The sequence below is a fragment of the Prunus persica genome, chromosome G1, assembly GCF_000346465.2.
Source record: "Prunus persica cultivar Lovell chromosome G1, Prunus_persica_NCBIv2, whole genome shotgun sequence".
Classification (NCBI taxonomy): domain Eukaryota; kingdom Viridiplantae; phylum Streptophyta; class Magnoliopsida; order Rosales; family Rosaceae; genus Prunus; species Prunus persica.
Window position 1 is genome coordinate 20270512 of NC_034009.1, and position 72089 is coordinate 20342600.

Below are 72089 nucleotides of genomic sequence, written 5' to 3' on the forward strand. Positions count from 1 at the left end.
GAGCTGCTGCTAGAAGCAATAAACCAAAGAAAATAAAGAGATAAGAGCATTCCTTCTTTCCCTTTCTTTTTTTGGCTATCTGCTTTGCAGAACAAACATGATATCGATTGCTCACATGCTCCCTTTGTTTATGCCTTACATCTCCATTCTCAAGTAAAACAAGATCTTGTAAGAGGGCTGGGGGCTTTGGCAAATTCATCATTCATGCCTTTGAGCGAACTACACATGCAAACTCCAAAATACTTGGGGGTTTCGTGCCAAGCAAATCTGTAAAAAAAAAAAAAAAAAAAAAAAGAGGAGTCAAAATTCAATTCCAAATGACTTGGGGGCTTCCTGCCAATTAAAAAAAAAAAAGTCAAGCACAAGCACTTCAAAGTTTCTCATGCTAAACTAAGCTATACCTTGGTTCCAAGAGTTGTGTGAACATTATTCACATCAGCAAGTCCAACTATATCATTCCAAGCCAAGTTACATTCTTCCAGCTCCTACTCTACAAGCAAAGAATTTATGGCACTTACCTCATTTCAAATCTTCTTAACCCCTGCCCTATTTCAAACATCATGCTAGTATATATGCTCCTTAACCCCCAAAGCTCAATTTATCCATGCAACTCAAGATTGAACAAGTCCTCTTCGGAATGCTGCTTGCATCACCTCCATTTTTTGAATTATAGTTGACTTGTTTCTTGTGGTTCAATGAGCTTTGGTTGCTTCAGTGTTTGAAGGCTTTTGAGATCAAGTGATCATTTTGAGTTTTGTCATTTGTGACTTTGAGAGTTTTGTTTTGATTGATTTTTTGGCTGTCCTTTCATATGTTCACCGCCTCTCATATTTATAGAAAGTGCTGGAGTGGGGCCTCCAATCTTTTAATATTGGGCAGCAAATTTTTCAAAGAAAGATCTTTTATTTTAAATTCTAAGAAAGGGGAAGTGTATCTGTTCTGGCAGAAAAGCCATCAACAGTTAGTTCTTATGGTGATCACTTCCTGCTTTTCCTGAAATAAAACCTAATCCCTTTTTAATTTTTAATTGCCTTTTGCAAGAGTGCAATCTGTCGTGATGGTTAGTTTGCTTTTCCTGATGGAAAACTCCTTGCTTCCTACTTGTCTCTTTAGAAAATGTAGTCTGCTTATCCCTTGGAAATGATATCCGCTCTGGTGCAGAATTTTTCAGTATATAGAAAGGGATTTTGATCTTTTGGCTGCAAAGATTCAGAGACGTCTTCCTTTTATACTTTCCTTCATTAACTCCCTGTCAACTCCTTTGTGATAGTTAAGATTTTTGACTTTTTCACAGTTTTAGGATTTCACGTGGTGCTTCCTAAAAAGATATGTTGTTTTTGCTTTCTAGATAGAGACCAAGTTTTTGGGCCAAAATTCTGCACGCCCAGCCCAGCACAAACAGATCCTGGGATTGAAAAAGGAAAGTGTAGAACTATGTGGGATTCACAGGCAGTGCAAACAGATCCTGGGATTCACATGCAGTGCATACACAATCTGGTTGGAAAAGACTATTCTCAAGCAATGCTGCTAGAACTGGAAGGATTGGACACAAGCATAATTAGTACCCTCAATAAACTCTTAGCAGGAAGCAAGCTGTTGCAAGAGCCTATAACAAGAGAGTTAAAAACAAGAGTTTTGAGGAAGGAGAAATAGTCTGGAAAACAGTTCTGCCCCTCGGAACACATGTGGCTGGTTATGGAAAATGGTCACCTACTTGGGAAGGACCTTTCATAATTCGAGAAATTCTCGGATTGGGGGCATACAGGTTACAGGATCGAGATGGAGATATTCATGCTGCGGCAATCAATGGAAAATGGCTGAAGAAATTATATCCAACTATGTGGGATTCACAGGCAGTGCAAACAGATCCTGGGATTGAAAAAGGAAAGGATAGAGCTGTTGTTTAAATTCTTGTTCAGAGTTGTGCTTTAATTTTACTTTAGTGTATTTCATTTCTGCCTTCTTTCATTTTATTTAGGCAATAGAAATTGAAAATGCAAAAGTTCCACAAAAATAAATAGCTTTTATTAAATATAGTCTTTTTTCGTGACTAAAGTTTTATTACATTTTGATTTTCAAAATTCAAAACCCTAATTTCCTAAGGGTTTCTTGCAAACTAGTCTTCTTGATGGAGAGTTCTTTTTGAAGCAGTATCACCTGGTGGATTGAAGCCTCTGCAATCTCCAATGCTGGCTTGGAAGCTGAGACCATGCTCTGCACAAGAAAGGTAGCCTTGGTCTTCGAACTCAGTCCAGCCCTCCCTACATTCTGCCAGTTGCTTATGGAGTTCTTCAATTTGCTTCTCCAGCTTGTCGACAGTGGCCTTGGCTTCTTTATAGCCTGCAACCATCTGGTCCAGTTCTGCCTTCTGTTTTCCATAATCGGCTAAGTTGGCTTCATGAGTAGCCTTGCAGAACTCAGAGGTTTTGAAGGTAAGCTTGAGATCCTTATAGCGATCGTGAAGGTTGAGTACATCTCTGGCCAAGCCAAGGCTTTTCTCAAGTATAGGCTTGGGAGCCATGTTCTGTCTATACAGTAGGTCCAGGTCCTTCATCAATTGGTCAAAATCTTTTCTATTTTCATCCAATTCCAGCTCAGTAGATTGCCAGATCTTCACCCTCTCCATTGCCTCATCCACAGCCTTGGACTTGGCCTTGCCAAGAGTGGAGCTAAGCTTCTCAAGTTTGACCAACCTGGAATCTAAGTCCATAGCTTCAAACTTTGCCAATTCTGGATCAGCAAATGAGGCCGTGGTAGATGAACCTTGAAGAGAATGGATAGGTATATGCAGACAAAGATTACAAGTCTGTTCTAGGGAGAATCAGAATAGAAAAAGGGCTAAAGGACAATAATACTTACAACTACGATAGGAGGCTTCAGAGTTCCAGCAGTTCTGGTCACTTCTGCTTGGAAAGACTGATGGTTAAAGAAACAAAGATAGGACAAAATTGCAGAAACCAGACAGAGTTAAAATAAGAACAGAAAATTACCACAAGTCCGGGAACAGCAGCAACTACCTTCTATAACTGCAACAGGAAGTTCTGCCTATTCCACAAGCTTTGATGCAGATTGCTCTGCCTACTCCACAGGTATTGGAACTGTAGTGGAGTGTTCTGCCTCTGCCCTTTGAGTTTCCTGCTTCTTCTTTGCCAAAGCGATGCTCTTTGTAATCACTTCAGCAGGAATCTCCTCCTACAGATAGACAGAAGTCAGAACAGAAGAAGAAAACAAGACAAAATTGCTTTTGTAGTTAGAGAACGAGACTCACCTCTTCTTCCACTTCTTTTGTCTTCTCTTGGGGCCCTTCTTTTTCTTGCTCCTTCTCCTCTTCCACTGCCTCGTAAGCCTCCCTCAGCTCTGCATCCGTCCCAGAGGTAGTAGTAGGAGCTGATGTAGGTTCTGTGGCCACATACTCCACCATAGTCCTCTTTCTAAGTCTTTTTGACCTAGTAGAAGCAGAATGAGGACTTTCAACTACAAAGAACATGCAATAAATGATTAGAACATGAGTTGAATTGAATTAGATAGGGCAGAATCGAATTAGGAAAGCTCAAATTCTCAAGATTTACCTGAAGTCTCAAGCTGGACAACACTATCCTGGGCTAGAGCAATCTCTTTTCTCTTGTACCTTCTGCCAGAAGGAGTCGCCTCAACAGCAATTAGGGAAGACAAATCTATTCAGCCAATAGAGAAGAAACAGTATGTGCTGCTAATCCCTATCCTTCTCAGCACTAAACTTCCTCAAATAATTGGAGAATGAGCAGTTCTGGTTGATTGTGGCTGGAGAGATAGTGAATGACTTGGCCAGTTTTTCTTAGTTCTTCCTCCTATGATAGTCACCAACTACATCCACTGGCCTTCCATGAGGTTTGAACCCAAAAATCTGCGCCATATCCAGTAGAGTTGGAGTCATATAGCCTACACGAAAATCAAACGTGTTCCTGGCAGAATTCCAGAAGCAAAGGGCAACAGCCAGAAGATTCTCATCTCTGTTGATGGACTATTTGTCCAGCCATTTTCTAGTGAGTTCCATACCTTGGAAGAAGTCTGTCAGTCCAGTCTACCCATTTCACCGCGCTATTTCTCACTTCACTGGAGGGAAATGAGCGACTTAAATTCTTGCTGACTCAAGTATGAGAAGCTAGGGCAGAAGAGCTCTAAAAGCATAGAGGAGCTTCAACATCTTCTTTAATCAAATCTGCTATTTCAGTTGGGACATAACCGAACCAATGAGGCCCCAGAACAAGAGTATTCCTGAACAAATGTAACACGTTCTCATCCAGAATGTTTTGGGCAAAAGGATGAAGCTTGCTCCGAACTTCAATCGCATACTTATCAACGTCTACGCCAATAATAAAGGTAGGAGGAACAGAAGAAGAGGAAGAAGCAGCGCGTGAGGCCATTTTTAGTTTTTGAAATAGAAGGAATCGAATCAGAAGAAATCAAGGTTGGGTAGCAGAAAAAGGCAAAAGATTATGAGGATTCTGAAAGAAATCAGAGTTTGAAAGAGTTAGGTTTTGGGATGAACAGGAGCTGAGGGTTTGAATTTCTTTTCAAGGCTCGGAATTGTGGCTAAAAGAAGGCAAGACGTCATCTGATGATGACTAGCTAGTAACTAGCTAATAACTACCCAGTTTCCCACGAAGTCTAGTTCAGTAGACAAGACGTGGCAGACGTGGGTTAATTGAAATGGAAGAGAGTGGCATGCAACATTAATGGCCAATTGATTCAAATATGAACCGTTAAAAATTGGAACTGTTTTACAAAACATTTCAAATTCAAGGGGGCATTGTTTGGGCCAAAATTCTGCACGCCCAGCCCAGGATCTGTTAGCCTACGAGAATAAACTTGGGCTTTCAGAACAGAGAAAAGAAATTAGTCCAAGCCCAAGTTAGATTTTTTAGACTACCAAATAGACCCAAGATTGGAAGAAGGCCTAGTGCATGTGATTTGCTCAGCCCACAGTCCCAAAACTCAACTTGGGCTTGGCGTGATCGAGTGAAAAATAGAGAAACAGCCCAAAATTAAAAGAAACCCACGTGACATCTGACTTTGAAAAGTCAACAATTAGTCACAAGAGAATTGATAGGGAATTAATGAAGCCAGGTCTTAACAGGAAGACTTCTCCGAATCTTTCCAGAGAAAAAGATCATAATCCTTTTCTAGATTTAGAAAAATACTGCAGGAGTCATTTCCAAGGGATAAGCAGGCTACATTTTCTAAAGAGATAAGTAGGAAGCAGGGAGTTGTTCATTTGGAAATTCAAACTAACCATCACGGCAGATTGAACTCTTACAAAGAGCAGTTAAAAGCTGAAAAGGGATTAGGTTTTCTTTCAAAGAAAAACAGGGAAGTGATTACCATAAGAACTGACTGTTGATGGCCTTTTTGCCAGAATAGATAAAATTCCCTTTTTCTTGGCATTTAAAATAAAAGATCTTGTTTTTAGAAAATCTGCCGCCCATTATTTAAAGATTAGAAATCCCACTCCAGCATTTCTTATAAATATAAGAGGGGGTGAATAGATCAAAAGACAGCCAAAAAATTAATCAAAAAATAGTAACTCAAAATGAGCACTTGATCTCAAAAGCCTTCAAAACACAGAAGCAACCAAAGCTCATTGAGCCACAACAAACAAGTTAGCTAGAATTTAGAATCTCTAAAGTCAATTCGGTTTCAGAGAAATAATCATACAAAACGAGATTTCTCTCGTTACAAATTTGGTCCAGCATAAGCCAAAACAAGCGGAGTTCAGGTTTTACAAATATGAAAACTTCAACAAATTTATGGAGAGCCTAACCAAGCAGAATAGGTACTACAGTGTAGTTTCAGCTCAATAATCATAAAATCTAGCCACTTCTGCCCCTTCCAAATTGAAGAGGTTCCAATTCTGCCCGTTCAAAAATCCCTTCAGGGCTTGAAATAGATTAAAGCCTTGCCAAACTCAAACGTTGGTATCAATTTACAGCTGAAACCTGACAGTTGAACGTGTTGATAGTCTAATCCAGCACAGACACATCCAACCTAGTCCGGATCAAAAGTAGCTATCCAGGCAAAAATTGAAGTCCAATGCTCTTTTGTCTTTTTTAGAGTTGGTCTTTCCCTTTTTGAGCCTTGTAAAAGGCAGTTCTGCCTGAAACAATTTACTTTCTTGCCATTTATTCTGGCCAGAACTACCAGTTTTATACTGTGAAAAATTATGATGTCCTCACCAGTCTGAGGCAAGAAAAGAACTTACTTGGGAGATATTCCTCATCCAAATTCACAATCGCTTGTTTAGAAATCAGTAACTTGGGGCACAAGTTATCCATTTTTAGAGAAGTCTGTTAGGATTTTTATTGCTAGCAGTGGCACGCTCATACACAAAAGAAAGTTGACTTGTTGACCAGTTAATGGTTTTCAAGACAATGAGGAACTTTACCCTACCATCACTAGAACAAATATAAAACAAGTGAACACCAAGTAGTGAGATTTTTCATAGAAGTTGGGCTTTTATCCAAAACTGTGTGTATCAGTTCTTTAGTTACAAATAATAGGATTTTATTCTTTTTAGATCAGGGCTGTATTTGTAAAAAAAGGGTCTGGGCTTTTCTAGTGTCTTGGTTTTTCTTCTTCTGATTCCTGTAGATGAAAGCCAAAATATTTTGGTCCATGGGTCCGATAAATTCTGGGCTAGTCTCGCAGAAATTGAGAAATTAGTATGGGCCTTCTCTATTTTGGGCTACTCTTCAATTTCCTTTAAACATTAAGCCCAAGCCGTGCTCATGTTTTGTGGGTTGCATAAGTAGGCTGTGGTTGCAGAATTTAGGCGCAAACAAATAATAATCTTACAAGTGTACAAGATATAAATAAAACTTTATCACTCTCAACTAATCCAACTTCTCTAATTTAGTCTTTATCTTGCCCACTAATTGATCTGAAAAACAAAATAGGTGAGGATTGAGAAAACCATCGCTTAGTGAGTAGATTATGTAATATGCCAGTCAAGCAATGTCATTTTACCCTCTAGAAATATAATAAATAGATACATAATCCAAATCATATCACATCATTACTTCATATATCGGTTATCCTTCAAAATTTGTACCCAGAACGTAACCCCTATCTGCCTCATTTCCCTATGTCCTTGTCTGGTATATTTATCCTTTGGATACTCGTCACTGAAGTTCTCGTGTTCCATGAATAGTATGCACTTCGCAACAACTCCAAATAATATATATTGGGTGAAATATTGCACAAATAAGACATGCTTGACTTGAAAATAGAGAGAGATTTGTAAAAAGAATAAATCCATGATAATCCATGATTTTCATATTTGTCACAAAATAAGAACTTTTAGAATACATTACATAATCCACTCACCATGATAATGATAATTATAAAAGGGAAATAGCTTAAAATGCCACCTTTTTTATAATTTTAACTAAAAATACCATCCCTTCCCAATTTTTTTACAACTACCACCTATAAATACATTTTTATTGTGGAATGATTGTACCCATTTCAGTTTTTTAGAAATTGGGTTCTCTCTCAACTCTCTTGGCTCTATCTCTCTCTTCAGCCCTTCTCTCTCCCTCGTGTAACTCTCTCTCTCTCTCCAACGCAATCGTCTTTCTCCCTCAGTGGTGGCTATTCATCCAAGCTTAACTCCACGATTCACATCCACGAGGTACTGTTCATCTTCCTTGTCTTTGAAATTTGGGGTTTTTGTGAATTTGGTTTATGGTGTATGGATTTGTAAGAAATTAATTTAGGGGTTTCTTCGAAATTGGTTTTGGGTCTCAATTCTTTGTGCCCAAGTACTAATTAATACCAGTCATGGAGAATTGTCACTGAATGAAGCATCCGTGGAGAATTGTTGGATGAAAATATCTTTGCTATATTCATGCTACTTCCTCTTGCGGGTGGTTTATGTTGAGTTAATATTTAAATTTTAAAATGCATTCTTTTTTCAATTTTGATTTCAACGTTTTCTTCAAAATTGTTTGTGTGTAAATGCAAAATAAAGGCATAGATTCTAATTGGACTATTCATTTTGCCCAAAAGCATTCCTGATGCTTGATCTTTGTCAGTGTAACAATCATGTTATGGAATTATAAGTTTGCACATACAATTTGATGGTTGTCTAATTATATGTTTCATGTTTTGGAAAATTTCTGGTATTTCTTGAAACCAACCATGGTTGACTAGTTCACATTCTCATTATCAATTTTTTTTTCTTTCCCAATTTGCTTTATCCGCCATATAGTATTGTGATTTTAATAATTATTTTTCTTATAGATGTTCACATATTAACTGGTGAAAATAATTGAACAGAGAAAATCCAATGATGCAGAAGTCGAGTCACTGCGAAAGGAATACCATCAAAGGGTTGCAACACTTGAAAGGAAGGTAGGTCTTCTCATAAAGTCTTGTTTATAATCGTGCTTGGATTGATCTAGGTGTTATATGTGCCCCTTATGTTTTTGATGAAATTGGTACTTGCCTATTTTTAATTCAGCTCCTGATAATTGGAGGGGCTATGCCAACTTATGATTGCAGGTGTATGCTCTTACAAAGGAAAGGGACACGCTTCGGCGGGAGCAGAATAAGAAAAGTGATGCACCTGCTCTTCTGAAGGAAAAGGATGAAATAATTAATCAAGTTATGGCTGAAGGTCTCTTTCTGTCCCTGTCTGTCTCTGTTTCTCTTGAGAAGCTCAATATGTTCTACATATTTTGTGCCTCATAGTGAATTTCCGTTACTTGTTAATCATGATTTCCTTAGCGTATTTAATTGCATTGTGTTTCTCGTTTCGGGTAGAACAGAGTTTTCAATGATAGGATTTATTTGGAAAAAAGGAATTCTGGTAGTTATGCTGTGTTCTCTATTTTTGCATGAAAGTTGAAAGTAAGATGTCCCTTCTATATGTGTGACAGCTTCAGGATTATGGCCTTCGTCTACTGAAAGGAAATTGCTATTTGATCCTGTTATATCTTTTATGGGACAAACAAATGAGGGAAGTAGTGTTGATTCATCACAGAAAGCTGAGTCTTCAGAGCATCCGCCAAAGGTTGACAAATCATCAGGGGAATCTGAATCTCCACAAAAACTCTCTATTGTTGAGGCAAAGGAAGGGGTCAAAACAGAAACTTTACAATACTCTTCAACTGAACAGATGGCTGATAAGGAGGAAACTGAAGTTGTCAAGGAAGAAACAGATGATAAGCATGCTGCGACGGTGGAGGAAACAGAGACTGTGGTAGCAGAGCCTGAAAAATCTGAATCTGAATCTGAAAAATAGAAAATCAATATGTTGGGGGTTTTTTGGCTAGCTAAAAATCTGTGAGAAATGATGAATCCATCTGATTGCAGCCTATTTAATGTTTAATACCTTCATTAAAAAAAGGTTGTTGACAGTGCTTTGACTATCTTGCAGATTATAATGGCAAAACCAGCAGGTGGCCCTAGTGAGAGAGATCAGCATGCAGGGATGGATGAGGACTAATTTTGTGTGTATGACAATTGACTATCTTTGCTTGTATTGCTCTATGTTAGGGATCTTTTGTTCCATTTTAGTAACAATTTTGTTTAGGAGAAAAAGAAACATATTGCAGTTCATGCTTTGTAAATGCCATCTTCTGTTATGATGGACACGTGGTATGCTCTTGTTGGGTAGGTTTTGGATTGAAACCGTGGTCGAGTGCTTGAGCCATGTTTAGTGTGAAGCTTGAATGGATTTTCTTTTCTGTTGTATTTGGCCCTTGTCTTTTCAAGCATGCCAAAAATCATCCTAGTTTTGTAATATGTGGTTTGTGTCCAATTAATTTACTGTGGACCTCGCATTTTTGTACGCAATATTTGATAGCTGCCTTCTTTTGAACGAAGATTCATTGAGGGAGAGAATTACTTTCCTTTTGAATATGAATCGATGTGCAACTCCAACTATCATTTCAAAGGTCAACATCAATTCATGCTAATATAAGGATGGATAACAATTGTCGTGTCCATGAGATTCGAATTCAGGATTACTTTTCAACGAAGTGGAGACTCTGTTATTAGACCAAATGGCCATTGACATACGATATAATAGCAATATTAGGCCAATACATGTACACTATAGAGGCAATATTAAAGCAATATAACCACAATACGATAGCAATAATATTACAATATCACCTATAAAAATATAATTATTGTCCACTTATTGCTGATTTTTCACATGTTCAGAAATTTTGTTCTCTCTTAGCTCACTCGGCTCTCTCTCTCTGGCACATCTCTCTCTCTCTTTGGTATCTGTCTATCGCAGCTCTCTATCTCTCTCTCTCTCTCTCTCTCTCTCTCTCTCTAGTGCAACTCTCTCTTTGCTCTCTTTCTGTAGCGCAGCTCTCTCTCTGTCTCTCTCTAGCTTCGTTCTGCCTCTTTCTCCCCTTATTCGCTCTCTGTCACTTTATTCATACCTTCCTTTTTTTGTAAATTATTTTTTAGTTGTTATTATTTTTTAAAATAATTTCTTACAATGTCTTACGATGCAATTATGATGCACCTGACTGCCTGTTTTTGAAAGGCACGTTGTTTCTTTCTCCTCCTCGTCTTCTTTTTGAATGCAATATGGCCCAAACAGTAAACCCATTGATGAGCTGTAGTCAATATACATACACTAGAGAGGCAATATTAGGTCAATATAATGGCAATACGATAGCAATAGCATTACAATATACATGCAATATGATGGCAATATGCATACAATATTAGTACAATACACAGGCAATATTAGTACAATACACATGCAATAGGACAGCAATATTAAGTCAATCTACATACAATACACACACATCCATTACAGACTACAATTTAGATATGGAAAATAAATCGCCACCGAACCCTAACAGTACTATCCCAAGAAATTTCTTTCATAAAACTTGACAATTCAATTGTTATTACATAGTCAACCAATCTTTGCTCTATTACATACATACTTCCCACCTATATTATAAATAATGGAGAGCTCACAAATTCTACTAATTTGATCTTAACTTCATCAATTTGTTCTTCGTTGTATGAGTTAGCTCTCCCTTCTTGCACATTTTCCAAGTTGTTCTGTTCTCCTCCCGTGTAGCAATATCAGCAACAACAGGTTATCTACATATCTGAAATCATAACTGCACATGATTCTCAATTAGCAAAGAGGAAAACCATTTTCTTTTATAACTTCAGTTCTGAAATATATAACAAAATGCAAATATCTTTGCTTCTGAAAAGGAGCAAAAGTTTGTCAACCAATTCATAGTAAAAACGAAGAAACTAGTGAACATAACCAGAAAAATGCTAACCTGCAAAACCAACTCCAATACTTTAACCACATCATTAATACTTGAGATTTTCTTCTCATGGATTATGATTAGAGGATTTTCCAATTCCTATCAGCACATACACAAGTTTGAAGATAATCAGCATCAAGCAAAAAGGGACTTGAGGTGCTGCTAACTTTAACAAGCAGCCCTCTAACAGTTTCAAGACATAGTTATCGCTGAGTCAAACTAAAACTTACACATTTCTGATTGTTCTGGTTGGTGATGAAATAAGGGGATATGTAGCCCCTGTCTAGCTTCATTCCCTCAACAACCTCCAGCTCGTTGTCCAATGTTTTCCCATCCTGCAAAAATTAACATAGTGTGAAGCTTACATGTTTTGGGTATCATTTGGGAATAAAAAACTAAAATAAAATTATTTGCCCTCCAATATATTTCTGTACAAATTTCATAAGACCCATACATACCTCACTTTAAAACAACAATAAAAAGAAGCTGATATCATCCAGATTTCAGCCCTTGCAATATGGTAACTACACTAATATGCCTATGACAAATCTGCTGACTAGAAACAGACATAGGCAAATAAAGTCACATACCCATCAGCACAGCCACTGTCCAGGTCGTGATGAGATACAAGCCAATAGACGACCACAACCAAATTGCTCTTCAATATGCTGGTCAAGAGTTGTCTTTATCAAACCAAATCAGAGAACCACAATTTTAAAGATTCTAACATAAATGAATTACCTGAAGTTTAGTAATCAACCCTTTCTTCTCTTCTTCAAACTCTCTGATCTAGTATTCAGAGAAAAATATATAAGAATACCTAGCAGTGAAAGGATTAAAGAATGACAAAATCAGACAATGAATAAACCGGCTAGCATACCTGAGCCCTTAATTTCCTAATCTGTTCTTCTTGAGCAGCCTGCTTTTTTGAAAGCTCTTCACCTGGTACATAAAAATGCAAAAATGAAGGAATTTCCATAATTATTGATATGATTGCATAAAGAAACCCTCCTCGCATCCACAATAGAACATTGGCTACGTTGAAATTCACTATGAGGCACAAAATATGTAGAACATATTGAGCTTCTCAAGAGAAACAGAGACAGACAGGGACAGAAAGAGACCTTCAGCCATAACTTGATTAATTATTTCATCCTTTTCCTTCAGAAGAGCAGCTGCATCACTTTTCTTATTCTGCTCCCGCCGAAGCGTGTCCCTTTCCTTTGTAAGAGCATACACCTGCAATCATAAGTTGGCATAGCCCCTCCAATTATCAGGAGCTGAATTAAAAATAGGCAAGTACCAATTTCATCAAAAACATAAGGGGCACATATAACACCTAGATCAATCCAAGCACGATTATAAACAAGACTTTATGAGAAGACCTACCTTCCTTTCAAGTGTTGCAACCCTTTGATGGTATTCCTCTTGCAGTGACTCGACTTCTGCATCATTGGATTTTCTCTGTTCAATTATTTTCACCAGTTAATATGTGAACATCTATAAAAAAAATAATTATTAAAATCACAATACTATATGGCTGATAAAGCAAATTGGGAAAGAAAAAAAAATTGATAATGAGAATGTGAACTAGTCAACCATGGTTGGTTTCAAGAAATACCAGAAATTTTCCAAAACATGAAACATATAATTAGACAACCATCAAATTGTATGTGCAAACTTATAATTCCATAACATGATTATTACACTGACAAAGATCAAGCATCAGGAATGCTTTTTGGCAAAATAAATAGTCGAATTAGAATCTATGCCTTTATTTTGCATTTACACACAAACAATTTTGAAGAAAACGTCGTTGAAATCAAAATTGAAAAAAGAATGCATTTTAAAATTTAAATATTAACTCAACATAAACCACCCGCAAGAGGAAGTAGCATGAATATAGCAAAGATATTTTCATCCAACAATTCTCCACGGATGATTCATTCAGTGACAATTCTCCATGACTGGTATTAATTAGTACTTGGGCACAAAGAATTGAGACCCAAAACCAATTTCGAAGAAACCCCTAAATCAATTTCTTACAAATCCATACACCATAAACCAAATTCACAAAAACCCCAAATTTCAAAGACAAGGAAGATGAACAGTACCTCGTGGATGTGAATCGTGGAGTTAAGCTTGGATGAATAGCCACCGCTGAGGGAGAAAGACGATTGCGTCGGAGAGAGAGAGAGTTACACGAGGGAGAGAGAAGGGCTGAAGAGAGAGATAGAGCCAAGAGAGTTGAGAGAGAACCCAATTTCTGAAAAACTGAAATGGGTACAATCATTCCACAATAAAAATGTATTTATAGGTGATAGTTGTAAAAAAATTGGGAAGGGATGGTATTTTTAGTTAAAATTATAAAAAAGGTGGCATTTTAAGCTATTTCCCATTATAAAATCTTGCAAGACAAACCCACACGTTCTCCATCTTGTTTCTTCTCTCTCTCTCTCTCTCTCTCTCTCTCTCTCAAAACACTACTACATGGTAGAAATCTATTCTAAAGAATTGGAATGAATGATTGAAGTAAGGAAGGATGAAATTTATAAGAGAAGCTAAGGATGCAACCAAATAAAATTTATATATATAATATTCTAAACCACCAAAAGATAAAATAGAAAACAAGGGAATAATGTACACTCATTCCCCTTTGGCCGATGATATCCTAAAGGAATATGTGACTCATTTATTTCCCCCAATGATACCACAACACCACTTGTTACTAGCATGTAAGGTGGCCTGGCAGTGATGATTTGATTAAAATCAATTCCCAGTCTCTACACGTGGAAAATACGAATGGTGTCATCTTTGACCCAAAAGAATGATCTCAAACTCGGCTTAAGATTTAATAACATATAAGTCTTCACAATAAATATTAAATAAAGAAATGTCATATTAATAAATAATGAATATGTAGTATGAATATTTATTTAAAATAATATATATATAGTTTTTTATTTATAGAAAATGAATAGGGCTCTCTCTCTCATCCATTGGATTTGGTTGGATTTCGAGATGGATCCGCCACGCCAACTCGACTCCTTTATCTGGAGTTATGGAAAGCCGCTTCTTAAGAATCCATCATTTGTGCAAAGGACCCGCTAGTGTAGTGGTTTGGAGTATTTACTCCCTCAGGCAAGGTCCTGGGTTTGAGTCCTAGCATCCGTGTTGTGTGTGTGAGTTTAATATGCTATCGCCCCTTTCAATAGAAAAGGTCCTAAAAAAAATAAAAATAAATAAAAAGAACCCATCATTTGTTTATACGTTACTTTGTCTGGTGTACTTATTTTTGCAAGCTTCAAAGAAGATCATAGATAAGATAATTTATTTGGAAGTATCCCGCCATTCCAGGCCCAATCAAATACTTAAGGTCTGTTTGTTACACAAGCTTAGCTTGGCCTGGCTTGGAGCCTAGCTTGGACTACATTTTAGTCTCATGTTTATTTCATCTAATCCTAGTCTTGGATGAGATTGCTAATACCGGTCCACCAAAAATACCTTCTTAGGAGGAGGCTATTAAACCCATGTGGAAAGGGAGGACTAGTTCCATACTCACCAATGTATAAGATGCATATATTATATTGTAATAATAATAACATATATTATTATTCTTATTATTATATACCCATATATATATATATATTATATTTTATATACACACACACACACATATATATAATATGTATATACAATCCCCTTCTATTGAGGGATGCCTTAAATAATTTTATTTGAGGGATATCCTTTAGGGTACCCTACAATATATATATATATATATATATATATTTTCAACGATCCAAATCTTCTATTTTTTAAGTCTATATTCATAGATCATCCTTGCAAAAATTAGACAAATTGGAAATCGTTTCGACATTCAATTGTATCCTACAAAATCAATGAACATGGTACTTCAAGAAAGTACTATAATTTTAATAACACAATTGAGTGGTCAAATGATATCGGATTCAAGTGATTTTTTGTAAAGATGATCTTTGAATGATTATCTAAAACATAGACGGTTTGGATGAGTGAAATACAATGCAGAGTAGACCTTACAAGAGTATCCCTCAAATAAGCTAATTTGAAGGATCCTTCAATGGAGGCTTTTTGTATGTATATATACACATATATACATATGCATCAGAATGCGCGGCTACCAAGCTGTGAATTTGGATGAATAGGTGTGTGAGAAGTGTACAGGCAGTGGGGTTAGGAGCAAGCGTTGGCGCTTAGAATTTTTTTTTTTTTTTTTTAATTGGATGAAAGGCTGCTTGAAGTTAAGTTCAAGCAGATTTTTAATTACACTTTTTTTCCCAAATAAAAAAATATAATACTTTATTAATATTTTAATTTATATGGGCGGTTTTACCCCTCAATTTAACAACAAAATTGACGGACTTTGACTATAGGACCCATTTGATACTAAATAGAGAGTTGAAGTACCATTGAAATGAAATTTTAATTGGTGGACCAAAATGATACTGGGGCAAAAATTAAGGGACTATTTCGGTCATCAACCCTATAATATATATACACCTACACATACACACACACACGCACACACACACACACACAAGCGCGCGCGCACACACACACACACATATATCATACTCATGTATATATTATAATATACATATATACATGTATACACACACACATATATATATTATGTATGAATATAATATATGTATATATATATTCAGAGAGCTTTTATTGAGGGATCTCTCAAATAAGCTTATTTGAGGGACATCATTGTAGGGCCCACTCTGTATTGTATTTCACTAATCCAAACCTTATATTTTGTAAGTATTCATTCAAAGATCATCTCTACAATAAAACACATGAATCCAATATCATTTGACCACTCAATTGAGTTATTGAAATTTTAGTACTTTCTTGAAGTACAATGTTCATTGAGTTTGTAGGACACAATTGGATGTCGAAACGGTTTCGATTTGTCTTTTTTTTCAAGGATGATCTATGAATGAAGACTTGAAAAAAAGACAGTTTGAATTGTTGATAAAAAAATTTGTACGGTACCCTAAAGGGTGTCCATCAAATAAGAGATCCCTCAATAGAAGAGGACAGTATATACATATTATATATATATATTATAATATACATATATAATATATGTATTTATACATTTATACATATATACATATATATATATATTTGGAAAAATAAAAAAATCTAGTCTTAGTCCAAGTTTTCATCAAACACATTAGTGTTATCCAATTTAAATCAAGTCAAGTCAAGCCAAGACAGTCCCTAAGTCAATGTCAAAACAGTCTTGTGTAACAAACGAGGCCTAATAGTCTTCAATTTGATTCATGTACCCACTTCGCAAGAGGGAGAGAAGTCATAGAAAGACTTCTTCCGGTTCTCTGTAACAATTTAGAGTAATTCAATTTAAAATCAATTGAAAATGAGTAGATAGGCCCATTTCCAAACGTGCGACAATATTCTGAACAAAACATTTTTTGCATGAAATAACATAATTTGTTTTCCCAACGCATGAGCTTTCGTATTTATGCCACACACACAACGCATGATTTGTTTTCCCAAATTAGAGGGAAGATTGTTAAGTAGTCGTTTCGTTTGCTTGGTTGGGTTGGGCATAGGCTAGCTATAGGTTTAATTAACTCAAAGTATCTTTCCTTAATATTTAACTCACTGTAAGTGGATGATCTCATCTTCATCTCCCACCAATGTTGATCACCAGCTGCCTCACATCTCCCAAGTTCTTCACGGCCTCATCCAACCCTGCACCTTCAAAGTGAGACACTTTTAATTTGCTTTATTTTATTATCTTATCCATGTTTGTCTGTTTTACTAATATATATTAATGTATGTATGCAGAGATCTGAAGGTTGATGAGAAGATTAATAGGGATTACAGTTACAAGAAGGCTTTTATGCCACGGCGAGAGTTGCTTTATCAAGAAATCACTCATTCCATGTCACCTGAAAAAATTAGCATCTTTAAATCCCTAGACGACTGGGCTGAGGACAACATCTTGACTCACTTGAAACCTGTTGAAAAGTGCTGGCAACCTCAAGATTTTCTGCCTGATCCAGCGGCTTCCCGAGATGACGGTTTTCTTGAGCAAGTCAAGGAACTGAGGGAGAGGGCAAAGGAGGTTCCAGATGATTTCTTTGTTGTTTTGGTGGGAAATATGATCACTGAGGACGCCCTTCCCACTTACCAAACAATGCTCAACACTTTGGATGGAGTTGCAGATGAAACAGGTTCAAGCCCTACTTCTTGGGCAGTCTGGACCAGGGCCTGGACTGCTGAAGAGAAAAGGCATGGTGACCTTCTTAATAAGTATCTCTATCTCACCGGACGAGTCGACATGTCCCAAATTGAGAAGACCATTCAGTATTTGATTACTTTTGGAATGGTATGTTACACCTTAAGCATATATATATTTATATGCATCTAATAATTAAATTAATCAATTAATGTTATCTCCTTCTCCTTAATAGAAAATTGAGACCGTTTGATAACTATTTCTGTTTCGATCAGTTTCTAGTTTTTATTTTAAATAAAACTGAATATCGGAAACATGTTTAGTATTAATATATATAGTCTTCAAGTGTACACAGAGTAAAAAACTGAAAACTGTTTGAAAGCTCAATTTAGATTAATGTCTAATGGGAAATTATTAAACATTGATTTTAGGGTAAAAACATGTTATTTAGGCCCTGAATTTTCTTGTGTATACTTAACCTGCATGTATAAATGTACATATATGTGTACGTATTCGTAGGATCCCGGGGGAGAGAACAATCCCTACTTGGGGTTCATATTCACTTCATTCCAGGAAAGGGCTACCGCTATCTCTCATGGGAACACTGCCAAACTTGCCAAGAAGCATGGGGACTTGAAGTTGGCACAAATATGCGGCATAATAGCCTCAGATGAGAAGCGCCATGAGGCTGCCTACACCAAGATTGTGACCAAGCTCTTTGAGTTGGATCCTGATTATACTGTCATTTCATTAGCTCACATGATGAGGAAGAAAATCACCATGCCAGCTCACTTGATGTATGATGGCCGTGATGACCACCTTTTCCAACACTTTTCCAGTGCTGCGCAGCAGTTAGGTGTCTATACCGCCAATGACTATGCCGATATATTGGAGTCGTTGCTTGCCACGTGGAAGGTAGAAACCCTCGTCGGACTTTCACCTGAAGGCCGAAAGGCTCAAGAGTTTGTTTGTGGGTTGCCACCGAGAATAAGAAAGCTAGAGGAAAGAGCTCAAGCAAGGACCAAGCAACCACCCATGTCTGTACCTTTCAGTTGGATTTTTGGTAGACAAGTGAGGCTTTTGTGAGGGAGGATGTGAGATTTCTTAATCTTATGTACAATACTGTTTTCAGGGAATGTATTATTTATTAGCTAGCATACTCCATGTGTTTTTGAGCTGTTGAGAATGATAGTCTCGTACTCATATTAGTCAGTATAAAGACTAGCACAGAAAGAAAAACTAGTGCGATTGCATGTCTCACCTATTCCTTCCTTGTATGTTTGATTATTCACATTGCTTCCCTCTTTTTGGACAAAAACTAGTGCTTGAAGGAGTTTTGGTCCTCCTTTGCTTGAGTTATATATGTAGACATGTCACTACCAAGCTATCAAATGATTTGGATGGAAAGATTTTAAGCAACGTGATCGCGCTTATAACTTCTAATCAACTGATTGTTCAGCCAAACACGAAATCCCATCTTTGGCATTTGTTCTTTCTCTTACATGGGGTCAATAATGGTTAGGCTTTGTATTTTGATTTTTAAGGTTTTTAAGAGTTTATGATAAATATAAATGTGATTAAATTAAATGACGAGAAATGAAGTGTTATAAAAGGATAAAAGAAATAATGAATTTAAAAGTGAAGAACAAAATAAGAACGGCGAAGAAGAATAAATCAAGGTCTAAAATATTGATGATTTTGGAAATATTGGTAGTCCAAAAACACGGAAGTTTCTAAGGAAATATTTGGATATTATCGATATCGATAAAAAATTGAATAAAAACCATGGAAATTGTAAGAAAAACTCGAAATTTTTTCTTGAAACTTTGGAGGATTTTTATTTAGTCAATTATCTATTACTTTATCACAAATTTTTTGAAGGAAATGCATTGCATGAGAGGTTTAACTGATTTAAATTAATTATACAGCAAGTTGACAAACACTGCGAGTGCAGAAAATATGTAGTAATTAATGAAAGAAGATTAAACACACCATAATCATTTATTTATAATGATTTATTACAATATTTTACAATTTATACATTGCATGGTAAGATACATGAGTGACTTAGTACCGCATAGAGTTCCTATAAGGTTCAAACACTACTACAAAAATCGCAATAGACAACGGGAATCCACCGTTGTGTAGACGTTTTTTACATCATCGTGAAATTGACCGCCATCTTTTGATGCATATGTTCACTCGTTTTATGTTTGCTCCTGTGATGGTAGGGTAAAGTTCCCCTTGCCTAAAAAACCATTGACTGGTCAACAAGTCAACTTTCTTTTGTGTGCGAGCGTGCCACTGCTAGCAATGAAAATTCCAGCAGACTTCTTAAAAATAGATAACTTGCACTCCAAGTTACTAATTTCTAAAGAAGTGATTGTGAATTTGGGTGAGGAATATCTCCCAAGTAAGTTCTTTTCTTGCCTCAGACTGATGAGGACTTCACAATTTTTCACAGTACAAGCTGGTAGTTCTGGCCAGAATAAATGATAAGAAAGTGAATTGTTTTTTGGCTGAACTGCCTTTTACAAAGCTCAAAAAGGGAAAACCAACTCTAAAAAAGACAAAAAAAGGGCTGGACTTCCATTTCTGCCTGGATAGATGCTTCTGATCCGGGCTGGATTGGGTATGTCTGTCCTGGACTGGACTGTCAACAACTTCAACTATCAAGTTTCAGCTGTAAATTGATACCAACGTTTGAGTTTGACAGAACTTTAATCTATTTCAAGCCCTGGAAGGCTTTTTGAACTGGCAGAATTGGGACCTATTCAGTCTGGAAGGGGCAGAAGTGACTAGACTTGATGATTACTGAGCTGGAACTACACTGTGGTACCTATTCTGCTTGATCAGGGCTCTTCATAAATTTGTTGAGGTTTTCATATTTGTAAAACCCGAACTCTGCTTGATTTGGCTTATGCTGAACCAAATTTGTAACGAGAGAAATCTCGTTTTGAATGACTTATTTGTCTAAGTCTGAACTGAAGTTGGAGATTTTGATTTGTAGCTGGCCTTTTTCTTGTGGCTCAATGAGCTTTTGGTTGCTTCAGTGTTTTGAAGGTTTTTCCAGATCAAGTGCTAATTTTGAGTTTTTGTTTTTGATTGATTTTTGGCAGTCCTTTGATCTGTTCACCTTCTCTCATTTTTATAAGAAATGCTGGAGTGTGGGCTTCTAATCTTTTAATAACGAGCTGCCAAATTTTCCAAAAGAAAGATCTTTTATTTTTAAATGCAAAGAAAAAGGGGGAAGTTATCTGTTCTAACGGAGAAGAACCATTAGTAAACCATCAATAATCAGTTTTCAGGAAGGTCTTTTCCTTGCCATTCTCTGTTTTTCTTGAAAAAGAAAAAGAACACAATCTGTCGTGATGGTCAGTTTGCTTTTCTTGTTTGAACAACTCCCTTGCTTCCCACTTATCTCTTGAGATTGTAGTTTTGCTTATCTCTCACCTGTTCTGATGCATAATTATATACAAAAGGATTATGATCTTTTGGCCTCAGAGTTTCAAAGAAATCTTTATGCTAATGACATGCTTCCATTAATTCTCAATCAACTCTCTTGTGATAGTTGAAATTGTTAACTTTTCAAAGTCAGGTAGTCACGTGGGTTCTGAGAATAGGCTTTCTAAACAGATCTGCTGACTTTGTACTCTGGGTTTTGAGATCAATGGTGAGCATTTTAGAAGCTGGGCCTAATCCAATTCTTCTTTAGATTTTTCTTGATCTGCTTTAGTGGTCAATTGCCATTTAATTTGGCATTTTTTACAACTCTGCCATTTCGTAAAATACGTGGGCTTCTGATGTGGATTTGGGCTCTCTTTTCTTTGGAATCAAAGCCCAATCCTTTGTCTTTTCTGTTTTTGCGGGCCTTTCTTTTGCGAAGATGGGCTTGCGTGTTGATTTCTTTTGCGAAGTTTGAATTGTTTTTAAACGGTTTCAAACTTAATGATTGGCCAATCAAATGATGCGCTCCATTTCATGTTGTTGCACTAGCGCACGTCTGCCTATTGAACTAGACTTCATGGGGGAAGTGGGTATTTTTAACGGCTATTTTAATCTGGGTAATTTCTTCACTTCCCACGATCTTTCTTCAAACTTTTTATGAGATTTTTTCATAACCTTGTTCCTGTTCATCCAAAACCTGACTCTGTTTCAGCTTTCATTTCCCTTCGGAAACCTCTGATCTTTCGCTCGTTCTTTCAATTTTCCTTGTCTTTGTCAGAAACGAAAAATGTCTTCCCTAAAAAATCGTGCCCAAAGCTCTTCTTCTTCGCGATCTCCTATTTATCTTACTAGAGATGGGGTTGATCGACATGCAATCGAGGTTCATAGTGAACTTCACCCATATGCGCAAAAGAATTTAGATGAAAACGTCCTTCATCTGTTTGAAAACACCCTTGTTCTGGGTCCTCACTGGTTTGGCTCTGTGCCGGAAGAAATGGCTGATTTGTTCAAGGAAGATGCTGAGGCTCCTCTGTGTTTTCCAAGTTCTATGCCTCTTGCTTCTCATACTTGGGTCAGTAAGAACTTGAGTCGTTTGTATCCTTCGAGTGAAGTGAGGAACAATGCAGTGAGGTGGTCTGATTGGATTGACAGGCTTCTCCCGAGGCATGGAGCTTATAGAAGAAGGCTAGAATTTACAACTCAATTCTTCTGTCTAAGCATTCTGTCAATAGAGATGGGAAGTTACTGGCTGCTGCTCTGTGCTTCTGGAATTCTGCCAGCAACACTTTTGGCTTCTGTCTGGGCCCCATTACTCAGACTCTGCTGGATCTGGCTCAAATATTTGGGTTCAGGCCCCATGGGAGGCCTGTTAATGCTGTTGGTGACTGCCATATAGGGAAGAATCGAGAGAGATTAGCCAAGCCTTTCACCATTCATGCTGCCACGATCAACCAGAATTGTTCTTTTTCCAATTTTTTGAAGAAGTTTAGCACTGAAAAGGATAGGGATCAGCAACACATGCTGTTCCTTCTATACTGGTTGAACAGGTTCGTTTTCCCTAATCGTTCCTCAGTAGTTTTGCTGGAATACAAGCATTTGGAAAAAGCTTTGCACAACCATGCTGATGTGGCGCTTGGTCCCACAGTTCTGGCTCATCTGTATAAGAACCTTCACAGCACCATTCTGGAGAATCCACTGAATATCTCTGCTCCTAGCGCATTCTGGATGATCCAGATCTAGCTGCAAGTTTATTTCCTAGAATTGAGGTTTCCAGACATTGTTCTGCCTGAAGACCAGGTTATGGCGGTCCCCTTGATGTGGGCAGAGGTGCCTAAGCGCTCAATTGAAGAATACCTGGTGTTTTTTAGGCGTTGCACCAAGAGGTCTGCTGCTCAATGGCAAGTGGTACTTAGAAGAACATACCCTTGGTTCCAGCTTGGATATAGACTCTTTGAGAAGGAGCCGGAAGAAGAAGAAGCAAAAATTGATTTCAAAAAAAAGTTTCTGAGTGTGACGCTGCCTCGGGATATGCCTTTCGGTGGGGGCAAGCCTCCTAATTAACATTTGGGAACAGAAGTCTATCATCCCAACTTCTGTGCCAGACAGCTTGGCTGCCCCCAGCTCATTCCTCTCAAATCCTATAGAAGTTGTAATCGTGCTACCTCATGGAAGGTTTCAGATGATCTAGACGTGCACAAGGATTGCAGGTGCTCGGTGAACAAGATTAATAATAGTGTGGATGCCTCTATCCATCCTGGGAGCCTAATTCTTGCAGTTCTGGGAGCCTAATAATAGTGTGAACTGCTGTGAAGATGTTGTTTGAAACTTGGGAGCTGGGATTGTCCTGGCAGAACTAGAGGCCAAAAAATTCATAGTGTAGATGGTCAAGGGCATAAATGCTCAAGTGATTGAAAGTAAAATTGCTAGTTTCGCTCCTTTGTTTTGGATTTCTGTATTCTGAGACATGTTTTAATTCTGTTTTGTTTGTTTGTCTTAGATCCTTCTATGACAAGCAACCTTGGGAGACAAGTTGTCCAAGCTGGGGAAGTAGTCGGTAAGTTTCCAAATTCTGCCCTTAGGCTTGTTTCTTGCTGGATTTGTCTGCTAACCCTTTCTTCTTCTATGTAGTTACTTCTGTTATTGCTGCTGGAGACCTAGAGCTCCCTTTTGGTGACGAGGAGGATGGTTATGAGACTTTGGCAGAACCAAAGGCTGAGGCAACTCCTTCTGCCAGAAAGAACAAAAGAAAAGAGGTCACTCAAGCTCAGGATAGTGCTATGCAGTCGAAAGCTCCGTTCCTCATTCCAAGACAAAAAGATTGAGAAAGAGGGTGTTCACCCGTTTTCGTGTTTAACTCCTGATGTGGAAGGGCGAAGTTCCCCACTGGCTTGAAGACCACTAGCTGGTCGACAAGTCAGCTTTCTTTGGTGTGTGAGCGTGCCACTGCTAGCAATGTAGATTCTAGCAGACTTATTTTGAGAGTGGATAACTTGCGCCTCAAGTTACTGGCTTCTAAAACAAAACGATTGTGAATTTGGGTGAGGAATATCTCCCAAGTAAGTTCTTTTCTTGCCTCAGACTGGTGAGGACTTTCATAATTTATCTCAGTATCAAATGATTGTTCTGGCCAGAATGGATAATAATAAAGTACTGTTTTCAGGCAGAACTCCCTTTTACAAGATTAAGCAGGGAGAAACCGACTCTAGAAAGACAAAAAGATGGCTGAAACTCCATTTCTGCCTGGGTGGAAACTTCTGATCCGGGCTGGACTGGGCATGTCTATGCTGGACTGCACTGTCGACAACTTTAGCTGCTTGGCCTCAGCTGTAAATCGATACCAAAGTTCAATTTTGGCAGAGCTTCAATCTTCTTCGGGCCTTGGGAGACTTTTGAGCGGGCAGAACTGCGACTTCTTCAGTTTGAAGAGACAGAAGTGGCTATTCGTCTTTAGCAAGCTGGAACTATGCTATAAAATTTGTTGAGGTTTTCATATTTGTGAAAACTCAAACTGTTTTTGTCTTGGCTTTTGCTGAACCAAACTTGTAACGAGAGGGATCTCGCTTTCAGAGGACTTATTTTCTAAGTCTGAACTTTGGAATTCTGATCTAAAGCTGGTTTTCTTTGGATCCAAGTGAGCTTTTTCTTGTTTGTTTTTTTTGATTGATTGATGAATTGAGTGTCCTTTGTTCCTTTGCCTACTTTCGTTTTTATAAGAGACCCTCCTGGGGAGGTGATTTTTAATCCTAAATAATGGGCGGCAAAAAAGATCTCTTATAATATAAAGTAAGAAGGATTTCTTATCAATCAAGGCAGATAGGTTCTGAGCAGTCACCTCCTAAAGCAGTCCCTTCCCTGGTTTCCTGTTCTAATTTAGAAAGCGTGATCCGTGAATCCCTGGGGGGGTGGTGCATCGATTTGGAGCAAAATCTTGAACATAGATGGGTTTCTTGATCTTCAATTGGCAGTGTTTCAGAGACGTCCCTTTCATATTTTTAAATTTCAGTCGGTATTGCTGACTTTTCTAAAGCTGAGGCAATCACGTGGGTATGTCTTTGATCCCTTGGGTCTGAACCTAATCAATAATTCATGGGCTGATCTTTTGAAGCCCATCTTGTCAGTTTCCTCTTTGGGCCTTTCTTTGGGCTGAAGCTTTGTTTTCAACATTCTTGGTGTGAAGCCCAATCTGTCTGGATCCTATTTTGTTTTTCTCAAGTTTTCGGGCTGGGTAGGCAATTTCATCATGGGCTTGTCTCTTGGTTTTGGGTGTGCCGAATTTGGGCCCAAACAGAGGGCTGTTAGTGAGTCTGAAAAGACAGAAGCACCTGCAGCAGTTCTCATTGAGACCACAGAGACTAATGAAGAGCTGCGAGATGCTTTTAAAGCCGTAGAACAGGAGAAGAAGGTCTTGAAAGGGGACAAAGAAAAGACAAAAGATGTAGAAGAAGAGGTGAGATTATAGCAAAAGATCCCTTCTTTTTAGCACAATTTTGGCTTTTGTATTGCATCCACTTTAACTTGAGTTCTGTCTTTCTGCAAGAAGAAATTCCCACTGAAGTAATAGCAGAGTATTGAGCTGGCCAAGAAACAGCAAGAGGCCCAAAGAATAGAGCCCATCAGTTCAAAATTAGTTCTCTTTGATGATGTAGAGGCAGAACACTCTGTTGCTGTTCCAGTATCTGAGGTAGTTCCTATTCTTTCTTAATTATGTCTGGTTTCCATAGTCCTGCCTACCTTTATCTTTCTAATTGAGGTTCCTTTCTTTCTAGGTAGAGGAGGATAGAGCTGCTGGGACTTTAGCTGTGGTGACCAGTCCTCTCAAGCCTCCTATTGTGGCTGTAAGTATCACTGTGTCTTTAGCTCTTCTCCTATTCAAATTTTTGCATGGAATTCACTGAAAACATTTCTTTGCAGATACCTATCCATTCCATCCCAAGTTCACTAGCTACGGCTTCATTTGTTGATCCAGAACTAGCAGAATTTGAAGTCATGGACCTGGATGCTTAGCTGGACAAGCTAGAGAAGCTCAGCTTTACTCCTAGCAAGGGAAAATCTAAAGTAGTGGATGAGGCAGTGGGCAAAGTAAAAATATGGCAATCAATAGTGCTGGACTTGGATGAGAATAGAGAAGCTGTTGACTAGCTGATGAAGGATCTAGACCTGCAGCATAGGGAGAACATAGCTCCCAGACCTATCCTTAAGCTTAGCTTAGGCCTAGCAAGGGATGTGCTTAATCTCCACACTCGCTATGAAGATCTTAAGCCCTCATTCGATGCTTCTAAATTTTGCAAGGCTACTCATGAAGCCAACTTAGCCAATTATGAGAAACAGAAAGCAGAAATGGACCAGATGGTTACGGGTTATAAGGAGGCCAAGACCGCTGCTGACAAGCTGGAAAGACAAATTGAAAACTTCAAAAGCAGCTGGCTGGGTTGAGGGAGAGGTAGAACAAACTCGGGGCTGGACTGAGCACCAAGACCAAGGCCACTTTCCTTGTGCAGAACATGGTTGCAGCTTCTAGGCCAGCATTGGAGATTGCAAAGGCCTCTCTTCATCAAGGAATGCTTTTTCAGAAAGAGATCTCCACTAAGAAAACCGGATTAGAAGAGACTCTTAGGAAACTAGGGCTTTAAATTTTAGATTTTGAATGTAATAAAACTTAGTCATGGAAAATGACTATATTGAATATAAATCTTATTTTTGGTGGAACTTTTTCATTTTCAATCTCTTCTAATCTAAATGAAAATAAAAGAATGTAGGGAACAAAACACACTTACAAATAACACTTAAAAGCACAACTCTGAACAAAATTCAAACAATAATTCTATCTCGCTCCTTCTCTATTCCAGGATCTGTTTGCACATCCTGTGAATCCCACATAGTTGGATAGAACTTTTTCAACCATTTGCCATTGATTGGTGCTGCATGGATGTCTCCATCTCGATCCTGTAGTCTGTATGCCCGCAATCCAAGGATTTGCTTAATTATGAAAGGACCTTCCCGTGTAGGTGACCACTTTCCATAACCAGCTATGTGTGCTCCGAGTTGCAAAACTGCTTTCTAGACTATTTCTCCTTCTTCAAAACTCTTGTATGCCCTTGATACAGCCTGTTTCCCTGCTAAGAGTTTGTTGAGGGTATCAATTCTGCGGGCATCCAAACCTTCTAGTTCTAGCAGCATTGCTTGAGAGTAATCTTCTCCAATCAGATTGTGTTGCTGAGCAATTCTGAGAGATAGGACTGCTACTTCCATAGGCAGAATTGCATCATGAGCATAGGTTAGAGCATATGGGGTCATGCCAGTTGCCTCTCTCTTTGAAGTTCTATATGCCCAGAGAGTTTCTGATAATTTCTCATGCCACTGCTTTGGATTTTTCTCAAGCATTTTCCAAATAATATTGGTTAACACCTTGTTACTTGATTTTGCTTGCCCATTAGCTTGGGCATAATAAGGAGTGGATTGAAGTAGCTTGAATTTGAATGCTTCTGCCATATCTAGCATCTCTCCATATATGAAAGAAGATCCCCTGTCAGTTGTGATTGACTGTGGTATACCAAACCTTTGTATAATATGCTCTTTTATGAAAGTGATGATCTCTTGAGATGTGGTAGATTTAACAGGTTTGGCTTCCACCCATTTGGTGAAATAGTATGTAGTTATAATGATGAAACAATGTTGTTTGCTACTGGCTGGATAGATTTTGCCAATGAGATCCATTGCCCATCCTCTAAATGGCCATGGCTTAACCACTGGATTTATGGGAACTGAGGGAGCCTGCTGGATAGGACCATGCCTCTGACAAGCCTCACCTCTGTTGGAATATTCGATATAGTCTTTCATCATAGTTGGCCAGAAGTAGCCATACGTTCTAGCCAGCACAATTTCCTACCATCTTGATGAGCTCTACAAATTCCTTCATGGGTTTCTCCCATGACCTTCATGCATTCTCTCTTCCCTAAGAATCTTAGGAGCAATTCATCCTTGCTTTTTCGGACCAAATCTCCATTCCACATGAGGTAGTTCAAGGCTATGATTCTAGTCCTTTTTTCAGAGGGAAGGGTTGGATACTACAAATAATTGATTATAAGCAATCTCCAATCTTCTTCAGTCATTATGGCAGTATTGACGTCTATTTCCATTCCTCTAGTTAGGACAGATTGTAGGCTTTTCTTTCCTACCTTGATGATTCTTTGCACATAGTCTTCAGGCATTTGTACGCTTGTTGCTATCTGAGCCATTTCATTAGCTGCAAAGTTTTCTTTTCTTGGGATATGTTCCCAAGTAGCTTCCTTGAATTGTGCCAAGAGATTTCTAGCTACTATCAAATAAACTGCTAGAGAAGGATTTTGACACTTGTATTATGCAGCAATCTATTTTAACACAAGCATAGGATCTCCCAAAATTTCCACAGACTGGATTCCTAATTCTACTTCTGTCAGAGTTCTACTTAGATAATAGACTACATATTCCTTCCCTTCCTTGTTATCTTGGACTAGCAGATTCCCAATGGATACTTCTGACGCAGAAACATATAATTTAAGTGGTCCGCCTCTCTTTGGTGGGGATAGAACTGGTGGATTTGAGAGGTAGTGTTTGATTTCCTCAAAAGCCTACTAGTGCTGTTCCTCCCACTTAAATGTTTGTTCTTGCTTCAACCTTAACAAGGAGGAGAAAGGCTGGATTTTTCCTGCAGAATTGGATATGAATCTTCTTATAAAGTTAATCTTTCCTAGGAGACTCTGCAATTCTTTCTTGTTTCGAGGTGGTAGGGCTTCTATGATGGATTTTGCCTTGTTTTTATCAATCTCTATGCCTCTTTGGTGGACCAAGAAACCTAAGAAATTTCCTGCTTGAACTCCAAAAATAAATTTCTTGGGATTCATTTTTAACTTGTGTTGTCTCATTCTTAGGAATGCCCTTTTCAGATTTGATACTTAACCACCACATCATCTATATACACTTCTAGAGAATGACCTATCATGTCATGAAAAACAGAATTCATTGCTCTTTGATAAGTGGCTCCTACATTTCTCAAGCCAAAAGGCATTATAGTATATTCAAAAGCACCTATATGTCCTGGACACAAGAAGGCTGTCTTATGGATGTCTTCTTTTGCCACCATTATTTGATTGTATCCTGCATTGCCATCCATGAATGACAGCATTTGGTTATGAGCAGCTCCATCCACTAGCATATCTGCCATTGGCATGAGATATTCATCTTTAGGAGATGCTTCATTCAGATTCCTATAATCGACACAGATCCTAACTGCCTCTGTTTTTCTTTTCAGAACTGGCACAATGTTGGCTAGCCAATCAGCATAAATGGCTGGTCTAATGAATCCTGCCTTGACCAGTCTTTCTATTTCTTCTTTGACTTTTAGTTCTGTTTCCATAGACATCCTTCTTCTGGTCTGTTTGACTAGAAGGTAGCCTTCTTTGATTGGCAACTTGTGTTCTACCAATTTTCTGTCCAATCCAGTTATCTCATGATAATGCCAAGCAAAACAGTCTCTAAAATCATGCAAAAGTGCAATGATTGCACTTTTGAGTGGTTCTTTCAATAATGCACTAATGAAAGTGGGTCTTGGATCCTCTTCTGTCCCTAAGTTTATTTCCTGTAATGGATCTTCCACTTTTGGTAACGAGTCATCTAGTGCCGCTAGTGCAAAATCTAGTACTTCCTCATGTAAACTCTCTCCCTGTTCTTCAGTGCTCTCATAGGTGAATTTTGCCATATTGATGGCTGGATTAGCATAAAGAGTTTCCTTTCTTCCCAATATATCAACAATCTTTTTGTAATGGATCGGATTCTTGCAGCTCGATTCTTTTCTTGTTGATTGGGACTAGACATCAGAGTTTTGGAGGTTCAAAACAAAAGGTCTATTCCAGTCCTCTAGAGAACTGGCTAGACCATCTTCAATGAGTCTCTCTGCCGTGACACCATAAGGGTGGCCGTTCTGGTTGACTCCAAAGAAAGTGAAAGGACCGAGATCATCATGATAATACCTGGCCTCAAAACACATGGCAGAAGGCAGAAATGATCGTGGTCGGCCTCTATTATTTCCATGAAACCTTCTTCATGCCAAAGGGCTAATTGCTGATGTAGAGTGGAAGGAACACATAGACTTTGATGGATCCCGTGTCTATCAAGCAATGGATTGTAAGTGGTAGAAGTGGTGTCTACCACAAAAAATGCAATCTTCAGCTCCTTGGTTCCAACTATGATGTCTACATCTAGGATTCCATGAGTCTTGGTGATGCCCCCAGCAAAGTTGGTGACGTCAAGCTTGTTGGAATTAGATCTTTCTCTGCCTTGCCCATCTTGATCAGCAATTTGTGAGGCAGAAGATTAATGGCTGCACCTCCATCTACCATCACTTTGGGAATAGGAACACCCCCAAAGTTTGCTGTTATGAATAGGGGTATGAGGTGATTAGCCATCTCTTTGGTGGGTTTGGAGAAACAAAGTTGTTCTGCAGCTAGTTTCATGGCAGTTCTGCCTGTTTTGGCAGTAAGTGTTTGCTGTTCTGGCGCCTTCTCTACTTCTGCCAATTTGCACTCAAAACTTTCCTGGGAGAGCACGTCCTCCTCCAGTGTGTTTTCTTGCCCTTCTGCTGCCCTAATCACCCTGCAACAAGCTCTCTAATTCTGCACCGAAAGCCTCAGTTTCTTCTCCATCAGGCTCCATCTTTTCTTCCCCATATTCTTCTATTCAGTCTTTTTGCTCTCCTGTTTCGAGGAGTCCAATCTGGTCGTCTGCAGATGGTTCATAGTCCAACTGCTCTTCTTCATATTCTTTAGTCCAATCTTCTTGTCCTTCTACTAGAATGGGCTCGGATTCACCTTTTGATTGTGAAGGTTTAAGCTGATTGACTGAGGATGATGCAAGATGGATGGAAGGTCTGCCCGGAGATTCTGTATTTTTCAGCTCTTGTGGCTGACATGTTGTTTGTTCTGCCTGAGGAGGTACTTCTAGATTTTTCCCTCTTCTGGCAAAACTAGTCTCTGGAAGTACTTGTGTGTTATCCATATTCTCGAGGAAGGTGCAATATTGCCTATGAACTCTCATTTTTTGTGTTCTGGTTAGTTCCATAGTTGGTCCACCTTTTTTTCCAACAGAGTACCACCTGCCTTCTTTGGTAGTGGCAAAGGCTTGTCATTTCTGGGCATCTTAATTGGTATCTCCTTCTTTGGTTGCTCTGTCATTCTTCTACTGCGTTGGGCAGGCCTTAGATAGTCCTTCTGTCTGGCTCTGTTGGTATGATGTTCCAATCCTATCAAAAACACTAGGTGTGGGCTGACTTTGCCTGTCTAGAGTTACCTCTAACTCACTTTCACACTTGCACCTGCTGCACAGAACTACCCCAACCGAAATGGTTGCCTTTGGCCTTTGATTAGCTTCTCTTGTGGCTCTTATGTCTATGCTGGGGCTAGCTTCTGCTTTTAGTTTACGTCTCTTCTTTTCTGGCCAAGTTAAGTTAACCATGTTGACTTAAGGTTGGGGAAAAGGATCTGTTGTTACTGAGGGAGGTTTCTCGGCCAGTTTTAGCCTTCCTACTGTTATTCCTTCTTGTATGACATCCCTGAAGACAACACAACTATTGGTGGAATGGTTCCAAGAGTTGTGCCATCTGCAATATTGTCTGCTCTTGAGTTCCTTTGGCGTGGGCAACCTGTGAGGTGTCTTTATTGCCTTTTGTAATAGCATCTCATCAAACAAAGCATCAACCTTGGTTAGTTTAGAACAAACCCTCCTGTGAATGGTGGTGGCTTCTGGTCCTTTGGTGGCTTTGTCAAAGCCTTGCAACTCATGGGATGTTTTAATTTCACCATTTCTGCCATTGTAACTTCTCTTTCTTCCGAGCCTTATGTCTTCTTCTGATTCTACCTCAACCAGATGTATTGAAGAAGATCGGGTTTTGTAATGTGTGTCTTTGGAAAAGTTCCTCTTCTGTTGTTCTTCCCTGAGCAGTTCCTCGTATTTCGATGCTTTGTCTACCAATTATGCCGGATCTCCAAATAGCATTCCATCAAATCTCTTCCTCAGAGAGATTTTAAGGGCAGTTTGAGCCATTTAATTGAAGTGCTTTTCTTTTAAAGGGATTCGGCATTTCATTTTGAGCTTTCTAAACCTGGTTATGAAGTCTTGAGCAGGCTCATCTTCACTCTGTTTGAGGGCAGCAAGATCACTGATGGTGACTTATGGCTGGATCCTGAAATAGTAGTCATGGAAGACATTTTCCATATGTTCCCAAGTTTGCACAGAATTGGCTGCTATGCACTGGACAGAGAATCTGCCTATATGCTCAACTGATGAGGCATGGGTGTCCTCTCTGTTGAACAAGGTGAAATTTGGTACATTAAAACCCGGGGATAGATGTATCTGATCAATGTAAGCCGGATATGGCTTTCTTAGGTGGGCCTTTCTCCTTTTCTAGCTTCAGGCTCCATCATCTTCATGATCATTCTCTGAAGTGCCCTCATGTCATTCAAAGCATTAACAGGATGCCGATTTCACCCCTGTTCTGGCTGGATGTGGTCAATCATGTGCTCTATTCTATATGGCCTGGGCAGAACTTCCTCCCTGTGTTATTCCTCCAGTTTGCCTCCAGTCTGTTTCTTTCATTGTTGGCAAAGGGGTTAATTCCCCGTATGCCTCTTCTACCTTTTGACAGTAGAGGGAATGGATTGGGGTTCATCCTTCTGGGTTTATAGGGCAACACAACTGGTTGCTCAGGCAGAAGTGCCAAGGGCTGATCACATGGGGCCACAGGTTGTGGAATAGGTGGAGGGTCTGGCTGATTCTAGGCCTGAACTGGTGCAGACCTTCTGGACGGACCGAAGCCTCGTGTTCTTGGATGGGAAGGGCTCCTCCCCTCTGTCTAGCTTGGATTTCTCCACGTCCTGGTATTTCGGCTATCTGTGCGATGAGAGGGTTCTCTTTGTATAGCCAAGCCAGTCCTGGTAGAGGTCCATAAGAGAGGTCCAGTTGCTGGACCACAACATCTGGGTTTGGAATTTTGGCAATAGCAGCCTCACGGTCCTTCCTAAACTACCTATTGACTTGCCATTGCATCATGGCTGTCATGTTGTTTAGAGTGTCCTAGCCCTATTGTGCTATGGCCTCTTGATGGAACACAGCCTCATGTATCTGGTTCAACCTTCTGGAACCAGAACTGGAACGTCTACTCTGGGTACTGCCATGAGTTGATTGCCTAGCATCACTTTCTTCTGACTCCAGTCCTTCCCGGAGAGCTACTTGATCTCTTTCCATGGCACAGCGTGGATTTTAGCTAGAACTTCCAATATTCATACACTAGAGGATTTTTCTAGGAATATGTATATTGAGAAGTCCCACTCGGAGTACCAAATTGTTCACCCGTTTTATGTTTGCTCCTGTGATAGTAGGGTAAAGTTCCTCATTGCCTCGAAAACCGTTGACTGGTCAACAAGTCAACTTTCTTTTGTGTGCAAGCGTGCCACTGCTAGCAATGAAAATCCTAGCAGACTTCTTAAAAATAGATAACTTGCTCCCCAAGTTACTGATTTCTAAACAAGCGATTGTGAATTTGGGTGAGGAAGTTATCTGTTTTCACAGTACAAACTGGTAGTTCTGGCTAGAATAAATAAGAAGAAAGTGAACTGTTTTTAGGCTGAACTGCCTTTTACAAAGCTCAAAAAGGGAAAACCAACTCTAAAAGACAAAAAGAGGGCTGGACTTCCATTTCTGTCTGAATAGATGCTTCTGATCTGGGCTGGATTGGGTATGTCTGTGCTGGACTGGATTGTCAACAACTTCAATTGTCAAGTTTCAGCTGTAAATCGATACCAACGTTCAACTATCAAGTTTCAGCTGTAAATCGATACCAAAGTTCGAGTTTGGCAGAGCTTTAATCTATTTCAAGCCTTGAAAGGCTTTTCTTGAACAGGCTTAATTGAGACCTCTTCAGTTTGGAAGGGGCTGAAGTGACTGGACTTGATGTTACTGAGCTGGAACTACACTGTTGTACCTGTTCTGCTTGATCAGGTCTCTTCATAAATTTGTTGAGGTTTTCATCATATTTGTAAAACGACGTGTTTCTTATGTCAAATGGCGATTTTTATTTAGGTACAGTCGTTTACCATCATCCATTTTGCGACGTTTGCTAAAAAATGATTTTGGGTATCATTTAGACGTTTGTTTTTGTAATTTATTAACTGGACCGTCGTATTTTATACCTTCAACCCAGTATTTTTAATACTGAAAGTGTTGTGCCCAAAACTTGCATAATGAAAGTTAAAAAAAAATAATGTCATACATTTTAATTTGTTACAAAACAAGTACCTCTCTTACACTTTCCTTGAGTTGATCGACAAATCTTATTATTTGTTGTCCAGGTATATTGAAGTATTGACCAAGGGAAACCCCAACTCCTACACCTCTAACTCTTCCTCCATGCTCAAGTATTTCCAAAGCGATAGTCAATACTTCATTAGTTCTCGAGACTATAAAAGTGCCTTCAGAGGCTTGTTTTTGCAATTCATCCTAAAAGAGAAAGAGGGTGTGAGTGAGTGAAGACAGCTTGTAAAACAAGTAAAATAAAAATGATTCTAACTCAAGCATCTAAACCGTTGTGGTATTTCACTCCAAACGATGGTTTCTTGACAAAACCAGATGTAGTATGGAATTTCAAACGACGTCTAATTCAAATTCAAAATGCTCTGTAATACAAATTTAAAACAGAGTGTGTGAATTTAGGCTCACAATTAACCTTGCTTTCTCTGTAGCCTTTGGATAACGGATGTTACCATGTTTGTCTTCTCTAGCTTTCCTCCATAACAGAGATCGATCTATTTCTTTCCTGGGCATGCTTTCTTCCAATTGGTCCTCCAAACCAACATACCTGTTTCGAGACAATCAATGATTGTACTAGCATTTCTCCCTCCTCTATTTAAAGACAAATGGATGCAAAATGGGATTTATTATGCCATTCTGTTGGACAAGCATCAGATTGACCTAAACCCTTCATTACTGGGAGCATCATTTTGTTTCTGGGATAGTACTTCTAACACTTTTGCTTTCGGTACTGGCCCCATGAGCCCTACTCTCCTGGATATGGCGGCTCTTTTTGGTTTCAAGCCCTGGGGTATGAGCATTGATGTTTTGGGGGATTATGAGATGAGGAATCAGAAGGTTAGGGTTCCGATGAGGGCTAGTAAGACTGAGATCATGTGTCTGAGGACTTACTTCGGTTTCATGATGATGTATCAAGGGATGAACGATCGTGATCAAGAACACATGATGTTCTTGTTGTCCTAGCCAAACAAATTCATTTTTCCCCACGCTGATGGAGGTGTAAAAATGGAGTATATGCATTTTGTGGAGACTCTCCATAATGAAACAGGTCTGGCTACATGCTCTTTTATGCTGGCCTCGCTTTACCACTGTCTTTATCAGTTTACAATCAACCCGCTCAATTTGGCCATCTGTGGTCCTGTCTGGATGGCCCAGATATGGTTAGAATGATATTCCCCCAAGCTTGGGAACGAGGAGTTGGAGTATCTTGAAGACGATGTTCTAGCCACGACTCTGGCTGTTAATCCTAAAAGGTCGGTCAGTACTGAAGAATGCTTTATCTTTTTCGGATAAACCTAGCTTCATTCGCTATTCTGTAACACGCCCTGGTTTGAGGGGATGGGCCTTCATGAAGTGTCTCCAGTTTGACCATTCGGGATCTTTTCTTTGGATTGGTCCATACGGACCAGAAGTGTGCATATGGAGTGGAGGCCTATAATCCCCAATTTGCCAGCAGGCAATTTGGGCTCATTTAGGCTATTCTAGATTTAAGATATAGTTCTGTGAATAAGGGGAGCTCTTGGTAGAATCTTGTCATGACACCTCAAGAGGTCAAGGCTGTGAGGACGTCTTAGAGGAACAGGAGTGACAAGGTGAGGGTGCCTCCCTATGATCCGTCTCCTCTTTGCACCCCAGTCATCCATGAGTTTTGGGAGAACAGGTTCTTTTCTTGGCTTCCTGAATCTGCCAAGCTACTTTATACCTCAGCTTTCTAGGATTGCCCTTTTCCCGAGTAATGATAGAGCAGGAGGAAGCCTCCATGCGGCGAAGACTGGTGCCCTTCCAAAGAGATGCAGTGATAGGAATGGATTATAATCTTTGGTAACCATTTCTTGTCTTTAAGGCTGATATACTAATTTCTAACAATCTGGATTGTTTTTGGTATATTGACAGAAATCATCTTGGGCGAATCGAGCGGCCCTGAGGACATTGGTAAGGCTTTTATCAGCACTTCTTCCTCTTTTTGATTCAAAAGAATTAATTCTTTCTTTTCTTCAATGTAGCTCGAAGTGATGCTCCTGCTCATGGTGGGGTTCTTCCGGGAGAGAGAGTGGAGAAGCCTCCTGTTTCTTCCGGACCTTCTCATCCTTCTGGTTCGAATCCTAGACGAGCGGACAAAGGGAAGGCTCCTTTAGTAGAAGAAGAGCAAGATGATGGAGAAGAAGACGAAATGCTGCTTCAAAGAAAGCGCAAGGCTTCTGCCCCACCAACTTCAAATGATAATCTTGAATTGGTTCCTGAAGAAGGTATAACTTTATTTTTGGGCCAGCTAACTTTTAATTGAAAAGTAGTTCCTAGTGCTTAAAACGTGTATTTATACTCCAGGAACTATTGATAAGAGAGCAAGGAGAGATTCTCCTCCTAGGGAAGAGGTGATGCCTGAGATGGCTTCTAAGCCAGTGCCCCAGGTTTGTCTTAGAACTTTGGTTCAAAATTTTCTTTGTCTTTTGCATTTTCTGACAACAGGTGCTTATTGTAGCGACCAGGAAAAGAGAAGGTCTCGGAACCTCCTGCTAGAAGAAATTCGGGCCTGAATTGCTGCTAGTGAGGCTGCTGCTCAAGACTTAACCTCTTGTACCTTTCGGGCCAAACTAGCTAGTAAAAAGATGGCCTCTGTGAGGCGAGCCCTTGATTTGGACATGGATAACCTAACGGTTCTAATCTCTACTGTTTTAGAATTTATCGCCTGAGTTTTTATTTTTTTGCTTTTGTTATGGGCCAAAAACAATTATTTTGTCTTGTATAAATTCTGACAGTTTCTTTTCTTTCATATTTTGATCCTTAACCATTAATTGGTCCATTAAATATGTCCTAGACAGAATTAAACCCAGGAAACGGCCATTAATTTCTAATGAGTAAAGACCTTATGTACCAATATTCGTTTTTAAGGAATAAAATTGGATATGTCTTAAAGCCCTTAAAGTTTTATTCGAGCTTATCCTCATAAAGTCGGCTTTCCGCATAATGCACGATGTGCCTTTAAGTACAATTTTGTGGGGTGTCGTGTTATGCGAAAAGCTCAAGATCTTGGCCATAGAGGCTTGGTTAAAGACACGCCAAGCTTTAAATGGTTGATGTGAGACCTTCTCCTTCTTTTTGCCCTTCTATCTTCTCAAAGTAATGTCAAGAGAAACGAAACCCATAAACTTTTCCGATCTAGAAAAGCCCTAAGTTCCATTTTTTCAAATTTTGAATTTTTGAGTGATTTTTCTACTGAGAGAATGACGCCAAAGAAAAATCCTGCCACTGTTCCTGAATCTTCCTCCTCAGAAGCTGCTTCCATAGGTCCTGCTTTGATCTCAGGGGTTGGGGTGAGAGAATTTGCCGGTGTCTTTGATGGCTAGGTAGAAAGATTTGCCATCGGCCGCATCCATTTTCTGCTCTGCAAGGACCTCATCAGCTTTGTGAATGATCATTGCGTTCTGGGTCCCAGATATTTTGAGCAGAAACCAAACCAACTCTGGAATTATGTGCTTCATCCTATTCGAGCTCATTTTCCTCTTTGTCGTGTAGAAGGTCTTAACTTGTCAAACTGGAATAGGATGTTGCCCAAGTTTCTTCTGAAAATAGACTTGTCAAGTGTTGATCTTCACTGGGTAGATTGGGTGAAAAGAATGGAACCCCGTTATAAGTATTATTGGCTTGATAACGGCATCTATTGAATCTTTGATTTTTACCTTCTTCATAGTTGTCTATATTCCTTGATGCAATTGCTGCTAGGTACCAGACCTTCTGCTCAGCCGACCAGCTAGCGGCATGGAAATGAGAGGTGTTGGTGAAGGTTCGGGCCCTGCCGGATCCAAGACTCCTATTTTTGTTCAGAGGAGGCGAAATCTGGTAAAGACAAGGATCCCTGTTTCTAATGTGTCCAAAGTTGTTAGTCCTTCAAAAGCCAACGAGCTTGAGACTACTATTCCACCCTTTCCTCCTTCAGGTAGTTCAGAAGAGAAAAAAAAAAGTTTTCTAGGCAATCCCTTTTGCTATTTAAATTCTCATTTATTTGTTAACTAATGCAGATGCTCAAATGGCCATTAGGTCCAAACCGAAAATACTCCGGGCAAGCAGGCTAGGGTCACTCTTGCAAAGGTTGCTGAGGATCCTTCGATTGCCCCCAAAGTGACCTTGTTGCCGTTCTTTTTGGTGTTTTTGGGTTCTACCTTTTCTTGTGTATTTTTGTTTTGCAAGCCCCTATTTTTTCTTCTCCAATTGGTCCAAAGTCTGTTTCGGTCCCAATAGTGGAGGTTGCTGAAGAGGGAGGTGTTGGAATGGATTAGGTGGCGTCTTCTTCATGCTTGGTTTCAGCAGAAGTTTCAGGAGAAGTTCCTTCTGCTAAGGTGAGAAATAACCCCTTTTGGCTATTTGTACATATGAAATATGTGTTTTTTTTGTTTTTTGGTTGTTGACATTTTTGACACTTTTGACACTTTTGAGTCTGCAGGCCGCCGATGAGCAGTTACTCCAGGAAGAAGAACAGCAGCATGAAGATCCTCAAGTAGAGGGATGTGGCGTGGCCAACGTAGCTGAGGTATGTTTTAAGACTATGATGAAATGTGTTCATTCTTGGGTCATGCTGACTAACAGTTTGTGGTTTTGATGCAGCCAATTTTGGAATAGCCTAATTCTATACCACCCCTGTAAGCAGAAGCTGTGTGCCCCCTTGTTCTTGAAGAAACATTGCCAGAAGAGACACTGCCTGAAGAAGTTGTTCCTCCTTCAGAGCCAGTTTGTACAAATGAGGGACCCAGAGGTACGTTTTCTCGCTCATCCTTCAGGCTCGGCTTGTGGTAGGATAGGACTTGAGTAGTGTATGGTGATTTTCAGGCCGACGCAATGCCAATGAATGAAGATAATGCCCCTCAGTCTCAAGAAGCTGAGCCCAAAACACCAGTACCAAATCCTGCTTCAGAACCTTCAGCTGGTCCTATGAAAGAAAAGGGTTCTAGCACCTCTCGATCTAAGAGCTTTGATAGTGCCTTCATATCTAAGGCGATGGCCAAAATGTTGCTGGAAAAGTGGCTGGCACTTTCTTTGGAAGAAAAAGTAGCTGAGGAGCAGAGTGTCAGGGTTTTTGAGGCCCTGGATTCTCTTCATCGGGCCCATTTGGATTTTACGGCATCTTTTGAAAGTGCCAAATCATATCTAGGAGCTCTGGTTGACAAATTTAAATATAGTGATTCTTCTTCTCAAATATCGAAAGACCTACCAAAATTAGAGATGGAGTTGCTCAAGCGAAGGAAAAAATAGAAGCCTAGCACCAAGAACTTTCAGAGCATGAGGTACTATTGAAGAAAGTGGGTTGGCGCTTGAAAACTTTGGCGGCTCGATTGCAGAGAGTGTTGAGTTAGAAGAAAGAGCTCCAGAATGAAGCTGATCAAATGCTAACGACTGTGGCTATGACCAAAGAAGATTTGAATAAAGCTGATGTGGAAGTTAGCCTGGAGAAATTGAAGCAAATTCGCCATGATAAACTCCTTGTGGACACTCTACACTTCTTTAATAAGATAAAAACTCTATTGGATTTGCTTGTGTAGTTCTTAAAAGTTTCCTCTCAATAATCTTTTGTTTTTAACATAACATTTCAGTGTTTATGTTTGTGACAACGAACTTTTAGAGATAAGCAACCATAATTTGGCTTTTATAAAAGTACGTTACTTGCATTCAACTACCCTTATCATGGGTGATTTGTCACAAAAATGCTGGCAGCAATATTTAAAATAAGCATCGCACAATTCATTTGTTATTAAGATTAACACCTGTTGTTTCCCACAAATAAGGCAGGAATTTCTTTAACCATTGTCCATTCATCAGATGTTGATGAATAGTCTCATCTCTGTCTTGTAGTAGGTAGGCCCCTTTACCTAGGATTTTGTTGATTACGAAAGGACCTTCCCAAGTAGGACTCCACTTTCCAAGTCCTGACATGTAAGTTCTGAGTGGCAGGCCCACCAAACTAGCTCTCCTTCCTCGAAAGTCTTCCCTCGAACTCTTTTGTTGTATGCCCGAGCCACTGCCTGTTTACCCACCGTCAAATGGTTCAAAGCTTTAGCCGAATTGAACTTACCTAATCTAGCTCCTGCATCATGGTTTCGGCGTAGGCTGCTTCGAACATTCCTGGCTGCTTCTCTATTCTCGAGGATTGTACATTGATTTCTACTAGCAAGACTGCATCATGGCCATAAGTGAGATCGAAGGGTGTTGTGCCTATAGCCGTCTTCTTGGAAGTTCGGTCTGCCCAAAGCGCTTTGGATAACCTTTCATGCCAATCCCTAGGATTGTTGTTAGCCATCTTCTTGATGATGTTGATCAAAACTTTGTTAATAGACTCAGCTTGACCATTTTCTTGTGGAAAGTAAGGCTTGGATTACACGAATTTGATGTTGTACTCATCCGCGAAATTCTGGATTTCTTTGGAAATAAAAGAAGTGCCTCTATCTGTTGTGATTGTTTGTGGGATTCTAAACCTGTAAATGATCTGCTGTTTGAGGAAAGTGATCACTGCAGTTGAAGAAATGGATTTTAAGGCCCCGAGCTCTACCCATTTCATGAAATAATCAGTGGCTACTATGATGAAGGTTTGCTCATTGCTGGAACTAGGCACGATTTCTCCCACGAAAGCCATGGCCCATCTAATGAAAGGTAGAGGCTTTAAGATTGTATTTAAGCGGAGTGTCAGTATATGTTGCATCGGGACATTCCGTTGACAGTCATCACATCCTTTAGCGTAACTAAAACAGTCATTTTCCACGGTTGGCCAAAAATAGCTGTATCCTTTGATGAGCCATCTCATCTTTTTCCCGGATTGATGCGCACCTCAAGATCCTTCATGAATTTCTCCCACGACTCGCATTGATTCCTTTGGCCCGAGGCATCTCAGAAGAAGTCCTTTAGCAGATTGTCGGAATAATTCATTGTTCATGATCACAAGTTTCGTAGCTTGATATTTGATTTTTCTGCTTACCCTTGGAGACGGGTTAGTTAGGTAATCGATCATTGGCTTTCTCCAATCCCCGGCTTGTACCTCATTGGCGTTTATCTCGAGATCCATCCCTCTGCTGATGATTGAGGGTAGGAACTTCTGCTGCACTTTAATGGTCCTTTCGGACTGATGCTCTTGTATCTGGATCCCAGAGGCAATCTGTGCCATTTCATTGGCAGCCAAATTTTGTTCTCTTGGAAAATACTTAACTGATATATCTTTGAACACAGAGCTTAAATTGTGGGCTGTCACATAATAGGCTGCCATAGTAGGATCCTTGCACTTGTATTCGTTTGTCAATTGTTTGATTACCAGTTGAGAATCTTTGAATACCTCCAAGTGCTTAACTCCAAGCTCCAGTATCATTTCTAGGCCGATAATCAAAGCTTCATATTCAGCCCTGTTATTAGTGCTGTCAAAATCGAGCTGAAATAAGTATGCATATTTAGCTCCGAATGGATCTTCTATGACAATTCCTGCGCCGACTGCTAATTCGGACTTAGATCCATCAAAAAATAATCTCCATGGTTTGACTACTTGAACTGTCTTACAAAAATCAGGACTTGGCCTTGTTGACCCTGCAACTTACCTAAAACGTTTTTGAATTAGAATTTTGGTACTATTTGTTCAAGCGGTAATAGATTAGCCTGCCCTTTGACACAAGGGTGGGCTGCCAGAAAGTCTGCAATATTAGCCTGCCCTTTGACTGCCTTTTGAGGGACATATCTAAAACTGAACTTCGACAAAGCTAGGATGTATTTCCCTAGCCGTCCTCTTAGCATCGGACTATTGAGCATGTATTTAATGAGATCAATTTTAGCTATGATATGGACAGTAAATGGGAGCATGTAGTGTCGCAGTTTTACTGCAGTGAAATAAAGAGTGAGGCAAAGCTTTTCAACAGCTGAATAACAGGTCTCCACTTCCTGTAGTATTCTACTTAGATAAAATAAAGCTTGTTCCTTGCCCTGAAAATTATCTTGGGCCAACAAACTACCGATTGAATTTTCTGAAGCCGAAATATACAATTTTAGTGGTATGCCCTTCTATGGAGGCATGAGAACTGGTGGGTTACTCACATATTACTTAATATGATCGAATGCTTCTTGTTGAATCGGACCCCATATGAATGGGTCTCCCTCTTTTATCTTCAGCAAAGATGAAAACGATTGTACTTTTTGTAACGACCCGGTCCTAAACTATAATTAAATGCTAAATTATGAAATAAAAAGACAATGTTACCCCGGAATATTTTAATAGGTTTACTTGTTGACTTGTTGACCTGGGAGACTTTGGTGAAATTGTTACATCCCTGCCCGAAAAAGTGTTAAAATATTTAAAGTTAGAGAGAATAAATTTAATAGAGGAAATAAATTGAAATAAACATTAAAATAAAATGATTTGAATTAATTAAGGTTTTTGAAAAATTAAAATATTATCTAATATTATAAGGGGTAAAAAGGTCATTTTAATTTTGGGAAGGAATTTGAAGATTCCGATTGTACCGTTGCGTAGAGCACGTCGAAACAAGTCCGTAGACACGTAGTGGACTCAAATTGGGATTGTAACGAAGAAATGACGATTAAAAGAAGTTCAGTGGCATAACCGTAAATAATTCGAAGTTCAGTTTTTTTTAAAACCCAGATTTTCTGCAATTTGGCAGCTGGACCAGCTGAATTCCAAAGGTGATATCTCTCAACTCCGGCCACCAATCGAAGAAAGACCAGTCTCGTTAGAACCACCATGCTTCCCTCTTCTAGTCCCAGCCCATCTCAGCCTTGATCCATCGTTGTGGTCGTCGAAAATCGCCACGAAATATGGCGGTTTGGACATTTTTGACGGAATTTCGTGGAGCTCATTCGGACACTTCCGGCCACAATTTTCTACGAATTTGATTTTCCAATGGATTTACATCTTTCATTAATGGAAATTTTTTGATGTAGTGAGTAATAGCTCTGGTTGTTTGCTGTTCAAGAATTCTTGTTTAGGCAGTTGGGCTAGGGTTATGAACTTATAATCTATAATCTGATGATCAAGTCGATTCCATGATTATAAGTTCATTCCACACCGGACCAGACCGGAATAGGGTTATATACATTCTAATTATGAGAAGGGGTCATTCGAGCGTATCTAAATAGGTACTATGTTTACATATGGATCCCTACGTCGTGACATTCCTACTTCTTTTTATAATACGGTTCCGAAGGATGAACCATATCACATACCGGATCTGATGAAATAGGATGAATTGAGACGGTATTTTGTAAATACGTAATTATCTTGAATTTATTAACAGGTGAAATCAAAGGGCATTACTTGAACGCTACTGCACTAGTACCAATAGGGGGCATAGGGGAAGAAGCACTACTCCTAGGAATCAACACACGAAAACTGTGTTATAAATTATCCCTTTTCCTTATCCGGATTGGGACTAACAATGTAATAACCCAAACCTAAATTAATATTTAATTAGTAATTTATTAAGCGGAAAAGATAATTTTGCCATTGGAATAATTTATTAAAGAAAGGTTGACTTTTTGACCGAGAAGGAATTTGACAATTTCACACACACCGTTGCGTAGAGAATGATAAAATGAGTCCGTAGACACGAAGTGCGCTCGAATCGGAGCTTTAACGAAGAAAATACGGTTAAAATACTCTGAGGGGCAAAATGGTAATTTAAAAAATCATATTTTAAAACCTCATTCTCTCTCTCTCTCTCTCTCTCTCTCTCTCTCTCTCTCTCTCTCTCTCTCTCTCTCTCGCGAGCGCAGCCTCTCCTCCGTCCAGTTTTTGCGCAGCCACCGGTTTCGGCCCCCACAGGCCACGGCATCGGTACCGATCTGACCAGCCGCCTCAGGCCGCTCCCGTACCGAACAGCTCACCGGCCGCCGGATTCCGTCGAAAACGAGCCGGTTTTCACAGATTTTGCAACCGCTCGTTCTCCCCATTTCTCCTCCAAATTTGACGAGTAAGGTATGGATTTCTACCTATTGTCCATGCTCTAGCTGGTGGTTGGGTAGGTTTCCTTCAATTCGAAGCTTAGAGAGTTCGATTTCCAAGTTAGGGTTCAGCCGATTTTGGGATCTCGATTCCGGCCACTTCCAGTCAGTTTTTGGGGTAGGTTCAAGAACAAAAGTGGCTCCAAATAGGGTGTTATACCTAGGGTAGGAGTTTGGAGCTGTGGTTTTGAGATTTTCGACGATCGCTTTGGGCACCCAGCGCTGCCCGTGGGCGAGGGTAGTGAAGTTGCACTGTGTCTCGATGAGATCCTTAGGTTGTCACTAGTACGTAGGAATTCGCGGATCTCGATTTGGATACAATTTGAGCCTTGAATGGATAGTTGCATATTGTGCGATTTTCAGGTTCAATATTGTTGAGCCGTTGGATCGTAATCTTTTTCAGATATGTTAATCTAGACAATTTCAGAATCGTTTAGGATTCAACGGATCGTGAATCGGAGTCTCGGATACTCCGAAATCGCGAACCCTAGAGCTAGGGTTTAGAAATCGTACGATTGTACGATCGTGATCAGCCCGACCGTCCGATTGAGATCAAACCCTCGGGACATGTGTCCTAGGTATATTGGAACTTCTAGAGGCTTCCGGATCATAATTGCGAGGTCATGGACCCGCGGGGTCCCGGGTTGACTTTTTGGGACTTTAGCTCCTTTTGAGTCCTAGGATACTGCTAAATTATTCCAAGCGGAAGGAAAGCTTTTATGGGCATAGGAACAACTTTAATCTGACGCATGTACTTCTAGGGGCTGGAGGTCAGGGTTTTTAAATTAATACCATATTGTATGAATAGAATATTATGGTCATTGAATCAGGCACCCGGGCACCAGTTGACTCGCATGAGGGACCTTCAATTGGTCCAGCGAGCACGGACTACCAATGAGTGGACTCTTTGTTTTTATAAATGAATTTAAGCAGTTCAGTTTCAGTTACAGTATTTGATCTTGAATAAATTTTATTCAAATATTAGTGTTTTATAAGCTGTTCTATGCTTTTGAATATTTTGTTTTGCATGTTGCCGAGTGGAATACCCTTTAAAGGATATAGGAAAAGAAATTCTAGTTAATTATCAGATAAATGGCAACAGAATTTTAGAGGTTACAGAAATTCAGTTATTCAACAGATTTTCTTCAGAAACTTTATATTTTCCTAAACCACCTTAGGTACCCAGATATACAAATGTTGCCTTTGGTAAAAAAGTTGCCTTCAGATTAAATGTTGCCTTCGGATTGTATTGGTTGCCTTTGGTTTAGTCAGCATGTTGACAATTACCCCACGAGTTCTTTGGTACTCGAACTCGTGTGGAGCGAGTAATGCGGATCAGGTGGACTACGGTCCCCTGAATCCTGCGAGTTGCTGCTCGGATTGACCTTGTGTCACTCAGACCTGCGAGTACGTATCACCCATGGTGATGCAAGGAATTGACGGATATTAGGAATTGACGGAAATAAGGGGTACACCTAGGTGGTAGTTTTAAACTGTTTTCAATGCCTTAAGAAATTAATGTTGGCCATGAGTATGATTGGCTTATATACATGTATAATTATATGAGTGCATTGATTTCAGTAATAAAGAGAATAATTTAGTTTGTATAACTGTTTTTACAGTGGGGTTAGTATGTTCATAAGCTATTTTCTAAACTTTGTTTTTGGGTCCACTCACTCTTTTTATTGTTTTGCGCCCCCAGGCAGTAGGCGTGCACAGGGCTCGGATTCCAAAGCGTAATTTGGGTCGGGTCTTGTCAAACAATGGTTGGGACAACAAACATCCATCTCGTTCGTATTTTGGATACCCGTATAACCATCGAAGACTGTTGAAGTGACTAATTCCTGCAAATTTAAGGGCGTTGAAGACAAAGAAATTGTTGGAGTAACTTTTTTTTTATCTAATACCAACATGCTTGATGTTAAGGAAAGATCTTCTACAAGAAGGTTGGCTAGAGATTTCATGTAAAAACACCAGCCCCGCTTAGTTTATAATGAGAATATTTCATTCTTTTTGATTCCATGTATTATTATCATTATGCACATAAAGGAGGAGCCGTATGAGATGAAAATCTCATGTACGGTTCTGAAATGGAGATTCTTTGAATCGAATGACAGCCGTAACGGGTGTCAGCTCAATCCGAAGGAAATTATGCGGAAGCTTTACAGAATTATTATGAAGCTATACGACTAGAAATTGATCCTTATGATCGAAGTTATATACTCTATAACATAGGCCTTATCCACACAAGTAACAGGGAACATACGAAGCTTTGGAATATTATTTTCGAGCCCTAGAGCGAAACCCATTCTTACCACAAGCTTTTAATAATATGGCCGTGATCTGTTTCCCAAAGTACCCTAGTGATTGGATCAATATCGGAGTTGACTAAACTAATATATGTTCCATACTAAGCCACTGGAATTTTTATTTTATTGTAATGGAAGACAATCAATTAGTTACAAAATAAATTGTTTAATGAAAAAAAGATAGCCAAGAAGGGCATCCTATATATATATATATATATATATATCGACAGCCCTCCTATATTATATTTTATTATTAATATATAATAAAATATAATATATATATATCTATATCGTAATAAAATATATAAAAATTAGAGATTGTGTTTTCGAACAGTCTTCCGTTTAAGGGTATAATATTGGTAGAGAATGTGATTCTTGTTTCTTTTTTTCTTTTTTTTTATATGAAATCTGAATCATATCTTTTTCATAAATTTAATCTAGTTCAAATAACACGCATACGAAATTTAATCTATTTGTGACTTGTTATACTGATTTTACACTATGAAAAAATAACAACCTAAACCTTAAATCTTTTCTTACATAAGTCTTTTTTATCTATCTTTTTTTATCGTTGATGGGTTAATCCAATATAGATTTTTCTCTCTTTTATGATGATAAAAAGTGAATGGTCCTTACTGTAAAACTTTATGCAAAATGCAAATAATGATATCAGGTAGGAAATTATTCAATCAATTAAATCTTTTTAATGATTTCTTATGAGTTCTTGGTACTCGAAGAAGTGTTAAATTGTTGAATTTATCCTATCATGTTACTTGAAGATAGAGATTAAAAATAACTTGTTTATTCGTGCCGAACCGATGATTATTCATGATTCCATAATTGAATCAATTACACACTGGTTCCAAACTGAAGGAATGTTATGGTAAAAGTTCGTTTAAAACGATGTGGTAGAAAGCAACGTGCGACTTGAAGGACATGATCCGCTGTGGATTCTTACATCCACCATTTTTATATTATATAGGAATGAAAGTGCTCTTGGCTCGACATCGTTTGTTCTGTTCTACTGGAACCCCCGTTTTTGGAGTGTTGTGATGTAAATAGTACACGATGGAGCTCGAGTAAAAAGTATTGATTAATTTCTCAAGGGCAAGAATCTAAGGTTAGTATCGATCAATAAATTGGAACAACTTCGTAAGTATATTTTTGATGAATAAAAACTTGTTTAAGAATTAGGGATTTAAACGTTTTCGTTAATAATATTTATTATCTTTTTATTTATTATTTTAGAATGTCAATTTTATTTAACTGAACTAAAAATGTAGTTTTTCATAAGTTATTACTTTATGTTTTCCTAAAACAAAAATATTATGGTCGGAACTAGATTATTTTGACTTCAATCCATAGATAGAACTAATCCATAGATAGAACTAAAAACAATGTTCTATCTCGTTTGCATTTTTTAATGATTAATTTATTTTATCATTTATTAATCTAAAAAAAAAAGAATTTTATCAATAAAATATAATTTTTATATAACACAATTTCAGTGATACACTCAAGGGGTTTTTGTAAATATTTGCATAATTAGTTTTATATGAATTTTTAGGGTTTTTCGTTGTGTAGAGAATTTGTGTTAAGGTTAAATTCGCTTGTCCGACTGGTACCTGTTGGGGCTTTTTTGTTCCAGCAGCCTGACGAATGGGCTTGGGCTGCCGTAAGAAGAGAAGTGAGCAAAATTCCCCAAGTGCCTGGGTTCGACACCAAGCGCCTGGAAGAGTGTTTTTCGCAAAGTCTGATGAAACCGTTACGAAAACACTCTCAGGCTTCCTTCACTAATAGCCCAAACAAACTTGACCAGTTTTGCAGAAGAGCTTGGCTTGAAGAGCATGTGGCATGGGAGCTAGGCTTTCACAGGTTTAGCAATTTTGAGAGAGAGAGATGAATTTTCCTATGGAGGATGGAGGTTTAGAGCAAGCAAAGGAAGATTTGGCTAATTTCCTTCCTAATGGAGGAAGGAAACGAATGGAGGAGAAGATGGGGTGGCTTGAGTAGATTTTCCAGCTACTTGACAATGCTTGGTCGAGCTCTGGAAAATGGGTTGGTTTTCTGGGTAGCAGAAGTCCTCCTTTTTATAGCCACTAAGGGTTCTAATTCCGTCATACTTCCCTCCCTCTTTCCATTGTTTTCCCCCACTTCGTCTTCTTTGATGAATTCCGTCCGCCCAAGACACATGGGTAAGGAACCCATTTGTGGTTCCAAGGTCTCGGTTTTGCTGGCCCTTCATCATAGAGGTGAAGAGCCGCTTGCTTTTCTCTCGATTTTTCCTATGCAAGCTGCCAGAACAATGGGAGGGAAAGGAGCTACGTTTTACCCAACGGGTAAACCTCTTGCTTGTGTGGATTTCCTCTGGTTTTTGAGATGGTTGCTGTTGACTTTCTTGGATAGGGACAAAACGTGCTTGGCCAGATATTTTACAGAGAGTTTGGGCTGGGCTTTTCTTCCCTAGGCTTTGAATTGGTGATATGTCATTCTGGGTCAGTCTGCTGGGCTTTTCGTCAAGCTGCCGGAAGCAGCTTGCCTATTGCACTTTAACAACACATTTAGGCCTTCTAATTGTCCTAGCCTTTTCTAACAGGCTTTGCACTTTTTTTTCTAAGGTATTGGGTCATGCTCTCTCTTCTCTTATGCTAACCCATGTATTTCGGGCCGAAGAAATAGGCTTGAGTTTTGGGCCCCCCAAGTGACCCGAAACTACCATTTCCTTGGCTCGTCAATGGGTCCTATGAAAGCCCGTTGCCATCCATACCACAACCCGTTCAAGCAAGCCCCGGGTAATTTTGGTGGCTTGGGCCCACCTAAGCTTGTAACACATCTTGGTGTTGGCATGGCGGTTCCGACACCTATGCTTGTGCTTGGATTTTTATCCTATCATCATAGGCTATAGCCGAGTTCAATAGGAGTGAGCATGTTTTTAGCATATTTTTGGTCTTCCCGCACGTGCTTGTTTGGCGTGGCATGTGGCCCGTAGCTCGTATTAATTCGTTCCCTAAATTCTCTTGCGTTTACTTGTCCCTATTGGGCCAATAGTCAACTTGGGCTTAGCCCCTTGGATTTTTGGGCCTCAACATTAGCCCCCTTGATTATTGGGGCCATGAGCAAATGGTGAGATGGGCCAAATAATCAAACCTGGTCCAAAAAAATCAAACCTCTGCCACTGATGTGCCCTTCTCGTTTCCCGCGTACGTGCTGCCATAATTATTTTCCAGCAGTCTCGCCTATTCCCCAGGTACGCTTCCATCACATCTGTTTTAATTTATTTTATTTTATTTCTCTCTTCTCTTTTCCCTTCGACTTCCTTCTTTTGCAGGTGTGACACCTGCATCCCTTGTCTTCCTCTTTTCATTATTGCTGGCCTTCATTCACACACAGGTCTAGAGGGTTTCGAAAGAAAATTGCGGAGGGGTGCCATCCATCACCGCCGATCGGTTACGCCTAGAGAAACCGCTCGCACCCATCGGGAGAAGTCACCGATTCGCTTTAAAATCCCTCATTCTTCTCTAATTTCTTCTTCAATCTGATAGAAAAGAAAAACAGGTTTGGCAGACTCACTTTGCAAGACGCGGAGCCACTCCGAGAGCAAGAATCGCCAGACAGCCCCTCTTCGTTTTGATTTCGGCTAGCCGCTGGAAAAGATTACCAAGGACAGTGGTAAGCACTACTCCTCCTCTTTTCTTTTCGTGTTTCTCTGTTCTGTTGCTGCATGCACATCTCCCATACACGGACATCAGGGAGTGAAAATCCCTTCCTTTTGTTTTTCGTTTTTCGTTTTCTCTCTTTTTCTTTTGGAGAACAGTACCCCCTTCATAGCCCCCTTTTTGCTGCGCATTCGTCCCTTTTCTTATATTTCAAAATCGGGCCACCGATTGGGGGTTTTAAACTTTTAACCAAGAACGACCATCCTTGTGCAAATTCAAAACCTTTAAGCTGTATCTGACCAAAGTGGAGAAGCCATAAGCACTTATATCGACCCCGCAGTCTCCTTCCAAGTAATTGTTCTCTTGTGACTTGGTTTCCTCTTAATCTTGCATCGAATAGCCCCTCCGCATGATGATATTGCATTAGTTCCGCTGTTAGCGTATTCTTGGCATGAAATCCTGTAGATGTATGTATGCCCAACAATCGTGAAGGTGCTGGAACCTATATATTATGATGACTTATTTATTTCTCCCTTTTTTTTTTTGCAGGTATCTGTGACCTTATTAGCCTTGCCATGGCAGCCATCCTCCTACCAATTATGCTGGACCACCACTATTCTGTGGATGATGGTCTCAAACCAGGAGGCCCCCTTCTGCTGCTCGAAGATGCCCGTGAGACTGCTGTTGTTGGTAATGAACCAGCACCTGACTCTGCCCCTGTGATCGAACCTGCCTCCATTTCTAGGTGCTGCATCGAGAAGGGCCTGTTTCCAGCAGTTCCCCTATTTTTCCAATTTCCTTGTAGCATCAGCAAAAGTTGGTCCGAATGGGTTGACCGCGAGCTGCGGGATCCCTCCACATGCAATATTTTGCGCAGAGCGCAGGTCTTAGATGCTATCTTTCTCTCCAAACTGTGGGACATTCATATTGAAGCAAAGATGCTTCGCCACGTGGTCCGGAGGTGGAGTACTGCAACCCATACTTTCATATGTCCATGGGGAGAATTTACTCCTACCTTAGAAGATGTAGCGAACATTTCCCGCCTTCCGGTCTGTGGCGACCGAAACCCCTTCAACATTGCCCTTACTCCGGAAGAAGTAGACAAGCTTGCAGTTTTACAGAGAGGTGCCCCCACTTCTCCCAGCACCTCATTACGGTTCAGTAATTGGATACAATTCTTTGGTGATGCAAACAGACAAGGCTCTCATCGATTGGCTGCATTCATAGCATTATGGCTTGGGCGGTTCGTGCTTTGTGATTTCTCCCAAGATTGCCTGCATGAGCATGTGTTTCCCTTGGCTCTGGCTATAGCTCGGGGTGATACAATCCCTTTAGCCCCCATGTTCTTGGGTCATCTATACCGACTGCTTGATCGGACTTAGCTCTTAGAGAAGAACGCGTCCGGCACCATGGGTGTGGAGACCCTTTTGAATTCTGGCTTTCTGCAGGTGTTTCTATGGGAGCGTCTCAAAGGACTGGACGTATATTCACTCCCGCACTCACATGCCCTGAAATTGGCTGACTGGGGCAATGGTTCCTTTATGCCCGACAATCTGCCTTTGGTTTGCAGATGGTTCAAAAGGATGCAGCTGAAGGGTCAAGACTTCTTATCACTGATGGACAATATTGAGAACTTCGTTTTTCGCCCTTACGGCACCTCAGCAGAGACTTTCACCTTCGTGCCCTTTTATGTTGATGTCAATGATACCATCGAAGTTCCAGCAGCAATATCGCATGGTGGCCAATTCAGAAAGTATGCCTTGTTGAACATTGCCCCCATCCCATTACCTACTCTTGGAGACAGCCGTTCAGAAATTTCGGTATCCTATTCGCCACATCGAGTTAGGCGACAGTTTGGACTCGATCAAGGAGTACCGGGTAATCCTAACCATGGTGATCCCTTCGCGCTACACAGTATCTTCTGGAGCAATGGCCACATACCAAACAGCTGCAGGCCTCTTGTTTTAGCCAGCAAGGGGAGAATTGGTGGCTTCTCACGAGGTTACCAATCCTACTGGAACCGCTGCCTTGCTTCTTTCCGCGAGTTCCAATCCTTTCCTGGGGATAGACTGCCCCCCATGACCGCGCGCCTCGCAGGCTTAATCACGGAGGAGAAGGCCATCCCTCTGAGCCAAAACGCAACCTCCCTTTTATCTCGAAGAGTGGTGACATCGTTGGGGAATTCTCCAAAGCGAAGCCAAAATCGGGAACACAGAGCCCTCATAGTTCTGGGAAAGTCGCAGCACCAACATCTAGCGAAGGGAAACAGGTGGAAAAACCAAGTGTAGGGAAGAAGCAAGCTGCTGGCAAGCCTAGAAAGTTCATCCCGAAAGTTGCACCAAGTGGTCCACCCCGAACTAGAGAAGCTACTCCTCCAGAACATTCGCGCCCTGCGAGGCCCACTGCCTCTGAGAGCCAGAGTCGTACTGACAGGGTGCTGGAAACGCCCCCTTTTCGCCGTGAGTGCCACTTCTTTCCTTTGTTTTGTTTTATTTATTTATTATTTTCCTTCAACTACATATATTTACGTATACATATATACATATATATATATATATATTTTAGGGAAAATGGGTACTACGCCAAAGAGGAAGAGAAGTAGCACATCCTCCGTGTCTCCACAAGCAGCTCCAAAACGTCGCAGCATGCGCGTTTTGCAGGCAAGATTTTCCGGAGCTCGTGCAAGCGGCAGTGAGGCTTCCGGGACCCGAACAGTGGTGACGATTGATGATGACAGCGATACTGCTGAGTCGGAGGCTAGTACTCCAGAGCAAGAGAAAATTGTCGCCGTGAGCGACATGCGCGGGGATTCTGACAGGGAGGGCAACAATGATTAGGACGAAGGTGGGTCCGTGCACTTCGACGACCGTCAAGAGGAGCAAGACGGCCTGGTCCCTCTTAGCGGCCATACTAGTAGCAGCATGCACCCTGTCAGTGTTGAGCCGGTACTTGGTCTACCCTAGAACTGGTTCTCCTTTCTTTTACTGCTGCGTATAATTTGTCAATCATCTCATGCTGATTCTGACGCATGCATACATTCTTTTTCCTTCTTCTTTTTTTTTTTTAGTCGCAGGCTAGGGATGTTATTCAGGAGATGGCGATTGTGCCTGTGGTGCCTTCTTCTTCCGATGCATTTGACACACTGATTGAGGCAGCTCTTGCTGAGTCGCCTTCGCCGACAAGTCCACGAGATGAGACTCCCGCATTTCGAATCACCAGCCCCTTGCCTCCTATCTTCCAACACTTCCTTCGAAGAGACCTTGAGCCTACAATTCCTCCAGCCTTTCCAGCAGCTCTCCGGAGCAACACTTTTGCCTTCCATGGGGCGTTGCCTACTCTATCCCACATTCAGCCGATCCTTCGAGTACCAAAGCCCGGCCCCTTAGCACTCCTTCCAGCACCTTCACCTAATGACACAGGTGTTACCGATGGTGCCCAGGCCAGCATTACTGTCTCTGAGCATGCTTCCTTTAGCGCGTCTTGGTCGGAATGGGAGAACTCCTTCACTACATTCATGGCCTTTTTCGATGGGGGTGCCCAGATTCTTCGTTCTGCAGATGAGCTCCTGCCGCTTTGTCATCAATTTAACGGCTATGCACCCTTTTGGGGAGCCCTTGTTTATCCTGAAACAGTGGCGGTTTTAGGAAGATTCATGGACAAGTACGGAGATATTATGGACATTACAGGTATCACGTCTTCTTTTTCACGGAGTGCCGCCTTCCGGACTCTTGGCTTAGTGCTCCATGGCATGGATACTATGCAGCTGCTAGACATTACAGACCATCGGCTTCTTTGCTGGCAGGACGCAATCTGTGAAGCCCTGACCCTCGGCTTCCGGATAGAATTTCTTCTGAATCTGGTAAAGGACCTAGCACGTGCTGTGTTCGGGGAAAGAGCTATCCATAGCATGGAGTCATTTTCTGGCTCTGAAGACATAAGGGCAGCGATAGAGGCCTTGATTCTCAAGCAGCGTGAACTGGAAAACCAACACAGGGAGTTGCGTGCCCTTCTTCTTGCTCAAGATGTTTCTTCCGACAGTGCTGGTTGCATAATAGAAGCAGTGACAAGGTCTTCTCAGAAGGCCTCCGCCATTCCCTTCTAGCCACCCTTGACACCTTTTGAGGTTTGTGACCTTACATCCTTCTTTACTTCACCCTGCCTTTAAAATCAACTTACTCTCTTTCGGCATTCTTCTTGGTTTTGCAGGTTACATTTTGCTTTGGTATAGGATCAGTTAGCGTGACACATTTCGAGATCTCCTTCGAGACTTAACAACACATTACCTCTTAGCTTGTATAACTTGCTCGAATTTAGGCTTGTAAAATTTGTATTGTGACAGCTTGGCACTGCAGTGTTGTTATGTGCTGACTGCTGGAAACTATGTCCTCCCCTTTTTTTTTGTCAAACACATTGTAACTTTTCTATTTGGTATTATATGCAGTGCTTGGTTGAAACTTTTCGCTTGAGATTTCCCGCATGTTGGGTCTTAATATAAGGTAGATACCGCCATAATTTTGGCAGGATCCATGCTTGAAGCTTCAATGCTTATTTTAGCTTGGCGTATATTTTTTTGTTGATGAAGCACGAGGTCTGCTAGTGGCTTAGGATCCCATACAAATGGCTTTGGCTTGGCATGTGCTCAGCAAAATAATATTTATATATGTATATATATATATATTTTTTTTAAAAAAAAAACTACCATGAATATATAAAGGCAATTTTCTTTTTTTTTTCAAAATACTCCTTCATTTTCATTTCAGATTTCATGTCACCACAATGGTACATGTTACAAAAACTTCCCAAGCGAGAGTTAGGGATATAGAAGGAGGGCATGAGGGGATAAATACGATGATATAACGATAAAAATACTATTCCTTCTTAGCAATAGTAGGGCTTGAGCCATTTTCCATTGATGGGATCCGTTAGCGTGCCTTCCTTGACAGAGATCAAGTGGTAATAGCCACTGCTGTGTACTTCTTTGACTGCGAATGGACCCTCCCATTGCGGGGCAAACTTGGAAGGTCCCGATATCTGTCTTCTCACATGCTCGACAACTTTTAGCACGAGATCTCCTTGCTTGAAAGCTTGAGGCTTAACGGTCCTATTGTATGCTTGGGCAGTAGTCCTGTGATAAAGTGCCATTTTCCTTTCGGCTTCCATCCTCCTTTCATCCACTGCCTCGAGGTCTAACACACGCCAATCCGAGCATGATTTTGCATCCCATTCAAGATCATTGACAGCCGACACTCTGGCCGTGGGGATGGTAATTTCCACAGGTGAGATGGCATCAGACCCATATACGAGTGAGTAAGGCGAAAAACCGGTAGCACCCCTTGGTGAGGTACGGTAAGCCCACAAAGCGTCCGGCAGATGAATGCTCCAATTCCCCTTATACTCATATACCATCTTGCTCAGAATTCTCAATATTGTCTTGTTGGTAGCCTCTGCTTGACCATTTCCTTGTGGGTAGTAAGGCGTGGAGCGACGATGCTTGATACCGTAACCATTGAGTGTCGAGCTTACCTGTTTGTTGACAAAAGGCGTGCCATTATCGGTAACCATTTTGTATGGAATTCCAAATCTGCACACGATGTATTCTCGAATGAAATTCGAGACAGCAGCGCCTGTGGCTTTTCGAAGAGGAATTGCCTCGACCCATTTCGTGAAATATTCTGTAGCTGTAAGAATCCATATGTAACTGTCGGAAGGAGGATGGATTGTCCCAATCAAATCAAGCCCCCATGTATGAAAAGGCCACGGGGTGCGCATATCCTGTAACAGTGTTGGAGGTTTATGGCTTAAATTACCATGGACCTGGCATGTGTGGCATTTCTTAACAAAATCATGTGCATCTTTCTTCATAGTAGGCCAATAGTATCCGAAACTCAGCAGCTGCCGATAAAGCCTCTTCATCCCTTGATGTTCTCCACATTCTCCAGCATGTATCTCCTGCATGACTTGATGAGCCTCCGACCTTTCCAAACATCGTAGTGGTTCACCATTAAATCCCTTCCTGTAAAGAGTCGCTCCATCCATGAAATATCTTTTTACCGTCTTCTTGAGCTTATACGCGAGCTTGGAATTGGTTGGCAGAGCTCCTTCAACGAAAAATGCTAGATATGGGGCCCTCCAATCTTCCGCCAGTGACACAGTGAAAGCCTCCTCAGTAGTGGGTACCGTAGAACATTTGGGACAATTAGCCTGAACATCGGCCGCTTGTTTCCTCATTTCTGGCCAATAATAACCCTTACGCTGCAGGCGCCGATACAAACTGGTCACTGGTTCCAAACTGCAGGTGGCATCGTGTACCTCTTGCAACCTTCTCCTCGCTTCTACCATTCCCACGCATCTAGTCAAAACACTGCCTGGAAGGCGTTTATAGAGTTCCCCAAAGATGAGCACATAGTCTTTCAAGTCCTTAATGCTGCTTTCTCCACTGAATTCTTTTCTTAACGGCTTTCTCCAGTCATCTTCTTCCAACAGCTCCTCCCGGACCATTGCCTCTACTATTGGCGTCTCTCTCTTCACCACAGTAATATTTGGCTGCTCCTGCACGTATGATAGTTTTGACCCCAATGTAGCCAAAGCATCTGCATACCTATTAGTAACTCCCGGGATGTGTTCCATCACAACCTGCTTAAAGGAATTAATGAGCCTTTCAGCAGCTGTACGATAGGGTGCCAAAGTTGCTTCTTTCACAGCAAAGCTCCCTTGCATTTGGCTCAATACCAGATTTGAATCTCCAATGACCTTTACTCTTTCTGCACCCATTTCCCTTGCCGTAGACAATCCCATGATAAAAGCTTCATACTCCGCGACGTTATTTGTGCATGGGAAATCTAGTTTGAACGAGAGAGCTGTGGCCTGCCCTTCAGGATTGATAATCACTACCCCTGCTCCTCCACCGTTGGTTGTAGAGGATCCATCAAAGTAGAGGGTCCATGACGCTTCTTCTACAACAGTGGCAACTACTTCCGGCAGTTCTCCTAATACTTCTTCGGACAGAGTAGACTCCTCTACTTCGGGGAATAGGGCTAACATATCAATCACAGCCTGTCCCCTAATAGACTTCGGGGTCGTACACACAATATCGAACTCAGACAATTGCAGCAACCAGCGTGCAAGGCGTCCTGATAGCACTGGTCTTGTGAGCAAGTATCTCACAGGGTCGGATTTTACTACAAGCTGCAGCTTGTGAGCAAGAAAGTAATGTCGCAATCGCTGCGCAGCATAAACAAGAGCAAGGCATAATAGTTCTGTCTTCGGGTACCTTGTCTCAGCTCCCTTCAATTGTCTGCTTACATAGTAAATGGGGCTTTCTTCCCCTTCATGACTATCCTGGGCAAGCAAAGCTCCAACCGCGGTATTTGTCGCAGCTAAGTAGAGCTTGAGTGGACGTCCCGGGATAGGTGCCCTCATTGTGGGTAGCCTGGCTATCAGTTGCTGCACTTGCTGGTAAGCCTCCTGGCATTCCTTGCTCCATATGAACGATTGGCCCTTTTTGAGTAAAGGGGTGAAGATGCTCATCATAACAGCAAGCCCTGGAATAAAGCGTCGAATGTACGACAGCCTCCCCATGAAACTTTTCAATTCCTTCGGGTTTTTTGGTGGCGACAAGGATTTTAGGGCCCTAGTCTTTTCGGGATCCACATCTATGCCGCGTTGGTGCACCTGAAATCCCAAGAATTTACCAGATGATACTCCGAACGCACACTTCTTCGGATTCATTTTCAGCCCGTATAGCCGGCACCTTTCCAGCACCTTCCTTAAAACCTCATGATGCCCCAGTCTGGTTTTAGATTTCACCACAAGGTCATCCACATAGTCCTCCACCTCTTTTCCCATCATATCATGAAACACTGCCGTCATGGCTCTTTGGTAGGTGGCACCCGCATTTTTGAGACCAAATGGCATGACCGTGTAATAGAAATTCCCATACGGCGTTCGAAAGGCTGTCTTTTCAGCATCCTTGGGCGACATTTTGATCTGATTGTATCCACTGAATCCATCCATAAAGGACAGCATGCCTTGACCCGAGGTTGAATCGATCAATATATCCATGTTGGGCAGCGGAAACTCATCTTTTGGGCAAGCTCGATTGAGGTCTCGGTAGTCTGTACATATTCTAATGACCCCGGTCTTCTTTTTCACGGGAACGATATTTGCTAGCCACGTGGGGTGCTTGATGGGCTTGATGAATCCAGCAGCTAACAGTTTTTCGATTTCCACCTTGATTTGCTTTTCAACCTCAGGATGAAAATTCCTTCTGGGCTGTACGACAGGTTTGGTACCCAGCTCAATATTCAACGTGTGACTCACCAAATTTGGATCAAGGCCGGGCATTTCTTCGTAGCTCCAAGCGAACACATCTCGAAACTCCTTTAACAAAGGCACCAAAACTTCCTTCTCTTCCTTTGTTAAATGGATGCCGATGGAAATGGGTCTTTGGACGGCAGGATCATCACTTAAGTCAATTGTCTCCAATTGCTCAGTTACTGCCACTGAGCCATCTTGCATGTGCTTGGGAGCAACCATTGGCTCCTGGAAGGCACAAGGTGAAGGTGCCTTGTCATCTGAATCTTTGCAGTCGTTGGTTTGCATCGCTTCTCCTCCATACTCGGGGCTTTCCCGTAAGACACGGTTAAGCCCCCAATCCCGTCATAAGCGGTACACGGTGCGCCCATCGGGGAGCGTTACTTTTGAGCACCGGGGATGATCATAGGCATGATTGTTAGCTTCCGAGTGTCTCTTTCTTCCTCGGTTGATGACGGTGATGAGTTCTTCATTACTTAAATCACGAATTTCTGTCCAAGAAGGAAGGTAGGTTCCAAAATCTTTGGATGGGTTGCTTTCAGCACCTGTGCATTCGGTGTAGAATTCTGCCTCGGAGTAGTGGGCTTCATCTTCATTGAATGGTGCTTGATTTCCGGGTATGCATACTGGTCTCAGCCTAATTCTTCCTTTCACACATTGATGGTAAGTAGAGACCACAAGCCTATGTTTATTGAGCCATGGTCTTCCAAGCAACGCATGATAAGCCACATCCACATCCACGACATAGAATTTTGTAAGTGACCGAATTGGTCCCACCTTCAGATTTACTTGCATATACCCGACCGTGACTTCACTTTTGTTCCCGAAACCGCTGATGCTTGTTTGAGATTGCACGATCTTAGATAGCGGAATGCCAGCTGCTGTAAGCACAGATAGGGGTAAAATATTGGCAGAGGAACCTGTGTCTACCAAGGCTCTCCTTATAAACACATCGTTGATCTGCCCCTCCAAATAAAGTGGCCTTCTGTGGTCCGGGTAAGGAACTTCCATATCCTCGTCTGTGAAGATGATAGCATTGTCATTTCCCATAAATGAACTTTGTGGTTGAACAGTGAAGCAATGAGGGTCAGATGCCACAGAGACGCTCATGAGAGCTACAGCAGCTGCTTCTCTTGCTTGAGGCCCAAAGCCAAGTTGGTCAAAGAGTGACTTGAACTTTGGGTTTCTTTGGAGGGCCTGTGAAGCTGTGGGCCCCTGTTTCAAACTTAGGTAACGTCCCAACACGCTTGCTTCAGCCTCCGTAACATTGTGAAATGTTACGGCAGCTATTTCCTGCTGTCCCAATGAAGCCCCCGAGTAGCAATCTTCCGGCATGTCTTGAACAAACATCTGATTACTTGAGTCGTCATCCCATCCATCAGCGAGCGGCCATGGCGTGTTATAACTTGAAGGCTTCGAATATTTGCACCAGTACGCCTTCTCCATGTTCCCGCAAGGTTCCCACATAGCTTCCGGCGGCTTCGGGTCAGTCCTCCATGGGTGGCACAATTCATCGTCATCGAGTAAATCCTCGGAATATGTAATGACAGCAGCTACCTCTTTGCCCCTTCGTTTCGGCAAGGGGTCCTCATCAATTGTTTGCTTCCTAGAAGGAAGCTCAAGAACTCCTTCATGTATTTTAGCATGTAAAATCCTTCTTAGACTCTGACAGGCAGTAGTTGGATGTCCCACGAATTGATGGTAGCGACAGTACCTAGGATCATTCTTTTCTTCTCGGGTGGGGACTTTGTAGGGCCTGAGAGGTTTGATTGCGCCATCAGCGATCATCGTGTCCAGGATGGCATGAAACTCCTCATCTTTGCATGGCAGTGGCGGGTACGTCTCTCGGTCCTTTCTTTTGCGTGTGCCGTAGTCGTTGGATGGCTTGTCATTTACAGCTAACGTTTGGTGCGCTTCCTTCTTCTCATTCCTCCAAGTCCTTTGTCCCGTCGGTTTGACAGACATGCTTGTTTTTCTTAGAAAATTGACTGATGCCAATGTTTTCTAAGTACACTCTATAATCTGCTACAATGTTGCTGATGCAGATTTCGACAAGTGCCTCTTCGTCCTTTTCATCATAGCAATCTAGGGCCAGATCTCGAAACCTTCGTACAAAGTCCACAGGATCTTCACCATGCTTCTGGCGGGTATTGTTGAGCTGGGTGGTGGTGACTCTTTCCTCGTGCTGAAAGTATTTTTTACAGAACCTGCCTGCCAGATCGTCCCAAGAACGAATAGAGCCTGGCGCCAATGTCGTATACCAGGTATAGGCCCGATCAGTAAGACTTTTTGAAAATTCTCGCAGTCGGAGATTATAATCACCAGCATGTGGTCCTAAGGCATCGATGAAACGACTAACATGCTCCTTTGGGCTCCCTTTCCTTCCATCAAAAAGGACGAAGTTTGGTGTTTCGTAGCCTTTAGGGTAAGGCTGCTGGAGTAAGCTTGATGGGTAAGGTGGTTGAGGAATGTATTTCCAGTCTTCTTGGCTTCGACTGAGTTCCCTTTCCAGCATGGCAACGACATCCTCCTGGGTAACAAAAGATGGTCCCCTTTGTTCAGACTCTTTTCCGGCAGCAGCAGATTCCTCCTGTGGATGTCGGGTATTTTCTTCGTTTGGCTTAGGAACAGCATTCCTTAGCTCTTTGATGGTGTCCATCATTTCTCTTTGGGTTTCCCCCATAGCCTGCATAGCCGTAATAAGGTCTGTGAGGGTAAAAGCTCCCTCACTTGCACGTTCTTGCTGCCTAGAGGAGGTATTTTGTCGTGATTCGGAATCACCGTGGTCAGATCCGTCTTGAGAGGCCATGGTATTGCTCCTAGTCTTCTTTTTTGGAGGCATTAGCGAAAAAATGGCAGCTTGGTCCCCAGCAGAGTCGCCAATTTATGTTGGGGCTTTTTTGTTCCAGCAGCCTGACGAATGGGCTTGGGCTGCCGTAAGAAGAGAAGTGAGCAAAATTCCCCAAGTGCCTGGGTTCGACACCAAGCGCCTGGAAGAGTGTTTTTCGCAAAGTCTGATGAAACCGTTACGAAAACACTCTCAGGCTTCCTTCACTAATAGCCCAAACAAACTTGACCAGTTTTGCAGAAGAGCTTGGCTTGAAGAGCATGTGGCATGGGAGCTAGGCTTTCACAGGTTTAGCAATTTTGAGAGAGAGAGATGAATTTTCCTATGGAGGATGGAGGTTTAGAGCAAGCAAAGGAAGATTTGGCTAATTTCCTTCCTAATGGAGGAAGGAAACGAATGGAGGAGAAGATGGGGTGGCTTGAGTAGATTTTCCAGCTACTTGACAATGCTTGGTCGAGCTCTGGAAAATGGGTTGGTTTTCTGGGTAGCAGAAGTCCTCCTTTTTATAGCCACGAAGGGTTCTAATTCCGTCATACTTCCCTCCCTCTTTCCATTGTTTTCCCCCACTTCGTCTTCTTTGATGAATTCCGTCCGCCCAAGACACATGGGTAAGGAACCCATTTGTGGTTCCAAGGTCTCGGTTTTGCTGGCCCTTCATCATAGAGGTGAAGAGCCGCTTGCTTTTCTCTCGATTTTTCCTATGCAAGCTGCCAGAACAATGGGAGGGAAAGGAGCTACGTTTTACCCAATGGGTAAACCTCTTGCTTGTGTGGATTTCCTCTGGTTTTTGAGATGGTTGCTGTTGACTTTCTTGGATAGGGACAAAACGTGCTTGGCCAGATATTTTACAGAGAGTTTGGGCTGGGCTTTTCTTCCCTAGGCTTTGAATTGGTGATATGTCATTCTGGGTCAGTCTGCTGGGCTTTTCGTCAAGCTGCTGGAAGCAGCTTGCCTATTGCACTTTAACAGCACATTTAGGCCTTCTAATTGTCCTAGCCTTTTCTAACAGGCTTTGCACTTTTTTTTTCTAAGGTATTGGGTCATGCTCTCTCTTCTCTTATGCTAACCCATGTATTTCGGGCCGAAGAAATAGGCTTGAGTTTTGGGCCCCCCAAGTGACCCGAAACTACCATTTCCTTGGCTCGTCAATGGGTCCTATGAAAGCCCGTTGCCATCCATACCACAACCCGTTCAAGCAAGCCCCGGGTAATTTTGGTGGCTTGGGCCCACCTAAGCTTGTAACACATCTTGGTGTTGGCATGGCGGTTCCGACACCTATGCTTGTGCTTGGATTTTTATCCTATCATCATAGGCTATAGCCGAGTTCAATAGGAGTGAGCATGTTTTTAGCATGTTTTTGGTCTTCCCGCACGTGCTTGTTTGGCGTGGCATGTGGCCCGTAGCTCGTATTAATTCGTTCCCTAAATTCTCTTGCGTTTACTTGTCCCTATTGGGCCAATAGTCAACTTGGGCTTAGCCCCTTGGATTTTTGGGCCTCAACAGTACCGTAATAATATACACGGTGAATAGTATACGGAATTATGGTATTCGTTTAAATTTTATCTAATCTATATCTATTATAAATTTTAATTTCACTATATCAACACAAATTATAGTAGACATAGAATTAAATTGAACAGCTCATCGAACATATCAATGAGACAAAGACAAAGACAAATACTAATTATTATATCCAGTACGAGGCTATAACCATATACGTTTATCGATAATCCACGACACTAATAACACAACCCGAGCTCGGAGACCCCTAATCATGTATTGGGCCTTACTAGAGACATTGAGGAATTATATACCAAACGTTATATGAAGAAGAAATCATGTAGCCCGATCAATAGTTCAAGTCACACACTCCCATAATCCATTTTATCTTCAGAAAATTGGCTTCAACTATGAGTGTCAAAAAAATAATACATTTTTGTAGAGTTGAAGAGAAATATCCCAATACATGTCTTATTCTTTTCAATAATCCATATTTGTAGCAATGAAATGCTATTGTTCCTACCCCAAGTGATAAATGATTGATTACAGATGATATATATTCTTTATAAAGGACCAGAAATACCTTGCTTACGTATCATTGGGAAGTGCATTAACATAAATACGGCTGTAAGAAGAGGTAATACAAAAGTGTGTAAACTATAAAAACGAGTCAAAGTGGATTGTCCCACACTAGCACTTCCGCGTAATAACTCTACCAGGGGCGAGCCTATTACAGGAATAGCGTCTGGTATGCCTGTTACAATTTTTACTGCCCAATAACCAATTTGGTCCTGAGGTAAGGAATAACCAGTTACACCAAAAGATGCGGTCAATACACCCAAAACCACACCTGTAACCCAAGTCAATTCGCGAGGTTTTTTAAAGCCACCGGTTAGATACACACGAAATACGTGCAGGATCATTATTAGGACCATCATACTTGTCGACCATCGATGAACCGATCGGATTAACCAACCAAAATTAGCTTTAGTCATCATATATTGAACAGCAGCAAAAGTCTCTGTAACGGTCGAACGATAATAAAAAGTCATAGCAAACCCTATAGCTACTTGTACTAAAAAACAAGTAAGCGTAATTCCTCCTAGACAATAAAATATGTTGACGTGAGGAGTAACATATTTACTAGTTATATCATCGGCAATTGCCTGAATCTCAAGAGGTTCGAAGAACGTCTTAATGCCATAATGCCTTTCAAATTGTTAATTCCTAAATATTCAAGTATGTAATATGTCAATTTAAAGTAACAATAATAAAAGAAAATACCTATTTATGGAACAATAAAAGAATTTCGTATGTTTTTCCATCCTTTCAATGTGTTCTAGCTGATGGTTGGGTAGGATTTGATCAATTTCTAGTGTAGGAAATTCGATTTGTAACCGAAAATTTGGCCGAATTTCGGGATGAGATTCCGTCCACTTCCGGTCATTTTTTGAGATAGGTCCAAGAACAAAAGTGGTTCCAAATAGGGTGTTATACCTAGGATAGGAGTTTGGGCTGGTGGTTTGGAGTATTTCCGGCAGCCGAAAATTGATCAAGCCACCCACGCGCTGCCAGCACGTGTGGCGGCACGTGGGCTGCATAGTGAGGTCACTTTCAATCTTAGAATGATCCTCGTGTTGTCACTAGCGCGTAGGAATTCACGCAACTCAATTTCGACAACGTTTACTCCCCGATCAGATCTCGCGTATTGTGCGATTTCCGGGTTTGATACATTTGAACTGTTGGATCGTAGTTATTCCCGTATACGTCAAGCTAGACAATTCCTGAATCATGTAGGATTCAACGGATCGGGAATCGGAGTCCCAGATACTCCAAAAAGGCCAACCCTAGGGCTAGGTTTACAATAACCATCCGATCGTGCAATTGTGAGTAGTCTGACCGTCCAATCGAGACCAAACTCTTGAAACATGTGTCCTAGGCATGTTAAGACCTCTAGGAACTCTTGGATCAGAATTTTGAGGTCGTGGACCCCACAGGGTCCCAGGTTGACTTTTTGGGACTCATCGATTTTTGAGTCCCGAGGTACTCCTAGACCGTTCTAATCATCGAAAAGGATTATATAGGCTTGAGAATGACTTCAAATACAATGCACGCACTTCTAGGAGCCCAGGGCCAGGACTTTGGATTAAATAACGAGGATGAGCTTCATGTGATATGTCTGAGCCTTTAGGAAGCTCATGCGCGTGCGAGTGTTCACTTGGTTTAGTTGTAGTTTTAATTTCATGATTTTATTTGATTTCGAGATGAGTATTTAATTATCTGTTTATTTATCACCTGTTTATACATGTTCATATGGTTAATTGTGTGGTAGGAGTATAAATATAATATGGGAATGGTATGCTAAGCAGAGATCGAGATAGTTAACAAACTAGCCAAGTGTTTAGTGTATATATATATATGTACATATTTTAAGTTTAGTTGAGAACCAATCTATTTAAAGTTTATATAAATGACGAGTTATGGTTTTCAAACCCACCGCGAGGGTACCCCCCAAGTTGCCTTGAGACAGTTTGTTATTTTAATGATGCCCCATGAGTTTTGGGGACGCCTGAACCGTGTGGTGCCAGGATTGCGACTCAGATTGAAGTGTTATCTCTGAGACCTGTGAGGAATGCGGCTCGGTTAACTTTATGGTTCCGGGACCTACGAGGATGAAATTGACGGACTGACATTGGAATTGACGGATTATTATTGGAATTGTCGGATTTATGGAATTGATGGCATATATGGAATTGACGGCATATATGGAATTGACGGTATTAAAGGAATTGATGGATCATAAATGGGGGTACGCCTAGGTGGAGAGAATTTAAGTTCTGAGATGCTTTTAAACTAAATTGAGGATTTTATATAGTTACCATTATTTTCTTAAGCGTCACATTTGTTTTACAAGCGATAGATGGAAATATATATAGATTCTAATCAAGTTATTGATATATATATTTATTTATTTATTTATGAAATTTACGTGAGTTCAATACAAGGGTGTTCAGAACTTATAATCTTTAACTTATGTTATTTTATTTTATTATGTTTATTTATCTTTATTTTGCATTATTTTATATAGTATTAAATATCTTGAGTTTTTTAGCATATTTTGCCCTACGAGTCTTAAAGTTATGCGGACCGTGGGAGAGAGGATTGCGGACTAGGTTGACCAGATGTCTCCTGAGTCCAGCAAGGATTACAGGTCAGAACGTGTCACCATTGGTGTCACGAGGAATTGATGGTTATGGCTTTCCAAGCATGATTACTTGATATAAATGCTTTTATTTCTTCTTTTGATTATATATTGCTATGTGAGAAATGCCAGGAAGTTTGAAATAGAAAGCTAAGATGAAATATGAGAACTAGAGTGGTTTTACAAATACAGAACTATGTGTGGCTTGATCCCTCAATAAGGGTATGTAGGCAGTCTATAGTTTCAAGGTGCAGCCACGAGTTAGAATGTTTGAGATTACCAACGCAGTATTGTTGTTCTGAAAGTTGAGATGGATTTTATTAGCAGATTGATTTATTTGATTTATTGCGATCTAAGATCAAGATATTATGTTGCTTAATTTGTTTGGATATAATTGAATGCATGATGAACAATTGAGTTATATAAATGTTTGATGACAGGTGAAGATTTTGGGAAATGAGTAAAGTATAGGGGGAACTTCGCTGAATTTTCGGCAAAAGATAACTTATTTTAAAAGTGGATTTTTAGTTAGAAGGGCAATTTGGTCTTTATGCCCGACATTAGCCAGGTGTCGGACACTCACAGGGTTCGGCTCGGATTCCAAAGTGGAATTTGGGTCTGGTCCTGTCACTTTTCCTAGAGAATTGGCAATGAATCGTCTCAAGAAGTTGATTTTGCCAAGCAGACTTTACAGCTCCTTCTTATTGCGAGGGACCAGGGCATTGATAATTGCCTTGGCTTTGTTCTTGTCCACTGCGATACCCCTTTGATGCACCAGAAAACCCAAGAAATTCCCTGCTTGGACGCCAAACGCACATTTCTCCGGATTCATTTTCAACTGATGTTTTATCATTCTGATGAAGGTCTTGCGCAGATCTTCAATGTGCGCTTCTTTCTCCTGGGATTTAATAACTACATCGTCGATGAATACTTCAAGGGTATGTCCAATCATATCGTGGAATATAGCATTCATTGCTCTTATGATATGTAGCCCCTGCATTTTTTAGCCCAAAAGGGATGACAATGTACTCATATGCTCCCACTGCTCCTGGACATCTGAATGCCGTCTTGTGAATGTCCCTTTCAGTGACCATAATCTGGTTATATCCCACGTTGCCATCCATGAATGATAAAATTTTGTTATGAGCTGCTCCGTTAATTAACATGTCAGCCATTGGCATAGGATACTCGTCCTTTGGAGAAGCTTCATTGAGGTTTCTGCAATCTACATAGACTCTTACAGCTTTAGTAACTTTTTTCAAGACAAGAACGATATTTGCTAACCATTTGACATATCGGGCCGGTCTGATGAATCCTGCCTTCAACAGCCGTTCAATCTCCTCCTTTACTTTTAGTTCAGTCTCGACAGACATCCTTCGCTTTAGTTGTTTTACTAGTTTGTAGCCCTCTTTTATTGGCAACCTGTGTTCTACCAACCCTTTGTCGAGTCCTGGCATCTCGTGGTAGTGCCAAGCAAAACAATCTTTGAACTCTTGCAATAGGGAAATCAATTCTTTCCTGACGCATTGATCTAGAAGGCCACTTATGAATGTTGGCCTTAGATCCTCCTAGTTCCTAAATTGATTTCTTCGAGAAGGTCTTGAACTTCTGGAGGAGTCTCACTCAATTTGGTAGGGGAAAGTTGAATTTCTTCTTCTATTCCGATTGGTTCGGCCCAAGTGTCTTCGGGGATAAATTTTTCCATATAATTGGCTGAACTCGTCCCTAATGTCTGTTCTTCTGTCCCTTCTACGTATAGTCAGTCTGCAAGGGATGTGATCCCTGGAGACGGCTCGTTTTCCTGTGGGCCTTCTTTATTCATGAAAATTGGTGAAAGAGATTTGGGGTCTTTCCCATTCTTCTGCCGAGAAGGTTAGACCCTGCTGGAGAAACTTCTGGGCCATCACTATTGGAGAGTGGCCGTTCTTGATTAATTATGGAATGGTGAGAGGAGCAATATCCTCATTATAGAATCGGGCAACGATGCTATTGGCAGATGGTAGGAAAGGCTTTGGATATGCTTTTACCATAGAATAATCCTTTATTTCTTTGTTCCACATTAATAGTTCCTACTGGAGAGAAGATGGTATGGACATACTTTGATGTATCCAATCTCTACCAATTAACGCATGATAGGAAAATGTGTTGACTACCACCAAGTAAGATACCATTAGATTTTTGGAGCCAACCTCGAACTCCGCAATCAAAATGCCATGAGTGGCAGTGATGGTTCATGCTAAGTTAGAATCAGTAGGAATGAGATCAGCTTTGCTCTTCCCCAACTTCTCCAACCTTTTGAAAGGTAGGATGTTAACGACTGCTCCTCCATCGATTAGAACATTCTTGAAAGGTACTTTATTGATTCTAGCAGAGATGAACAAAGGTCTTAAATGTTTGGTCATTGACCTGGTTGGTTTTGTGATGAACACATGAGGAGTATCTCTTTTTGAGGTACTAATACATCCCGCAGTCGGGCTCGAATTGCTGACTCGTAGAATGTCAGGTCTCTTATCACAATCGTCTGTTATTCCGATCAATGCTGTTGAATGATCTCTGATCAAACTATCACGCTCCATATTGTATGGTTGGCCTTCTTTTGATCTGTAGGAGGCTAGAAGGATGTACACCATATTTACTGGCATAACTTTTTATGCAGTTAGCTCTACTTCGGTCTTGATTTGCTAGTTTCCCGAAACATCTTCCCCTTGGTTCACCTTTATTAGTTATGACTGGATCATTGGTTCCGCCACTGCAGCTGGCTTTGCGACTGCTGACTTGGGAACTTCTTCTAAGGTCCTGAAGGTCAAAGCCGGGGTATGACTATGCCTCTTTTCTTCGACTATCTGGTAACCTCATCTTTGATCCTTAAACTCCTCGTGGTTGAGTTCATAATTTAGCCAATCATCATTCTCGTTGTCTGACAGGTTGTCGGCCTCTTCTTCTTCCAAGAAACGTTTAGCCTGACGCAGCTTCTGTGGCATTATAACTTGTAAATTAGGCCTTGATGGCCCTTCCAAGCATGCTCTTCGTTTTGACCAGAAGGAGCCTCTCTGGTGTCGACCAATGTTAGGCATTTTAGAATAGTTTTACCTACTTCGAGCCTTGGTATTTTTGAATAAGATGGTTGTTGACCATTGTATGATTGGCAAGGAAATCTCTGTTCCCTCAACTCCTTCACTTCTTGGACCTCTAGGAACTGGCTTCGCTTTCTAGTTGTAGCGAATTGTTCAACAAATGCTGGTGAGCCTTTTGGTCTGAGGGCCCCTGTAGTCGATCATTCTCTACCTTGTGCCTCGTAACCGGAGTCCCTTTGTGCCACTCTCAGGCTAGGTCTGGCTTTCTGGTTTTCCATATTTCTTCTGGTATTTCCATACTGTCTCTTGATCCTTCGGGCCTGAGTGTTGGTTAATTCTCTTTCTGGTTTACCTCATTTGCCAACCAGGTACCATTTCCCGTCCTGAACCATCGTGGCTTTACCAGGATTGGCTGGTTTTGCATTGGTTGAGTTGGAAGTGGTGGACGACTTGCTACTCCCAGGTGGTTCTCTTGGCTGCGAGAGGGATGCCCTATATTCCGACTGTGCTAATCTCATTCGCCATTTGTCTTAGTCTTCTAGCCTTGCAGGTTCAGGAATTCTTTAAGTAAAGAGCTCTCTTCCAGCCTCTTTGTTCATTTCCCAGAAAGCCTCGCATGAACCCTTCGAGCTCTCTCTCGGACTAAAAGGACTGTAGGATCAGGCTGTTGATATGTTGAAGTTCTGACTCGTTCCACCTTCCTTCTTGATCAATCGTTCGTCAATTTTTACCCCCATAGCTGGTATCTCCAGCTCACACTCGTACTTGCATTTGCTGCACATCACAATTCCAGCTGTAATGGTTGCTTTCAACCTATCTAGAGCTACCAAAGTGACTTTTCTAGCTCCCTCTTCACCAATAGCCAAAGGCTCGTTATTGACTCTCATGGCAGTAGGCTTATCCAGAAAGATCTTGCCTTTGATGATAAGATCCTGAATAATGTCCCTAAATTGAACGCAATTGTTAATAGCATGGGAAAATGAGTTGTGCCACTTATAGAATATTTTGCTTTTCATTTCTTCCTGTTTAGGGAATATGTGTTTGTCGTCGAGTTTGATTACCTTTCCTCTTAACAACTCATCAAAGATACTTTCGGCCTTAGATAGGTCAAAGGAGTATGATTTGTGCTTCTGTTTGTATGGAACCAATCCTCTAGTCAGGGGAGGGTTGTTCCTTTGCTCTTTCCCTTGTCTCGTTATTGCTTTACAAGTGATTGGGTTTTTTATTTGAACAATCTTAGCCACTGATACTTCGGGACAAGCATTCTCCCTGCTTTCTTCATCAAACTCCTCAATAACCTCTACTTGGTGGACAGGGTTTTTGAAGTACACTGGTTTGAAATTATTCTTCCTTTGTACTTCTTCTTTGAGCAACAACTCGTATTTGCCAGCCCGTTGAGCCACATCTTGCAAATTTATGAACTCCAGATTGTCGAATTTCTTTCGGAGAGATAGCCTAAGAGCATTTTGTTCCATTTTAATGAACTATTTCTCATCCATAGGAATTTTGCATTTCATTTTGAGTTTTTTGAAGCTCGCGATGAAATCTTGCACTGCTTCATGGTCTCCTTACTTGATATCTGTTAGATTATTGATAGTGATCTCAGGTTCGGCCCTATAATATTGCTCCATGAAAGCCCCTTCCATTTCAGTCCATCCTGGGATAGAATTCGGGCTCAGGTTTGAATAGCAAGTGAAAGCTTGGCCCGAAAGAGAGCTTCCAAACAACCTCAGCTTTAGGAGGGGTTAGGTCTTAATTGCCATACATTGGGCTGAGAAAGGCCTTATGTGTTCCAATGTTGATGCGTACAAATCTTCTCCGTTGAACAGACTAAAACTTGGTACTTTGAACCCTCTTGGGAAAGGTAAATTGTCAATATATGCGGGATATGGTTTCTGATACGTTGGTTGGGCCGGTCTTCTGACCCCAGCTTCACAATTGAAGAAAAACTACCTCAGTCCTTGTAGCTAGATCTAGGTGGATTACCGGTGCAGGCTCAGCTCCGGCCAGAGAGGTCTACCTTATCTCATCTTCATCATCTGAGTCCTAATTTTTTCAGGTACTCTTGCATGATTTCGTCTTCCCCGTCCAATTCCCCCGTTACTGCCATTACTATGGGCAATATGGACGTTAAACCCTATCGGTTGCCGCCATCTTTCTACATACATATTCCTTCGAAAGGGCTCTTGGGGTAGGGCTGCTTCGCCAGTTTTTGGGGCCTGATATTTGGAAGGACTTCCAAGAGGCACGAGTTGATGGCTCATAGCTTCCCTAGCTGGGCTAATTGCCTTTGTGGCAACTGGCCCAATGGGAGTTGTATCCAATCTGACCGAGTGGGTTGCCTGAAAAGGCATTCCGAATGAGCTTCTGATCACCAATCTTGGAGATGATGAATTAGCATGACCACTCATCTAGCCCAGTGAATATTTTGGATATTCTGTGGATGCTTTGCCATTTTCCAGCATCTCATCTTCCTTTCAGAATACTTTATCTTCTTGCGCTACTTGCGTGCCTTGCTCAAAGAATTGTGCTAGATATGCCCTGGTCTTGTTCCCCTAAAGGGTCGTGTTCAGATGTCCCTTCTCAACAATCTGGACGACGCTCTGGGACATATGGTTCATGGAGTTAGTCATTGCCTAAAAACCTTCTTTCATGGCTTTCTCGAATCGATCGAAAGGGTTTTCCGAGGAAGATTCTAGGGAATCCGTCTCCGTTATCCCCTTGTTTCTCTCGTTTGTGACTTAGGTGGAATCTGCCATGTAAACTTTCTTTCTAGTCTTACTCACCATACACGAAGGAAAGTCCCACCAGACGTGCCAAAAATATGTTGGTCTTTTTTTCTGTCAGGCGCTCCCTCTGCCGGACGTG

The 72089-nt window shown here is 40.8% G+C and overlaps 4 protein-coding genes and 1 long non-coding RNA gene across 5 annotated transcripts; 2 read left to right on the forward strand and 3 right to left on the reverse strand.

The window, feature by feature from the left end:
• On the forward strand, positions 7723-9283 carry LOC109946719 (golgin candidate 5-like). Its single transcript, XM_020555354.1, has 4 exons — positions 7723-7737; positions 8317-8391; positions 8542-8656; positions 8919-9283. Exons 1-4 carry the CDS (start codon positions 7723-7725, stop codon positions 9281-9283), a joined length of 570 nt encoding a protein of 189 aa, XP_020410943.1.
• LOC109946581 lies at positions 10976-11980 on the reverse strand. Its single transcript, XR_002269703.1, has 4 exons — positions 11891-11980; positions 11531-11635; positions 11313-11399; positions 10976-11141 (listed from the first exon to the last, which is right to left on the reverse strand). It is a non-coding gene; the product is annotated as an uncharacterized LOC109946581 (long non-coding RNA).
• Positions 17015-18645, forward strand: LOC18792590 (stearoyl-[acyl-carrier-protein] 9-desaturase, chloroplastic). Its single transcript, XM_020555357.1, has 3 exons — positions 17015-17082; positions 17196-17709; positions 18079-18645. Exons 1-3 carry the CDS (start codon positions 17015-17017, stop codon positions 18643-18645), a joined length of 1149 nt encoding a protein of 382 aa, XP_020410946.1.
• On the reverse strand, positions 27064-27846 carry LOC109946724 (protein NYNRIN-like). Its single transcript, XM_020555368.1, has one exon. It carries the CDS (start codon positions 27844-27846, stop codon positions 27064-27066), a length of 783 nt encoding a protein of 260 aa, XP_020410957.1.
• Positions 55163-58885, reverse strand: LOC109946728. The gene has a single exon (XM_020555382.1). The coding sequence runs from the start codon at positions 58883-58885 to the stop codon at positions 55163-55165; it is 3723 nt and encodes a 1240-aa protein (XP_020410971.1).

Bases quoted from the DNA above. Each gene is read 5' to 3' on its own strand.
- LOC109946728 (XM_020555382.1), bottom strand. From the start codon at position 58,885: ATGCAAACCAACGACTGCAAAGATTCAGATGACAAGGCACCTTCACCT.
- LOC109946724 (XM_020555368.1), bottom strand. From the start codon at position 27,846: ATGATGAAAGACTATATCGAATATTCCAACAGAGGTGAGGCTTGTCAG.
- LOC109946719 (XM_020555354.1), top strand. The intron at 8,392-8,541 runs GTAGGTCTTCTC...TTATGATTGCAG, and splicing joins TTGCAACACTTGAAAGGAAG to GTGTATGCTCTTACAAAGGA. The intron at 8,657-8,918 runs GTCTCTTTCTGT...TATGTGTGACAG, and splicing joins TAATCAAGTTATGGCTGAAG to CTTCAGGATTATGGCCTTCG.
- LOC18792590 (XM_020555357.1), top strand. From the start codon at position 17,015: ATGTTGATCACCAGCTGCCTCACATCTCCCAAGTTCTTCACGGCCTCA. The intron at 17,083-17,195 runs GTGAGACACTTT...GAAGATTAATAG, and splicing joins TCCAACCCTGCACCTTCAAA to GGATTACAGTTACAAGAAGG. The intron at 17,710-18,078 runs GTATGTTACACC...ACGTATTCGTAG, and splicing joins ATTTGATTACTTTTGGAATG to GATCCCGGGGGAGAGAACAA.